General features: G+C 39.0%; 2 protein-coding genes across 3 annotated transcripts in view; one reads left to right on the top strand and one right to left on the bottom strand.

Annotated features, from left to right (window-relative positions):
• Positions 1-10572: 10572 nt before the first annotated feature.
• Positions 10573-55741, bottom strand: MCM8 (minichromosome maintenance 8 homologous recombination repair factor). Its single transcript, XM_039224266.1, has 19 exons — positions 55710-55741; positions 53876-54042; positions 53455-53538; positions 51360-51442; positions 50798-50947; positions 48564-48667; positions 47119-47317; positions 43527-43612; positions 29636-29787; positions 29193-29388; positions 26258-26288; positions 25617-25757; positions 22250-22391; positions 21136-21331; positions 19129-19348; positions 18622-18831; positions 17297-17373; positions 13236-13425; positions 10573-10839 (listed from the first exon to the last, which is right to left on the bottom strand). Exons 2-19 carry the CDS (start codon positions 54021-54023, stop codon positions 10747-10749), a joined length of 2502 nt encoding a protein of 833 aa, XP_039080197.1. The 5' UTR covers positions 54024-54042; positions 55710-55741; the 3' UTR covers positions 10573-10746.
• A 4274-nt stretch (positions 55742-60015) lies between these two features.
• Positions 60016-60545, top strand: part of TRMT6 (tRNA methyltransferase 6) — a 12750-nt gene continuing 12220 nt past the window's right edge. Inside the window, exon 1 of one of the 2 annotated variants that reach the window (XM_039224743.1) lies at positions 60016-60289. In XM_039224743.1, coding sequence (XP_039080674.1) covers positions 60162-60289 — 128 coding nt within the window. In that variant the 5' untranslated portion in view covers positions 60016-60161. Of the gene's footprint in view, positions 60294-60545 lie in introns of both variants that reach the window. The other variant, XM_039224752.1, reaches the window with a different exon arrangement.

Genomic DNA, 60545 nt, shown 5'->3' with positions numbered 1-60545 from the left:
AAAATGTTAAATAAATATACATCCAGAGGGGGGAATAACATTTTTTAAAAAATAACAAAGGGATTTTTAACATTATTTATTTTATGACCTGCTTTATTTTCCATTCCATTTCTCCTCCTGTCAAAAACTTAAGAATCCTGTTCTCCTTTTTTGTAGCGTAGGGAGCCTTGTTTTCCTGTTATTATCTATTTGCATTTCAGGACCAGTGACTGAATTTTGGCAGATGACAACCCCCACTCCCCACCAGAAAAAATGTTAAACCAATGCTGCAGACTCCTTCAGTGATTTTCTTCTGAGAGAAACCTTCAAATTTGAGCACAAGGTAAGTTTTCCTTCCTCCACAGAATCCTAGGCTCTAGTTCATTTTAAAGGGTTTCATATAGGGGTGCCTGGCTGGCTCAGTCAGTAGAGCATATGACTCTTGATCTGTGGGTCAGAGTTCAAGCCCCACTTTCAGCATTGAGCTTACATAAAAAAAATAATAAATAAAGGGGTTCATGTAGTTACTACAAATGGAATGCAAGTATGAGAATTTTATTTTTTAGTGTTTTGAATATGGTACATATTCTTCAGCTATTGATTTCCTGCACACACCTCATATTCCTTAAGAATTGAGCAGTTATTACTGTTCATATTTTTATAAACCGTGTCTCCATACAATTCAGCATTAATTTTTTTCCAGTTAAAGCAGCTTGTGTAATAACCTTATTTCTGGTACACATGCTGATATATAGGATAAGAGAGCACAGGGCTGGGAGGCTGTACCAATAGCATAAAAAACGGTTGTGTTTCTATGTCCCTTCTGTGTTGTGAGCAAAGTACAGGGCTGGATCCCTTTTGAAACATTTTTTCACTTTTATTTTTCATTAAAACTGATATTTTACCCAGTAAAGCTTATTGCCAAAGTAAGGTCAACTTGGATAGCTGTCAGCCAGAGCTTGGGGTGGATTTTCTGGTGCCAAATCAACACTCTCTTCTGTTCTTGTCAATTCCAAGCCCATTTCCCAGGAGGAAAATTAGACTAAATGTTTTCTTTCCCTTTTTTTTTCTGCAAATACTTAGCGAGCCGTTTTATACCAGTCATGTACTAACTAGATTCTAGGCCATCCACACAAGTTTCTGTTCTCAGAGAACTTACGTTATTGCACACTATCTGAACTTCAGCCCTGCAAAGATAAAAAGTGCCTTCCATGGAATGTTTTCGAGACCTCCTATAGAATCTGGTGAAAGCTATAAAAAATATGCAACACAGATTTTGTGTAAAATGTTAAAAGATTCCTGTAGCCCAAGAGACCCACTTACCAACCCCAAGGTAATAACCACTAGGCGGTACTCACTCACAGCTCTGTGTCCAGAGGTCAGGTGGTATTATGAGCCTTTGCCATGTTCCTAAGGGTCTGGTTTTGTGCTTATTCCCTACAGCCCCTAATCTCTTATGTCAGGTAGAGAAAATACAGGGACATCCCCTTCGCTTTTCTTTTAAAGATATTGACTTAGCAACCCAGAAACTCCCTCTTTATTCTTGGCCTTGGTGAAGGTATGTGACTTTTCTCCAAGAACTGCCAGAAACGTGTCTAATCCCTTATTAAGAACCTCTCATGTCCAGCTGCTGTTTAGTTGGATGGATTCTGATGGTGCAGAATTACAGCCAACCCCCCCAAAAAAACCCCAAAACATTTTATGATCTCATAGGGGAAGTGTCAGTAACAAAATGATAAAAACTTCCACAACTAAAATTTTAGCTGAAATTCTTTTTCACTGAGAGATTCTCCAAAATTCAGAGAACAGGAGACAACAGATTCACATGACTTGCCTTTTTTTTTTCCAGCTGGTTTTCAGTGTCACGACCAGATTTCAGCTCCTACTGTTAGAATATCATTTCTAAGAGCGGCACCTGGGTGGATCAGCTGGTTGGGCATCTGACTTCAGCTCGGGTCATGATCTCTCGGTTCATGGGTTCGAGCCCTGCATCGGGCTCTGTGCTGACAGCTCAGAGCCTGAAGCCTGCTTCAGATTCTGTGTCTCTCTCTCTCTATGCTCCTCCCCTGCCCACACTCTGTCTCGTTCCCTTGCCCAAGAATAAAAATAAAAACATTTAAACAGTTTTTAAAAAGAATGCCATTTATACGATGGTGTATTAGTGTGCCGTTCCTCTTGCAACACATTGCAACAAACATAGAGCCTTCACACAAATTTATACGTTATAGCTCTGTAGGTCAAGAGTCTGACATGGGTCTCTCTGGGCTTTAAATGTCAAGGCATTGGCAGGGCTGTGTTGTTGTCTAGAGGATTTTTTCCTTGCCTTCCAGATTCTAGAGCTCACCCATATTCCTTGTCTGATGCCCCCTCCTCCATCTAACAGCCGACAGTATTATGTTTGTGCCTTTCTTCTGCAGTCAGATCTTCTGCCTGACACTCTCCTTCAGCCTCTTTCGGCCACTTTTAAGGTCCCTTGTTATTGTATCAGGCCTGCCTAGAGAATCTAGGATAACCTCCCAATTTTAGGGTCAGCTGATGAACAATCTTAATTTTCCTTTGCTGTGTAACCTAACATAGTCACAGGTTCTAGGGCCAAAGATGTGGCTATCTTGGGGGTGCGGGGTGGGGTAATACTCTGCCTACCAAACACGTGAACACAGTGTTCAAAAGGTGCTTCTCGGGACTTAGAAGGAGAGCCATTTTTAATAGTAAAGATGATATACAGTATCTAGGAAAGAGAAGGTTTGAGGCTCTCCAGTGTTTTGGGGGAACAGAGAAAGTCTGCTGAAATTATTAATCACTTATGGATGCAAACACACAGGTCCTGTAGTGTCAATGAATTATTCAGTGACTTTGCAAGCCAGTGTACTAAGAATAGTTTGTTTAAATGTCAAAACCTCACTCAATTTTTTAAACCTTTCCATTTATTTTTATCAAAGCTGTGTACACATCTGGCAACTAATTCCACTGTGTAGAAAAGCCGATGATGGAAATCAATAGGTACATTCCACCTTTCCATCCCCAGGCCCATTTTCCACAGCAAACATGATATACCTTTTCTGTTTTTAGTTCATCTGACAGTTACCTCCATAACTTTAAAAAAAGCAGCATGCAGCTTTGGTGAATGAATATTACTTCATAACTTTTTAAGTATAGTGCACAATATGAGTGGAATGGTTTGGATAAGGATGTATCAGTGAGGATCTAGTTGCAGGAAACAGAAACCACTCTAGCCACAGTAAAAAGAATTCCAAAATGGAATTGTCATATTGTTGAAAGGGCTGGAGGAGTGGCCACTCCATGCTGGGTCTCCAGAAATGACTCCCAGAGAAAAGTTGCAGATCTGGCTAGCCATGGGAGCGCTTACCCCCACAACAGTGAGAAAGGTGGAGAATCGTGGCTGCCACCATCACACCACAGCTGCTTCTTAAAGACTGCTACAATTCTGCAGAGAAATTAAATGTCTCCTCGACTACACATGCCACTGGAAAACAAAAAGCAAGAGATAGATGGTTTTCTTTTCACTCCCACCTTCCTGCTCTCACACAGGAAGTCCAATCAGTGCAATCCTACTCGCACCCAGAACTCTAGCTGCAAAAGGCGTTTGGAAATGTCATTTTGTTGCTTTCTAGTCTCTGCATGATAGGAAGGCACACGAAGAGGGTGGAATGAAGGTTGGTATCAAATCTCTGTATTCATGACCTTCACCTCTTTAGCTAGGCAATGTGCATATTCAAAACTCTACCCATTCATAGACTTATGTATAACAATAGTAACTGTAACACATTAATGCAAGAACCAGATTTCCCTCCTTTATAAAAGGAGTGTTATTTATAAAGGCCCATCACTGATGGTGTGGGGCTTACTCCTCTTCTGTTTCAGCAACATTCTCACCTTGATAACCTCTGTCCCAAAGACTAAATTATCAAGTTGATTATTACCAATCCATTTAAACCACTAGAGGAAAATAAGAGGAAGAGAAGGCAAATTGGTTAATGTACAGATAAAGACTTTCCCCAGCTGGTCATGAGGCTCTAGTTAATGTTTAGAACTATCTTCCTCCATTCCCATTCCTTACTCTCTTTTTGTTCAGTCAGCATCTCAGCTGGTCTGGATTCTTTACCTTGTAGAGTGACTCAAAGCTTCATTCCTGAGGAGTCTGAGCCTTTAGAGAATCCTGCCTGTAGCCTTCCATGACTTCTTACTGGTGGATGTGAACGTAGGAAGATTCTCTTAAATTTCAGAAATGCCACCATTTGTAGGAGTGACACACTTTCCCCTCATTATCGATAGGGTGCAACCCCAGTAACCCTCTGTTTGTCTTCTAACTTCACAGGTGTGAGAGCCCAGAATGTTTAGGTGGCAGTCTCAACCTCCAGTTAGGTGGAGCCATTGCTATGTCCTCTGATAGAAGTACGCCTCCTTTGCGGGCGCCTGGGTGGCTCAGGTAGTTAAGTATCTGACTTCGGCTCAGGTCATGATTTCCTGGTCTGTGAGACTGAGCCCATGTCGAGCTCTATGCTAACAGCTCAGAGCCTGGAGCCTGCTTCGATTATGTGTCTCCCTCTCTCTCTGCCCTTTCCCTTGCTTGTGCTCTGTCTCTCTCAAAAAATAAACATTAAAAAAAAAAAAGCATGCCTCCTTTGGAAGACCTCTAGCTAGTAAAAATTGGGCTTTACTAACAGTGATAAGATATAACTCTCACACCTTCTTTCCTAGGCCTGTGTTTTCTGGCTACAGGAGAAACAGAGTCAAAAAATGGTCACTCGCTCAGGGAAGATCATGTAGGATGGTATCCCAGACTTGCAAGGTATTGTCACCTAGCGGGCACCAGAACTGAATCATGGCTGTCCATTCTAATGTTCCCTAAGGCTTTTGGCTAATGGGGTACATAGTAAAGACAGCATATGAACTTCAACCCATTGCCTTACTTCTTCAGTTGTAAAATGCCTTCATGAGAAGTAATACTACATGGGATATCATGAAGGTAAAGAAGTTGACTAAATTCACATACGGCGTTGCTGAAGGAAACAGCAGCCTTGCTGAAGCAAGGAAGGCCAGACATCCAAAATAAGCTCCCTTCTCACCTCCAATGAAAACAAATTGCTGCCCCCTTGAGGCCCAGCATAAACTGGTCTGTCAGCAAGTGACAAGCTAGTCCCCCTAGTACTGTGTTGTTTCAGGATAGGTGGCTCCGCTGGCAAACTAGATACACAGCAATGGTGATAGTCTAGGTCAGCCTTGGTGAAGGGAAGTTTAGGCTTGGTGAGAGCAAGCTGAACTGCCAACCTTGGCCTCATGGTCACTTTGTTCATAACTCACTGAGCAAAGGACTGGGGTGGCTAGAGAAAGAGACTAGCTGACATTCACGGAGTAGGTGACATCCATTTAATTTCGAAGTTCCTTTAGTGAGCGTTCACATGGACACAAATATTCTCATACTCAGAGCACATTCTGAAAAGCTCATTCACATACCTCTTCTCCAGAACGACTTTCATTCAGAAAATATTTACTGTGTGACTTTCACATGCCAGGTACTGTTATAGGAACAGGGGATTTAACAGTGAAGATAGTAAAAATTTCCTATCCCTGTGGAGTTTACAATCTAGCGGAGACTAAGGAAATAGAAAAAAGATGAATAAATTACATAGTTTATTATTTTGTGTTGTTTGCTACAGAGAAACAAAGCAGAGAAGGAAATTAAGATGAGGGGAGTGCAGTCTTAAACCGTGTTCAGGAAAGATGTCGCTAAGAAACTGACATTTGAGTAATGACCCAAAGGAGTTGGGAAGATGAGCCATGTGCATCTCTGGTGGAAAACCAGATCGGATGTCAGAAACAGCATGTGCAAAGGTCTAGATAGGAAATGTGCCTGGCATGTTCTAGAACCAGTAAAGAGACCAAGTGGGGCTGAAGCAGAGTGAGGAACATGAGAGCAGTGGGAGTTCAGGTGAGAGTATGAACATGGGGCAAATGTAAAAGGCATCGTTCTGTTTAGTGGCTACTCCCCAGAGCTCCACACCCCCGTATCCACCCAGCTATAATCTACAGTGCTTTTCAGTTTCCCGGGATTAACGTCAGCTCGCATGCAACATGTGACATTTGTTTTAGGTGTATCTTGCATATAAGAGTTTGTGAACCCATCTGAAAATCTTTTTGTTTCAGTAGGTGAGTTGAGCCCATTTGCATTTATTATTATGACGTACTTAGGTTTAGGCTGACTTTTGTCATGAATATGTTAGGCTCTTATTTTAAAAACTTTTCATGACGTAATGTTTTCTTGCTGTTTTTGTGTTTCTGTTCTAAAATTTGTACCTGGGATTTGTTTTAATCAGGCATGGTAAGTTGACAGACATGAGACAATTGCATTTGAAAGCATTTATCATGTTTATCAAGAGAAGGGGGAATACCATGCCACGGAGGGCCACATGTGGAAGCACCCGGGGTTGGTCAGGAAGCAGGAGTGAGGGGAAACCCTAGGCCTTTATTGCTATAGTTGTGGGAAGTTTTTAGGTAGGGATGTTCCCTACTGGGCAGGAAGTGAAACACAGATGTTGGGGGTTGTGGTTTGAGGGTTTGTTAGTTGCAAAAGCTGGGATTGCAAAGGAGATGTGAACAATTTTGGCTGCTAGGGTGGCCTTATGATTAATGGACGCCAAATGGACAACACAATATGTAAGAAATCACAGAAGAGTTTTTTTTGATAATTTATTATCCTTTTCCCTATAATTTTATATAATAGTAATAACCTTTGACTTTTTAAATAGTGTCTATTATTTTCTTCTTTCAACAAAATATAGTATATTTATATTATATATACATGATGTATGAACATACTTATTTATATTGTATATATCCTTTAGTATATTTATACTATATATATATGGTATGAACATATTATTTATGTAGTACATATCCTTGTCCTATCTCTCATCCACCATTTTATTTTGTTTGCTGCTGACTTCACTTTTGTGAAATATGCTTTTAATTCTATTAATAGATTTATCAGCATTAAATACCTTTTAAGCCTCCACCTCAGCTGTTAAAGACGAAGTTCTCATATTTACACTATTTACCTTTTCCCTCCTTTTTATTCAAAATCAGGACTTAATATTTACATTCTGTTCTGTGGCAATTACCTCCACATTTATCTTAGTTTTTATCTTACAGTTAAATACTCAATGTATATTGCCAATTTTTCCCCGTTCGTCTAGTTTGCTCTAAGTCACATTTTAGTAGATTCTTCAAGAATGGTTCATGCTTTCTGAGTTCCTGTATGTTAGGAAGTGTTTGTGGGCTTTATATACACGAATGATATTGGTCTAGCAGTCTAGTACATTTGAATAGTCTCGTAACACATGAGTCTCGTAACACATTTATTGGTCTTGCCTCACTAGAGCAGAAACCGAAACACTCCTTAGCATTCTGTGAAAGAGGCATAGAACCCAGCCTTCATCAATCAGGTATTTCTGAATGAGATTTCTGTTTTGAATTCAGCAATTTAAGGAGACCCCATGAATAACTCTTTGTGGCTCTTTGGCCTGTTTTGGGTGGGGTGGGGGTGGGAGGCATTCTTCCACCTTTCTGCAGGGGTGGTCATTTAGCAGGGTCCCTGGTACAGAAGTGGCATCAGTCATGGGGCACCTGGGTGGTGCCTGGGTGGCTTAGTTGGTTAAGCGTCCGACTTTCACTTAGGTCATGATCTCGCAGTTCGTGGGTTCGAGCCCCGCGTCAGGCTCTGTGCTGACTGCCAGCTCAGAGCCTGGAGCCTATTTCAGAGTCTGTATCTCCCTTTCTCTCTGACCCTCCCCTGCTCACGCTGTCTCTCTCTCTCCTAGAAATAAATAAAAATATTAAAAAAAAAAAAAAAAAAGAAGTGGCATCAGTCAGCCAGGGAGGCGCAGCACTTTCCTTTAGTGCCTTGTGCAGCAGTAGGATGACTTCTTCTTCAGGACAATTCTAAGGCATGGTTTTAGAAATTGCTCCTCAAAGCTTAGCCTTTTGGTTCACCAGTCTTCCAACAATTCTGTGAGCTAACCAAAATTCTTTTTAAAAACCCTAATTTCCCTACTTAATCAGGTCAGTTTTTTATTATTTGTAGTCAAGATGTGCAAACTATAGCCAAATGGGCCAAATCTGACCCACTACCTAATATTATTATTAAATGGTTTTTTTAAAATTAAGAATATTTACTACTCTCAACATGAAATTTTTATGAAATTCAGTAGTGCCTGGTTGGCTCAGTTGGTTAAGCATGTGACTTCAGCTCCGGTCATGATCTCATGGTTTTTGAGTTCAAGCCCTGCATTGGGCTGTATGCTGACAGCTCAGAGTCTGGGGCCTGCTTCAGATTCTATGTCTCCCTCTCTCTCTGCTCCTCCCCTGCTTGTGCTCTGGCTCTCAAAAATGAATTTAAAAATTAAAATAAATAAACTTAAAAAAAATCTTGTAGGCAATGCTCCATTGTTTTATTGATGGATATTGCTTTGGAGAAATGTAAGAATAACCAGATTTTTTTTTCCCCTTCATGGTGGCTTCTCAGTGTGACTTCTTACTTAACCTCTCCTGTTCTATTTCCTGTGCTCCAGCAAGATCCAGAGAAAGTGCTGCTGCCAACCTGTATGCCATAGTCACACTATAACGAACATGGGGCTTTACTTTTTCCCCCAAAAGGCATTTAAAGTATACTTTAAGAAATACACTTTGTTGGGTTTCTTCTAAAATATTCATCATCTCAGCCTCTTCCCCACTGTGAGGCTACCTGGGTCATCCTGACAGCTTTTGGCAGTTTTCCCTAGTATGCTGGGGTTTGGAGTTTCGGTTGCTTCCCAGTTCACAGAAGATGGACTATGTATTTGTATTTCTCAGTTTCCTTATTGGTGTTAAGCAACTTCATAGGAGAGAAAGAGGAGAATGCTTCCATCTTGTTACTAGGAATCCTTTTTATTCTCTTGTTATTTTTCATATTCCTACATCAAGTTGCTTACCTACTTTGGTTAAGTCCAGTGTCCTCATTTTTAAGTGGTATAATCACCCATGTCTGTGTGTCCACCTCGGAGGGCATGTGTCAAAAATCTGTTCCACCTGCTGGGGCATCAGCAACAGAATAAAGAGAAGTCTTTGTCCTTACAAAGCAGGACAAGAGAGGGTGGCTCAATCCAAAATAGTGGAATTCAAACCAATTAGAGGTGCTGAGCAAACCTGCTGATGGACTGATACAGGGATAAGAGAAAAAAAGCGGTAGAGATAATACCAATATTTTTGGCATGAGAAACCACCTGGTTAGTTATTAAACATAATACAATTTCAGAATACCCAGGAAAAGGGAAGATCCAAGCACCTTCTCAAGAAGAGAAAAAAAAGGTCACATACAAGAAAAAAAGGTCACATGTTAAGAATAAAAATCATAGTGGCCTTGGATTTCTAAACAGCAGTATCTAATTTTAATTTTACAAATGAAAATTCTATGCTCAATCCAGGGGTAAGGGTAGAATTTGCCTTATGAACTCTTTCTCAGGAAGCTACCAGACAATTTGTTCTACTAAAAGGAGAGAGTGAAACAAGAATGAGGAAGATATAAAAGCCAGGAAATGGGAGAGAAAATAAGAAATCCCGAGATGACAGCTGTGTAGTTCAAACTGGAAAACACTAAAGAAATCCAGGAGAGAGGTTTTCAAGAAGTTAAAATAGACTATTTAATTTGTTTGCATGTTCTGAGAGGAGACTTAGACTTGCAGTGGAGCCTTGGGGCCAAATTCGTGGTCAGTACATAGAAAGCTAAGTCATTGAACAAAAAATTAACTCTAATGAAAACAAAACGTCCCATACAAGAAAGGAAATGGGTAATATTCAATAGTCATGATAATGTGAAAGCTAAATATAGATTTAACTAAAAATCATGACATATAGCTAAATTGGAAAGAAACAGGAAACTGTGTATCTGTATTTATATACGTACACAGAATAGGAGAACAGCATATTCAACCTCTGTGTAATGGGTTGAGGTTGCTTGGTTTTAATATAAGCCTTACACAGCTATTGACTTAAAACTGGAACATATTTGGGGCACTTGGGTGGCTCAGTTAGTTGAGCGAGCGTCCAACTTTGGCTTGGGTCATGATCTCAAGATTTGTGAGTTTGAGCCCCACATCAGGCTCACTGCCATCACCATGGAGCTCGCTTGGGACCCTCTGTCCCCTTTTCTCTCTGCCCCTCCCCAGCTTGTTCTCTCTCTCTCAAAAATAAACATTAAAAAAAAACCCAATAGGTACATATTTAACTTTGGTAATAAAACATAGTTTAAAATTTTTTTAGTAGTTAAGGTGTTAAGTTAAACGTGTCAATATAAATATTTCCAAACTTTTTTGGTATTGAAAGTTGGTTTCAATTTATTTCTGAAAGATAATCATTTTTTGTGTGTTAGAACTATTTAAACATTAAGATGTAACTTAGCAAATGCTTACCCAGATGGACACTTAATATAAAAAACAAGATTAAATATTTATAAGGATAAAAGAGGTAAAAAATACAACTATATATAATATATATAATCACATCATTTAAAAATATAAACAATTTATTTTTCATCTTTCAGATAAGCTGTAAAAAATACACACAAGGCTTTATAACTTTTTTTTCCTATTACATTAATTTTAGGACCTCATCTTCCAGAGAACAATATATACATATATACATTTTTTACATATTCTTTATTATTGAGATAGTTTTTAACTGCCAATCTCAGGAGGTTCTGGGTTGATAGTCCTTTTACATAGTTTGAAGTTGGTAAACCTTTGGGCCTTTTTTCAAGAGGTAACCTTGGTCATTTAGTGATCCAATAAAATTTTCAAAATCAGCAACCTAGAATAAATCATCAAAAAATAGCCCATTAAATAATATGCAAGATTATGATTTATAAAATGAATCTCTCAAACCATAGCATGCAATTCTCAAGTTCTTGGGCAAATAAATTTATTTTACTTCCTCACAGAGAAAACTGCTTACATATGAGCTTTCAATTCTATTGTGAGATTCTATTCTATTTGATTTGCTGAGTTAATCAAAAATAAAAACTCCAGGGGCGCCTGGGTGGCTTAGTCGGTTAAGCGTCCGACTTTCGCTTAGGTCATGATCTCGCGGTTTGTGGGTTTGAGCCCCGCGTCGGGCTCTGTGCTGACTGCCAGCTCAGAGCCTGGAGCCTGTTTCAGAGTCTGCGTCTCCCTCTCTCTCTGACCCTCCCCTGCTCATGCTGTCTCTCTCTCTCCTGGAAATAAATAAAAATATAAAAAAAAAATAAATTAAAAAAAAAATAAAAAAATAAAAACTCTAGTATCCAGAGTACTTTTTTATTTGTTTTAAATTAGCTTCAAAACAAAAATTAGATTAGCTCCAATTTTGAAATTAAGTGGGCAGTTTTCCATATAAACTGTCTTACATGTTTAAAGTTGTATTACATCCATTTTCACTAAAACTTTTAAGTAGCAGAATAGATAGAATCATGTCTATTTAAAAGAAAGTTTTTTTAATGTTTGTTTATTTTTGAGAGAGAGAGAGAGAGAGAGAGAGAGAGCAAGTGGGGGAAGGGCAGAGAGAGAGGGAGACATAGAATCCTAGGCAGGCCCAGGCTTCAAGCTGTCAGCACATAGCCCGATGCAAGGCTCAAACTCACAAACCGTGAGATCATAACCTGAGCTGAAGTCAGAGGCTTAACCAACTGAGCCACCCAGGTGCCCCTGGAATCATGTCTATTTAACAAATGAGGAAACTAAGATTCAAAGATGTTAAGATGACTTGCCCACAAAAGACTGTCAGAAAAACATGGAAAATGAATCTTGTTATGTTTCCCTCAACTATCAGGATGCGTTTTAGATAAAAACTGATAGGTTTTCTTGTTTTTGTTTTTAGGTAGGCTTCATGCCCAGAGTGGGGTCCAACATGGGGCTTGAACTCACGACCCTGAGATCAAGATCTGAGCTGAGACCAAAAACTGGATGCTTAATTGACTGAGCCACCCAGGAACCCTAAAACTGCTGTTTTGTTTTGTTTTTTTAAAAGCTCTGAGCAGCTAATTTCATAGCTTAAATAAAGAAAATAAAGCTTATATTTTGAAATACTTCAAAAAAACCTATTTCGTTCTTTTTGTCCAAATCTTTTATTCTTTTTTCAATCTCCATTATATTTATTTTTAATTTTTAGTTCCAGTGTAGTTAACATACAGTGTTATATTCATTTCAGACGAACAATATAGTGACTCAACAATTCCATACATTACTTAGTGCTCATCATGATACTTTTTTCCAAATATTTTATTTTTATTTATTTATTTAAGTTTATTTATTTTTGCGAGAGAGAGAAAGAGAGAATGAGCAGGGGAGGGTCAGAGAGAGGGGGAGAGAAAAGATCTCAAGCAGGCTCTGCAGTATCAGCACAGAGCCCAACATGGGGCTCAAACCCACAAACCATCAGACTATGACCTTAGCCAAAATCAAGAGTCCAACACTTAACTGAGTGAGCCACCCTAGGCACTCCAGCAAAGATTTTATTTTTAAGTAATCTCTGCACCCAATGTGGGGCTCAAGCTGACCACCCTGAGATTAAGAGGAGCACACTCCACCAACTGAGTCACCCAGTTGCCCCTGACAAAGTGTACTCTTAATCCCCATCACTTATTTCACCCATTCCTTCACCCACCTCCCCTCTGATAACCATCTGTTTGTTCACTATAGCTAAGAGTCTGTTTCTTTGGGGTCCCTGGGTAGCTCAGTCAGTTAAGTGTCCAACTGGCTCAGGTCATGATCTCGTGGTTCGTGGATTTGAGCCCTGCGTCAGGCTCTGTGCTGACAGCTCAGAGCCTGGAGTCTGCTTCAGATTCTGTGTCTCCCTCTCTCTCTGCCCCTCCCCTACTCATGCTCCGTTTCTCTCTCTCTCTCTCTGTATATACATATACCACATCTTCTTTATCTCTTCATCTATCAATTGACACTTGTGCTGTTTCCATGATTTGGCTATTTTAAATAATGTTGCAATAATCACAGTGGTGTATATATCCCTTTGAATCAATGTTTTTGTACTCTTTGGGTAAATATATGATACTGTGATTGCTGGATCATATGGTAGTTCTACTTTTAATTTTTTGAGTAATTTCCATACTGTTTTCCACAGTCTGATATTTCCATATTCTGATATTTAAAAGTTCTATACGTAATAAAGACCTCCTGACACTGTCATAAAAAAGATTAAGTATTTGGCTATCATACCTGAATGTTAAGCTCTTTGGCAATCTGCCGAAGTTGTTGAAACTGAAATAAATTATTGTAAGTTCTTTCAGCAATGTTGTTGAGAGCAGAAATAAATCTTTTTGCTGTTGACCTGTTGCTCATTCCAGAACCATGCTGGGATCGCTCAAAATCTAGGTTTCCAAATTCATCAGAGTAAGTGCCTAGCATGCTTAATGAGAAGGGAGAAAAACACAGTTACCCAATGTAACATGGCTATGGAAATTTTTGTCCCAATTCATAAGAAGAAAAATATGGAAATAACCATGAAGCTCATGTAGCAAAGATATCAACATGTATTGCTTGAACAGCCACTATGAAATTCACTGTGGTATGAACTATGTGAGGATAAAAATATTTTTGGACACAGTTACCACTTTTAAGAAACATCTACATTTGAAAAGAGAAAAGCATTAAGAATACAAAGTTGATAGACTACGATATAAATGCCTGGAACATTCTTTTTGATTCATGAAAAAAAAAAGAAATTCTTTTTTTGTGTGTGTTTTTATTTATTCCAGAGAGAGAGACAGAGAGACAGACAGACAGACAGACAGTGTGAGCAAGGTAGGGTCAGAGAGAGAGGGAGACACAGAATCTGAAACAGGCTCCAGGCTCTGAGCTGGCTATCAGCACTGACCCCAACATGGGGCTCCAACCCACGAACCATGAGATCATGACCTGAGCTGAAGTGGGACGCTTAACTGACTGAGCCACCCAGATGCCCCCCAAAAAAGAAATTCTAAACATACTAAATTTAGGCATTAGAGGACAAAGATATGTTCCCAACTCCTAGTGCAGCACCTGGCAGATGAAAGATATTTAAAAATACTATGGGAATGAACTACAATGGTTCTGCTGACTTGTAGTAATGATGGTTAGATATGAAAGGATCCACCTATTATTTCCAGTTCTCTGCTGCTTCCTCTTTCACAGCATCATCAAAGAAAGATATATGCATTCTTGATGGTGGATTTTAGCCAGAAGTCTGAAAACACCAGTTAGAGATAAAATTAGCCATCATCTCTAATCCAGCTCTGTGGCTGACTCCCTGCCTGTACAATGGCACACATCTCACAGCAAAGCTCAGAGGCAAAAATGTAATGTAATCAGGAATTGGTTAATCATATATAAATTGGTCACCTGCTAGGCACCAGACTTATAGTGGTGAATAAAAACAGATGTAATTCCTGCCCTCGGGGAGCTCAGAGCAATGAGTTTACAGGGTTACTAAAAACATAGCTTCATTTTGTTCCCTGAATAGATAAGCGCCTATATGAAAGAGAAACTGTACAAATAGGAATGGGTCATCCAAATCAGACTATAATAAATGGTAAGAAATGTAATATGATTAATGTAAATATGATAAACAATAACTTATTTCTCAAAAGATACTTGTCAAAAATGCTTTAGACTACTATGTTATTAACAATTAACATCTAACTTATATTTAATCATCATATGCTACCTCATTTAGTCTAACAATCCTCTGATTTAGAGACTGTTCTTATTCCCATTTTATAGATGAAGAAGCAAAGTCTAGTAAGGTAAGTGACTTGCCAAAGGTTACACAGCCAATGAATGGAATACCCAGGATTTGAGTCTGAGCTACATGGTTTCAGATGTGAAGACTTATAAATATCTGAGTCACTGTGCTGAAATAGAAAAAACTCAATGTTTCATCTTTGAAGGTGGCTCTATTCTCCTGTGCTTCCTAGTATATTTTAAAGAAAACTTATGTGAACTGTTGGCCATAAACATTTAGTTTTTATAGTGATGTGCTTTGATAACTATGATGAACTGAATCACAGTTTAGATTTTTCTTATTTTGGTTTCTGCTTCTGAGTTAAAACGTAGTTTTATAGATTCAAGACCACATTAAGTGCAAACATCAAAACTCAAGTGAGGGAAACTCTGAAATGGAAGAGTTAATGAATGAAAGATGAGTCCTAAAGTCAACTTTACTATCAGTGCAGTACATTTACTGAGGGTGTATTGTGTGCTATGTATGGGACTGGTAGTACATGGGTAAAGACAACAGTCTACACTCTAGGAGAGCAGGGACCCTAAAGACAGAAAGCATGGAAAGTATAAAAAAACAGATAATTCACAATCTAGTTAGTCTCAGTGTGTTTAACTGGATCTTGATATCTACCATGGAAATAATAGCAGGTAATTCCAATCACTAGGAATCAACCTATTCTTTTTATCTGAAAATTTTTATAAAAGCCAATAAAACACATTCAGTTCAAGGAAACTGGTAATCTCATGTAGATACTGTTTATAGTTAACAATGAAATCTCTTTTTTCAGGAGTTCAAGAGTAAACTGACAGCCTAAAACTAATTCGGAATTGCCAGCAAGGCATCTTTGAGAAGTAGTAGAAAAAAATACAAAAGTTACACAAGAAATATGGAAGAGTTTCTCCTGGATGGCAAAGTACATGTAAACACTGTCCGACATGGAGATTCAGACATGCAGAACCAATATGGCGTTTTTATTGAAAAGATTTAATATGTAATTTATCTTAAGTGTAATGCTCAGACAGGAGAACAAATCAGACCAGTGGACTAATTGTGGAGAAATACCAGATAGCTGTTTGAGGCAATGTCTGGAGTCTGAGGCCTATGGAAACTAAGTTAGGGTAAAGCCTAAAAAGAGAATGTTACAGGTAAGAGAGGGTAACAAGGTACTTTGGTCCCTGATTTGCTGGATAGACAAAAGTCTATGAAGTAGAAGCACATGTTATTATTCAGTAGAACCAGGCAGCAGTAGGCCTCAAGGGTGAGAGATCATTAAATGGAAAAGGAAACCAGGAGTAGAAGTTAGCCTCACCCCCACAGGTGGAGATTTTAAGAGCAGGATGCTCAGGGGCACCTGGGTGGCTCAGTTGGTGAAGGACACAACTCTTGGTTTCGGCTCAGGTCATGATCTCGTGGCTTGCAGGATCAAGCCCCACGTCAGGTTTTGCACTGACAGTGTGGAGCCGCTTGGGATTCTTGCTCCCTCTCCCGCTTGTGCACATGTACATGTTCTCTCTCTCAAAACAAATAAAAACAAACTTAAAGAAAAAAAAAACAGTCTGCTCAGAAAAATTGTAAACAAAGAGGCAACTTTTTATCATTAAATAAGAAGTCGCTACCAGTAGTCCTTGTTCTTAATTGGGAAAAAAGTTAGAATCCAAATTTTTTGGAATTTTGATTAGGTTCAGTGGCTTTGTCTTGGAGTGAAAAAAGGATCTCTGTTAGGGCTATCTTTAGGTTTCTTACTTTCTTTTTTTTAAAGTATGCCTTACACATGGGGCTTAAACTCAAGACTCTGAGATTAGGAGTCACATGTTCTACCAACTGAGCCAGCCAGGTGCCCTGCAGGGAGTCTCTAGGCTTCTTATTGGTCTGGTCTGCCAGGAAGCTAGGCCCACCAGGGGTCAGGCAGACAAATGGTGTTTCTGGCCATTCCTTTACTTCACATACTAGTACAATGAATCCCTAGCAGCACATTGTGTGAGACAGTCTAGTAATTCCTAGACTATCTAGATGCTTACAAACGGCAACTGGAGGGCCTCCAACACAATGAGGTCAACTGGAGAGGGAATGAAGCCAGCCTGGTAACATTTTCGTCTACAAGACCTCTCAAGCCCTAGTATTGGATCATGTAAAAGAGGAAACAGACAGTTCAAGCACAGTATAATATTAAACCAACAGGATATTGACACAAAAGGGAATATGTTAGGAATTGGTTGAAAGGGTTGGTAGTCAGTAAGTGTTAATGATTTTACCCATGATGAGGCTGTCACTTTTGAGTATTCTCAAAATATGTATTTCTTAACTGACTTTATGACTATGTGAATGTATTACCCTTTCAAAAAAATTTTAATATAAAGATTGCTTATTTATACAGATGTTTCAAACCAAGAAAATATAGTTTGTTCAGAGGATCCAACGGGTTAAGTAAAAATAATTTTGATTGGCATAATTAAATATTTAATTTGTGATGAAAAGATGACATATTTCATTTAAAACAGTACTTAAGATTTAATCTTACCTATACTTCATAACTTCAACTATATCCTCAGCATCTTCTTTGGTTGCTTCTTCTCTTAATTCCAACCTTGCTCGTGCCTTTGAAAGAAAACAACCATTTTTAAATAATAATAGTAAGTATATTTAACATTGTTTGAGCAGGTAAAGTATGTCTCAGCTTATTTCATTTATTCATTTTACACAAAAATTAATTGGGGGAGGAGGACTGTAATATGAAAAGAATAAAATTATCTGAAAACTTGAGCATGAAAACATGCATTAAAACATTTTTTTAAGTGTTTATTTATTTTTGAGAGATAGAGAGACAGTGTGCAAGCAGGGGAGGGGCAGAGAGAGAAGGAGACACAGAATCTGTAGCAGCTCCAGGCTCTGAGCTGTCAGCACAGAGCCTGAAACGGGGCTCGAACCCATGAACTGCGAGATCATGACCTGAGCCAAAGTCAGATGTTTAACTGACTGGGTCACTCTGGCACCCCAACCACTCATTTAAAATGTGGATTAGGGGTACCTGGGTGGCTCAGTCAGTTAAGCGTCCAACTCTTGACTTCTGCTCAGATCATGATCTCACAGTTTGTGGGTTAGAGCCCCACACTGGGCTCCGTGCTGACAGCACAGGGCCTACCTGGGATTCTCTCTCTCTCTTTCTCTCTGGCCCTCCCCACCTTCTATCAAAATAAATAAACTTAATAAACTAAATACACTAAATAAAATAGGATTAAGATTTATTTTTATCTAACATGTCTTTTTGAGTGTTCATTTCAGAAAATTTAGTTATGAAATACACTTGGTTTTTTCTTGCCTTTTACTTTCAGGAAATCATGCCACAGATTTGTTCAAACAACACAGAAGGATTAATATGATTTTAAAAGCAAAAAGCCCAAACTCCAGCTGTTTTTAACTGCCAGAGTTCTCTTAGCATTCCAAACCTGTGAATAAATGTTACTGCCATTAGAAAAACCGATACTACCCTTAAGGATCTGTCATGTATCAAATCAAAAACTGACACATTCCATGTTCCCATATACTTACGTAGAATCTCAGAATCCTTAACTAACCTAACCACCTGCCACACTCCAGGAGTTTTCAATGTCATTAAAAGGGGGAAAAGAAGCTGCATGGTTAGTAACTGGTCCTGTGTGTACAAAGAAGTGGCTTGATTGCTTATGTTACAGATATGACCAAACCTTAAAAAAAGTTATTATATATCCATTTCTAATAGTCTCTCAGTTGGAAGAAAAATCAAGTTAATTATGCAGGAAATTGAGAGAAGTCATACCAACTCTTGACCCCAATTTTAAGTCAAAAAAGTATAAATTTTAAACAAACTTCTGTTAGACGAATCAGAGATTCCAACTGCCTAGTAGTGATTGGTGAGCTATTTAACCGTTGGCTCTGTTTCCGGAGCTCAAGGTAAAAATCTTGCAGAATCTGAGCAGCTTCTGTAGACAGTCTTGGATAGACGTACTGCCGAGCATAACCAATGTACTTTCTCAACAGCTGGTGGGGGATTAGATCTATTGTTTCTCCAGGAACCACCTGAAGCATGATAAAAAAGATTACAAGGATAGCAAATAAAGTCTTTCTGTTAAATAACTTGTTTAGATACATACAAAAGTCTAAAAGACTTTCTAAAGAAGCCAAACACTGTAGTTCCAGCTCTGAGTCTAGGTAACTTAGATGATTTCAAACACTGTTTACATAAACCCTACTACTGTAATACAAAAGGTTTGGGCATGAAAGCCTATATACTACTGCCCTACAATAAGTAACATACTGAACTCTGACATTCAAACAGAACCAAAATGAATGATTAAGGAGGAGAAACATTCATACCTTTAACCTTTCCGATAATGGTTTATCGGACACCACCTCAAGTACAGAAGTATTTGAATCTTGACTATTCATGCGAACTACAGTGGCTCCGCTAACAGTTCTCTGCTTTCCAGCTCTTATTGCAATCACATGTTCAGAGAGTAAGTGATCATGGTCCTCATTTGGGGTGTCTAACAGGATAAAGACCAAATCAAATCTGGACAGCAGAGCACTTCCCATTCTAAGAGGCATGAAAGAGGGAAGAAACAATGATTGGAATCAAAACAGAGAGAAAACCATTTACTCACTTACTATTCAAGTTCCATGTAGAACTTAAAAAAAAATAAAGATTAGGTTAAAGAAACAAGGAATAGCTTTTGGATTCGATATACCCACCAACTTGGGAGACACACCAGGCTACACACCCTTCAACGTGTAAACAAGTCATACATGTACCTACCTTTGCTGGTTAATGATAAGGCCCGTTCTCACACCATTTCTGTGTTCTATATTACTACCTGATGGTAAGCTACACAATGAAGTTGAATTTTAAAATAAATGATATATGATACACCAAAGGTTATCTAGTTGGGTTGTTTTAATTTTTTGTATGTTTTCTTTCACCAAAACATTGAGTCTCTCAAAACATCTATGATCATTTAGAAAAAAAAACAAAAAAACACTTTTTCTTAAGTCATTAGAATCATCATAATAAAAATGCTGTGTTCTACTAAGTCATCTTCCCTGATCCTCCCAATCAGATTTCCTCTCTATTTGAAACAAGAAAACTGAATTCAGAGGGGTTAAAGAATTTGGCCAACACCCCAAAGCAGGTTTGGGTACCACTAAAAACTAGAATCTAAAAACCAAGTCCTTGTTCAATAGGATATTTCTGATCTTTCCAAGATAACACTTTGTCATTTTACAAAGAAAAACTAATAGATTGATGTTTTTTCTTTCTTTTTTTAAGTAGGCTTCATGCTCAGCACGGGGCTTAAACTCATGACCTGAGATCAAGACCTGAGCTGAGATCAAGAGTTGGGTGCTTAACCGACTGAGCCACCCAGGTGTCCCTAGATTGACTTTTTTGGTGGTAGTGGTATAGCATCTCCAAGTGCATCTGTATATTTTGCTATCTACCATCTCTATATTAAAGGTATACATTATCAAATATTAGGAAATTTGGATTTTTTTCCCTCTAGAATTTAAGCTTCCAATTTTTCAAGCAGCTTTTTTTTGGTCTTTTTCTCACTTCCACAATCCCTTCAATCTATTTTCCCTTTCCAATGCCTTCTGTCCAACCTGTACAGAACAAATTAGAAGAGAAAGCTTACATATATACAAATACAAACTTTGTTTTGGAGAAAAGTGGGATCATACCCCATTTATAAGTATGTAATGTGCTCTTTTCAATTAACAGTAAAGCACAGACATGTCCCCCTATCAGCACACACAGAGCTAATTCCATTTTTGTAACTGCTACTCTCCACTGTACAGCCTTGCCATAGTTTAACCACTTCTCTTTCAATGGGCATTGTAAGCTGTTTCCAATTTTTGGTTGTAATAAACAATGCCATAATACCTAACCTGTAAATATGTCTCTGTGCACTTATGTGACTATTTCTATGAGAATGATTCCTAAAAGTAGAACTGACTAGAATATATGAAATGTACATTTTTATTTATTTTTTTTTTTTACAAATGGTTTATTGTCAAATTGGTTTCCATGAAATGTACATTTAAAACAGTGATAAATAAACATGCCAGTTGTCCTTCAATATGCTAACTTGAATGTGTGAGAACTCATTTCCCCAACCCTTTGCCAATAATGAGTATTAACACATAAAATATTTGCCAATCTGGTAGCTATCAGTGGTACTTCATTGTTTTAATTTGTAGTGCTCAAACATGTTTCTGTTCATTTACTGGAAATTATCATTTCTGTGAACTATATGTCCTCAGTTGTCTTTTTCTTATTGATTTATAAGGATTCATATATTAAAGGTATAAATATCCAAAGAGACTTACTTTAGATTCTCAGAAACTGTTTTGGCTTTATTGTAGTGTCCTCCAACTGGATTTGCAGCAGCGATGATGGAAGTCCTTGCGGGGAGGCTACAAACCATGCCAGCCTTAGCAAGACTAATACTTTGCTGCTCCATAGCTTCCAACAAGGCTTGGTGTTGATTCCCCATCTTATCAAATTCATCTATCCCACAAATACCTACAATCACAGTAAAATAACACAGAAGAAAGCTTTCTTTGGATAAGTTCCAAATCTTACAGGATGGAAACTGTTCCACAATAAGGAAATTATTTGTAATTGTTTCCAGCAGTTAAAAATTATAAAATGTCAAACGGTGGAGAATTTGTGCTTGTCTTAACTAGTATATAAGACACTTGTCTTAACTAGTATGTAATATTTTCTCATTCAGCATTTTTCTTATAAACTCTCAGTCAAATCCTGAAAAACATCCAATGAGATGGGTTAAATACAGCAAAACTTCTAATTATAAAGTAATAGTTCTAAATTCTTATTGTAAGTCCTCTGAGAGTAAAGGATAACACTCACCTTATTTTCAGTTCCAAGGCATCTCAAAGTATTCTGAACTAAGTAATAGTAATACATTCAGCTAGTACTTACTGTGCACCTATGTATTAGGAAATATGAATGTGGCAGTCAGCATATAACCATATCCCACCCTATAGGGAGCTTGATGTAAAGCTTTAAAACGGGCTGTTAAATAATTGTGATGGTTGATATGAAATAGGAAGTGCAAGCAGTCATCTATACCTATTTGACTTGATTGACCTGATATATAATTGTGTCTATCGCAAAATTCTGAGAATGAACGACATTAAGTACCAGTTTCAATTCTGCACTGTAATCCGTATTTCCAGTTATTTTTTTCTGGCACTCACTCTCAACTCACTGGACAATACAGTACTATCCAAATACCTCTTGAGCATAATGTAAAGAAATGAGTTGGAAAAGACTTAAAAAAAACTCCGAAAGCCCCAGAATTACTAATTATTTAGACCTGGAATAATGCTTTTTAACCATTGGCTCAATTTAAAAATAGAAGTTGTAATATTAGTAAAAAATTACATGTTGTAAACAGTGGAGAGTTTGGTCTCTTACCTTGATCACCCAGTACAAGGGCACCAGCTTCCAAAGCAAAATCTCCAGAGGAACTATCTTTGGAAAGAGTTACAGTCAAACCAGAGGTGGTTGTGGTATTACCACAAACATACACGCCACGTGGAGCAACACTGCATACTGCCTAAGGAAACAAAAGGTTTAAGAGAATCAGCCAAAGTAAAAGGAAAAAAAACAGTAACTGCTTACAAAGGTCAGCTATATGCCAGGTATTCCTTTTATTTAAGTTTATTTATTTATTTTTGAGAGACAAAGAGGGAGAGAGGGAGGGAGAGAGAGAGAGAAAGCACGAGCAGGGGAGGGGCAGAGAGAGAAGGAGAGAGAATCCCAAGCAGGCTCTGCACTGTCAGCATAGAACCTGATGCGGGGCTTGATCTCATAAACCATGAGATCATGACCTGAGCAAAAATCAAGGTCAGATGCTTAACTGACTGAGCCACCCAGGCACCCCTGCCACGTATTCTTCTAACAGTTTTACTATACAATCTTTACTACCGCAGTAGTGGGGCAGGAAGTGGGCATTATTAAATCCCCATTGAGTCACGCACAAAGCCTTGCATAGAGTAACTCACAGTGGCTATGAAGGTGTGAGGTGAGGATTCAGTCAAATACAGGCAGCCTGCCTTTGATGTCTGTGGTCATGTGAATACTATACAACTTCATTTTATGCTTCATTTTCAAGTTCACACAGAAAACACATGAGTACCAATTTTAATTTCTAAGGCTTCAGTGCTTCTTTATACATCAAGTAATAAATTGGCTCAATAATGCTCACCTGGGTAAACAAGCTATGGCAGGTCAGATAAATAACACAAGAATTAAAAGCATTGACCTCCAGAGTCAAGCAGACCTGGGTTTTTTTGTTGTTGTTGTTTTTGGTTTATTTAAAGCAGGCTCTATGCCCAGTATGGCGCCCAAGATGGGGCCTGAACTCACGACCCTGAGATCTAGACCTGAGCTGAGATCAAGAGTCAGATGCTTAACTGACTGAGCCACCCAGGTGCCCTGAGCAGACCTTTTTAAATTTTGGCTCTACCATGTACTGGCTATGCTGCTCTCAGATCTCTCTGAGCCTCAGCTTCCTTGTTTTATTATGTATAACCCTGAGGAATAAATGAGATTGTGTATATAAGGTACTTAAATCTGGTACCTGGCACACAATAAGAGCCCAAAGTAAGGCCACTGTGCATGCTGCACACTGCACAACCCCAGGAGACAGTACTCACACTACTATGTTGATAATGTACTCTGGACTTGTGCAGTGCCCAACCCAAGTGACCCTATAATATCTAGCTTATAAACAGTAGCTATTATTATTTTTAAAAAATGTTTATTTATTTTGAGAGCATGAGCAGGGAAGGGGCAGAGAGAAGCAGAGAAAGAGAGAGAGAGAGAGAGAGAGAGAGAGGAGGGAGGGAAGGAATCCTAAGCAGGTTCCACACTCAGCACATAGCCTGATGTGGGGGCTCAATCCCACCACCATTGAGATCATGACCTGAGCCAAAATCAAGAGTTAGATGCTTAACCAACTGAGCCACCCAGGCACTCCTCATTATTTTTATTACTAATCCCTTATTAGTCTGAGAGGATGATGATGACTTACTAAATGGTCAGAGGAAAAGAGGATTAAAAATATAAAGCAAATGATGACTGCATTAGCCTAATTTTTAAAAACTCTGGTTTAGTAGGGCTAGAAGACTTATATTCAAATACCTTCCTCTGTTTACAACATTTAATTTCTACCAATATTACAGCTTCTCTTTTTAAATTAAGCCAATGATTTAAAAGGCATTATTCTAGGTCTAAAAACCATGAAAAATTGCCAATCCCATTTCTTAGTATTAATTTTTTTTCAGTACCATTAAATGTATTCTGAAAGCATTATCTGCCAAGATTTATTTCTTAAATAAAAAAGGATTAAGAGGGGGAAAAAAGGAGTAAGAGAGAAAAATGGAACTTTTATACATCGTAAGCACAATGTATAAAGTGTAAGATTTATTTGTATAGATAACCAGACACTTTGTAAGTTAAACCAGGCTTCTACCTATAATACACTAATTCGTTATATACACGATATAAAAGACAGAAAATAAAGCTGTAACAATGCAGGTCCACATATGGACCTTTTACATGCACAGTCTGGCTCGGTATCCTGTTTTCATTTTTATCGTCAACTGTTCTCCTAAAACTAGGTGCTCTGTGTCTCAGCTGTCAGGTTTGTAGCAAGAACTCAGAACAGAGTTTGTTTGTTTGTTTATTTGTTTTTAAAGTAGGCCCAGTTGGTCCAAAGGAACATAGAAACATAGATGAAATGTCAGTTTAGGAATTAAAATGATGACTGGTTTAACAATCAAACATAGGGAATAAATAAAGATTCTGACGTGAAGGACAGTGGGTTTATAATGCAATGATGACGTCAAAGTGCTTCTCAGTCCTGGCTGCACAGCACAATCACCTGTGCCGGGTTATACACACACAGACACTAGGACCCTAATCCAGACACTCTTCATTCAGTTGGACTAAGCAGGCCCCTGGATTTTCAGAGTTCCAAAGGTGATTCTGATATGTAGCCAAGGTTCGAACCCCTGGACAAAGATGCAGTAGCCACAGGACTACAACTTAGCAAAGAAACCCCTGCTCTGGTCATATTTTTCTACACTGGGGGTGGTGGTGAGGAATGGGGACACATGGGCGTTCTCAGAAAGGACACTATGGCTGACTTCGCAGGTGTCACTGCAAGGCAACCACAAGCATTCCAATAAGCAGAGCTATCTAGGGCCATCATAAGCCCTGATGGGGAGAACCAGTAGGCTCTGACTGCCAGAGGCAGAATCTTCTTGGGGACCAACAAGAAGCTTTCACAGAAGGTGCCTTGCTTTAAACTCAGAAGCAGTGAAGATGTATACAGACAGATCTCTTTATCAGACTGTTCCTAAAACTCAATAAAGTGTTTATGTAGTTGTGTGAAGACAGAATGCGTGAGGCTGCCTGCTGCTCTTTACTTTCTCCAACTATTCTATTCATAGGTGAAGTCACACAAAAAAAGACTAGCAAAACTGACACCACAAAAAAAAGGGGGGGCGGGGGGTTAGAGAATGGTTAACATTTCACAACAGGTGACATCTCCACAGACCAGCATGCCTACACAGCCTGTATGACAGACTGGCTTGATTTGAAAGGATGGCCAGAGAGAAGTGACATCTTACTCACACAAACCCCAATTCATTTATACCATCAGACCAACTATGTCTTCTAGAACATAAGCACTGCATGCTTTGAGAAAACTCACTTGTGAATCAGTCACGTTTTGTAAGGAATACATTAAAATACTAGATGATTGATTTCCTACCTGTAGCATCTGACTCTTTCCCAAGCCTGGATCTCCAACGACAAGAACATGTGGATCTCCTCGAATTGGAATTCTGTTTTTGTCATCTGCGTATTTTTGGCTTCCTCCAAAGAGTGCTAATGCCAAGCCTGCTTTAACAAGCTCAAGTGTGAAAGAAGGGGGGAACCCCCAAAGTAAGAAAAACATAAAGATGACTAGCAAAGAAGGGATGTTCCTCCTTCTATATTTACATTTATTTAAGAATTTTTTTAAAGCATAATTGAACTTTACTTTTTTTCCCTAAGGAAATTAAAATATAAACTTTCATAATATAAATGATTAAGACGCAAAAAGTAGGAGGCACATAAAATTAAAGACGTATCTTTACTGAGTAAAGACCTACCTTGCAAAGCATGAATCTACTCCACAAAACTGGGAAATATTTGTCAGCTTCTGCTTTAACACTTAGCACCCAAAGTCACTTTAAAAGAATCTCATTCCTATTAGCTTATTATTACAAGGAGCTATAGTTTGCCTTTCACATCATTCATTTCTGGAGAATAATGACCTACTAAAATACAAATAACTGGCTAGCAGAAATTAGCTATTTTTTTTTTGCCAACTTTATGTATTTTTGGGTAGAGATGAAGTAAAATACTTACTTCATGACCAAAAATGACAGGGCAAAGTGAGCTGAAAAACAAAATACAACTTATAAATTCTTATTTACACTTCATCTATCCATTAGAAGATCTACTTTACAATTTGCTTAACTTGCTTTATTTAGCATCAAAAAAAAGACAAATATAAAATTTACATTCCTCAAACAACTCAAGACATTTTATTCTATTAGTATATTTCTTAAAGTTCTTGGATAATCCATAAAAGGAAGAAGAATGCTTTAAAAGCTGTGCCTGTGTAAGGGAGACAGGATACTTGTAAAGCATTTTTTTAAAAAAAATTTATTTAACTTACTATTTTTTCAGGAGAGTGTGTGCACAAGGAAGGGAGGGGGAGATGGAGAGGGAGAGAGAGAATCTCAAGCAGGCTCCATGCCCAGCATAGAACCCAATGCGGGTTTGATCTTAGAACTGTGAGATCATGACCTAAGCAAAAATCTAGAGTTGGACGATTAACCAGCTGAGCCATCCGGGCACCCCTCAAGGCATTTTAAAGTAACCAAATATACGGGTTGATCTATCTCCAGCCTTTAGTATACATCATAATTATGGCCTTCTACTTTAGGATACAGAATTATATTGCATTTCATATGAATAGACATTTGTGTAGCCAAAGCACTGAGAGAAGACTAATGGGTGAATTGAGTAAATAATATTTCAAGATGAGATAAAATTTCATTTTTTTCAGCTTGATTCAAAGAATCAGAATAAATAAGACAAATGTGACTATAAAGAAGTATATTTACATTTATCAATTGTAAAAAGAAGGATCAAGCAAAAAAGGCCAGAGTGGAAGAGATGTAACCAGGAGTAAAGTATGAATCATTATCCCTTTTAATACATGTAAACACAGAAGTTGCCCTGCCACATCCCCTTGGTGCTCACTGTTAAACATCTTCCCACGTAATCACTGCTAGCTTCTGGCCACACCCTGCACCTGTCTGCTGAAGGGCTTTCTCTGGCTGCAGAAGCATCAGAAGCAGGTAGGTTGCACAGGATAAAAGTGCTGGGTTATAGAATATTCCAAGAGTAGCCCCAAATCTAGGCCCTTGGATAGAAAAATACTGAGGCTAGTTCTACATAGTCTAGTATTCCGAGGTCTCAAGAGGATTAAGCCCTGGATGCTTATAGCACGTCTTCATTAAGGCATCATACACTACCATCCTTTCTCTCATTCCCCCATTCCCTTACCAATATTTCTGGGGATCACCTCCCAAATAAACGCTTACCCAAATCATTGCTTCTGAAGGAACCTAAACTAAAACATAACCTTCCACTGTCTTCTGCTTTCATGGTCCTCTACTTGTTACTCTAACAAAGGTGGACAAACTTTTTCTTAAAGGGCCAGAAACTATATCTTTTCAATTTGACTGTCTGGGTCACAACTACTCAACTTGTGTGAAAGTAATATGTAGATGAATGGACAAGGATGTGTTCCAGTAAACCGTTATTTACAAAACCAGGCAGTCTGCCTAATTTGTCAGCATCTACAAGCTTAACAAATAAAAAATTCTGGTTTTTGATGTTGAAATTACAAATTTAGAACTGAAGGGTAAAAATAACCTGTGGGAAGAAAACCGTTCTGTAAGTATAGTGTAAGTATAGCAGAAGGACCACTGTGAACTTTCGTTCTTATTCATAATTGGTAAAGGAACCAACTGGTAAAGGAACCAATTGAAGAGGTGTTTTGATCTTCAACCAGGTTGCTCTTCTGCTTGGCTTGGAGCCCACTTGCCACAGTCACTGATCCATAGACTACACCCCTCCTTCAGCTCAGAGCACCTCCTCTCCCAGGGTGGGTCTGGATGGCTGCCTACTATTCAGAGGAAGTCTCTGAGGGTTTAGGGACAAAGAATCCCTGAAGAACTGTATGCTTTTCTTAGTTGGTTAATTAACATATTAAAGGCAAAAAGAGTCAAATTCTCTTAGTGCCCTAAGCCTAGGTGAAGGAAAATGTCAAAACCTCAGTTCTTTACTACTCTTAGGTGTATCTATTGTTCAGTCTGTCTTGTTTTCTTCTAATTCTTCAAAATTGTCCAAAAAACTGTTTTAAAATACAGCATGCTGTGTTAATTATGTTAAATACATTATAAAATTTCATTTAATCTTTGGTACAACCTCTGAGACAGGAATTATTATTTCTATTTTACGGTGATAAAAATCAAGGAGATAATAAGCAACATGCTTCCAACCACACCGGCCAGAAATTAAGTGGTTGAAGTAGGATCCTAACTTAGATTTATCTTAAAAAAAAAAAAAAAAAAATCTCTTAACCACTAAAGCAAAAATGCCTGTACTTTGTTTGCTTCTTCTCTACTGCATGACAAAAACATGGAAATAAAAGAGTATTATGAAATACTTATTGAAGTAAGGGACTTCTATGTGATCTCTTTCTTCCTTTTTTAAAAAAGTAAGCACACAACCTCCGCCATACAACTGAAATGACTGGAATTAATAGTCCCATCATCTTCTGTTGAGTAACTAACTTCTTGTGTGAGACAGTAAATTTTCTTTATGGATAAAACTAGAAATCAGCAAACTTTTCTGTAGAGGAATAGACAATAAATACCTGTGAGCCATTCTCTGCTGCAGCTACTCAGCTCTGTCACTGCAGCTGGGAAGCAGCCAGACACTACCTAAATGCATGGCTGCAGCTGTGTTCCAATACAAGTTTATTTACCGGCAGCGAGATCTGAATTTCAAATAATTGTATGTGTCATGAAATATTCTTTTTTTCAACCATTATAAAACACAGAAACCATTCTTAGCTTATGGGCCATATAAAAATGAGCAGTTAGCTGGATTTGACCTGTGAATTGTAATTTGCAACCATTTTGACTAGTTTCTTGTTACCTGTAGCCAAGAGCACCTCTATGGTGCATATATATAATAAAACTTCAGATAATCTCATACATACTTGACAATGAGTTTAAATAGGTTTTCTTCAGCTTGAATCTCTTGAATGGCATAAAGGTCTTTAAGTGAAAATTCCATCAATGCTCCATGCTTACACCCATCCTCAGAAGTCTTTGTTTTCTGTCCTTTGCTATTGCTAACAGAATTTGCTTCAATGTACAAAAGGAACATGCATTTGTCATTCTTATTTCGAGAACCTGTAAATTTCAAAGCATGAAGTATAATAATTGGTATTTTCATTTTCTCTACAAAGACTTGAATAGCATATAAAAGAAAGGCACAATAAACTACAAATAAACCTTTATTTTGGAGGAAAAGTTTCACCTATGTAAGAAACAAGGAATTCCCTATACTAGTGGAGATTCAAAATTACCTTAGAAAGAAAAAACATGAATGCTAGCAAATTACTGAGGGACAATCAAAATGAGAAGAGTTATACCATACCTTCTTCAGCATTTGAGACTTTGACAACTCCAGTAATAGTCACTGTGTCTCCTGGGACGCAGCTATCCACAAGATCATGAACAAGTTCACACTCTATTGTTCGTGGAATCCGACCAGCTTCTCGCTGATCGTCAGACATCAGCTCCTGGATTCTAAAAAGTTAAAGAATTTTCAGTAAGTATATGTACTGACTTTGAGTTATTTCTTCAACATGTCAACTATTCAGAACCCACAAGGTACTGAGCTAGATAAAGGGCAGAGTAGTAAAAATTAAAAAAAAATTTCAATAATGGATCTAAAATTAATTCAGCTATTTCCAATTAAGAATGGCAGGATGAAGGGCACCTGGTTATCTCAGTCAAGTGTCTGACACTTGATTTCGGTTCAGGTCATGACAAGCTCTACATTGCACTCAGTGCTGCTGGTATGGAGCTTCCTTGGGATTCTCTCTCTCCCTCTCTCTCTGCCCCTCTGCTGCTGCTCTCTCTCTCTCTCAAAATAAATAAATAAACTTAACAAAAGTAATAAAGAATGGCAGGATGAGTATGTACACTTGCCTCTCTCCAAAATGTCCACCAAAATGGCAGTCATTAAATAAGTTTCTGTGTGCAGAAGTTTTTGGGTGTGCAGAGGTATTACCAATAAACAAGAGATCTTGAAATTTTAGAAAATAGCAAGTGGGAAAACACTGATGGATAAAACAACATGAAGTCCAGAATACACACAGGAAAAAGTTACAGGGGTACAAGAGAAGTGGGAGCCAATATTCTCAGCAGAGCCCTTGAGAGCCTTCTAGGCTGTAGTTGGCAGGAATGGAGAGTAGGAGTGGATGGCTGAAACAAAACAGGAAAATCAACTGAAAGCCAAGTCACAGAACAACTGTTCAGAGTTTTTTGGTAGGTGGGTGGATGGGGTAGGGAAAGAATGAGGGCATCCCAGCAAATCAGGCTTTACTGTTTGGCAAAAACCAGAGCACTGTGCTAAAGAAATGGATCCATCCACTCTGCGTGGGGAGTTACAGCATCTAGTGAGGGTATCAGAGTTCCAGAATAGAGCCTCCTCATTCTGGCATCTGAGAAGCCCAATTGCAATTCAAAAAACACATTCATATAGTAAATCTGTTAGTTGAAACCCTTACCTTCTTATCCAGGGGGGAAGCCTCATAAGGAGAAACTTCTGTCTACAAAATGGCAAAGGAAAACTATTCTACCTACTCTGAATAACTTCATTGCTCATCAGATATTTCATCATGAAACAGAAATAATTCAGGAGGAGCATTAGAAACAGACAAAAAGCTGCCTAAGGGTTTTTGAGAAAATCTTACCATCATAAAACAAGAATAAGCAACAATAAAAAGCAACTACTGGAAAACAAGTGTGAGATCAGAAGAATTACAAATATGTCTATATAAATCAAATACTTGTAGGAGAAAAAAACAAAGAAATCTAGAAAACGAAAGTTAAAAAGAAGAAAAGTTGGGGCGCCTGGGTGGCTTAGTCGGTTAAGCGTCCGACTTTCGCTTAGGTCATGATCTCGCGGTTCGTGGGTTCGAGCCCCGCGTCGGGCTCTGTGCTGACTGCCAGCTCAGAGCCTGGAGCCTGTTTCAGAGTCTGTATCTCCCTCTCTCTCTGACCCTCCCCTGCTCACGCTGTCTTTCTCTCTCCTAGAAATAAATAAAAAACATTTAAAAAAAAATTAAAAAAAAATAAAAAGAAGAAAAGTTAAAAGTCAGGTGAACAATCCAACGGATGTATCTAATAGGGAGATCCAAAGAGAAAACAGATATATAAAAGAGAAAACAGGATGAAGTCACATTTAGATGTACTCTCACGGCTTCAGAACACCATAGACAAAAAGATTTCAAAAGTGGGAAAAGTGCTAAATAACAAAGTTACAGTCCAAACATGCAGCACATTAAAATAGGGGATAATTCAGGGGAGTATAAGGAAAGAGAATTTATTTTGATTTTGATGCTTGGATCATTTCCTTTAAGGGACAGAACACACAAAACAACACATCCTAGTGATATAAATTACATTTCCTTTCCTTGGCATTTGATCACCTTCCTTGCTTCTTTGTTAAACAAAGTTGATCATAAAAATGTAAATGCTCTTGTTTTTGTTAGATACAAACTTTAAATTAAACAAAGACAGTTATGATAGGAAAACGGAAGTAAACCTTGACAATGTAAAATTAACATCACAGCTAAGAAGTAAAAGCAAGCACATCGTCTCTAATGTCTATGGTTCACAAAAAGTGGGTGAGTAAAGTGAAGGCAGGCAGGCAGGCATAATAGGATGTTATCTAAATTCTGTGTAAGGTGAGAAATTGTGGGAACTGTGGCCTTCTATACTGATTGAAGTTTTATTTTTGTTTTTTAGAGAGAGCAAGAGCACACAAGCAGGGTATAGGGGCAGAGAGAGAGAGCACAGAGAGAGAGAGAGAGAGAGAGAGAGAGAGAGAGAGAGAGAGAGAATCTTAAGCAGACTCCACACTCAGCATGGAGCCCAATGTGGGGCTCAATCCTACAACCCTGGGATAATGACCTGAGTGGACTCAAATGCTTAATCAAATGAGTCACCCAGGCACTCCTACTGATTGAGTTTTTAAAAATATTTACATTTGTTACTTTTAAACTTTTTTTTTTTTTGCCACAGCCATATTTCAGTTTAATTACACAGCATGAAATCAGTAGCTTAGGGCCTCTCATCTGTCTTCTTTTTACCAACTGAATCAATATCCTCCCCTGGAAGTGCAACTTGGCCTCCCAGACCCTGAGAATGACCATCTGGGGGGCTCATTTGATGAAGTCAGTGGCACATGTATTTTCTCATTCCACAGCGCCATCTGGACAGCTTCCACAGTGACTTCATAAAATCTTCTGGGCCAATAGATTTTTATTGGCACATGATGGGAAAGGCTTTAAACCAACCATGGCTTTGAAACCCCAACAGTTGCCAGGCTGGCATTTGTGGTATGTTCCTGGCTTCCCCCCGCCCCTCCAATTCCAGTATAGATAACATACAGTTATAACATAGTGTTATATTAGTTTCAGGCATACAATATAGTGATTCAACAATTCTATACATTACTCAGTGCTCATCATGACTAAGTATATTCTTAATTCTCTTCACCTATTTCACCCATCTTCCTACCTACCTCCCCTCTGGTAACCATCAGTTTGTTCCCTACAGGTAAGAGTTTTTTAGTTTGTCTTTTTCCCTTTATTCTTTTTTTTTCTTCCTTAAATTCCACATATGAGGGAAATCATATGATATTTCTCTTCCTCTGTCTTATTTCACTTACCATTATAGCCTCTAGATCTATCCATATTGTGGCAAATGGCAAGATCTCATTCATTTTTATCGCTGAGTAACTCATTATGTGAGTAAATACATACACATGTGCGCGCGCGCGCGCACACACACACACACACACACACACACACACACACATCTTCTTTATCCATTCATCTATCAATGGATACTTGGGCTACTACCAATTATTTTTAATTCTCAAACTTCTTTCATAATTATAGTGAGTTGAATCATGGCTCCCAAAAGATAGGTCTGGAAAGCCTCTGTTGAAAAAATCAGCTGCTGGCCTTACGGGGTTTCCTTTATATGTAACTGTTTTCTTTTCTCTCGCTTTTAAAATTCCCTTATTGTTCATAGCAGCACTCTCAACAATAGCCAAAACATGGAAAGAGCCTAAGTGTCCATCAACGGACGAATGGATCAAGAAGATGTGGGGGCGCCTGGGTGGCTTAGTCGGTTAAGCGTCCGACTTTCGCTTAGGTCATGATCTCGCGGTTCGTGGGTTCGAGCCCTGCGTCGGGCTCTGTGCTGACTGCCAGCTCAGAGCCTGGAGCCTATTTCAGAGTCTGTATCTCCCTCTTTCTCTGACCCTCCCCTGCTCACGCTGTCTCTCTCTCTCTCTCCTAGAAACAAATAAAAATAGTTAAAAAAAAACTTTATAAAAAAAAAAAGATGTGGTTTATCTATACCATGGAATACTACATGGCAATGAGAAACAATGAAATCTGGCCATGTGTAGCAACATGGATGGACCTTGAGGGTGTTATGCTGAGTGAAATAAGTCAGGCAGAGAAGGACAAATATCATATGTTTGCACGTATAGGAGGATTAGGAGGAACTTAACAGAGGACCAAGGGGGAGAAGAAGGGGGGAAATGGTGGGGGAAAGGGAGAGAGGCAAACCATGAGAGACTCTTGAATGCTGACAAAAACTGAGAACTGATGGATGTTGGGGGGAGGGGGGATGGGTATGGAGGAGGGCACTTGTGGGGATGAGCACTGGGTGTTATGTGGAAACTAATCTGACAATAAACTATTTGTAAAAAAAATAAAAATAAAAAAGAAATATTAAAGGCAAAAAAAAATTCCCTTATTACCATTACTTTTTACCATTTTAATTACTATGTGTCTTGGTGTGGACTACCTTGGGTTGATTTTGTTGGGTGCCTTCTATTGCTTCCTATATCTGGATTTGTTTCCTTCCCCAGATTTGTTAAGTTTTCAGCTATTATTTCTTTAAGTAAATTTTCTGCCTGCTTTCTCTCTTCTTCTGGGTCCCTATAATGTGAATGTTATTATGCTTGATGGTGTCACTGAGTTCCCTAAGTCTATTTTCATTTTTATTTTTCCCTCTCCTCTGTTTAGCTTGCTTTCCACTACTCTGTCCTCCAGATCTCTGATCTGTTCTAGCCTATTTATTCCCTCTAGTTTATTTTTCATTTCAGTTATTGAAGAATTCTTCATCTCTTATTGGTTCCTTTTTTTAAATGTTTATTTATTTTTGAGACAGAGAGAGAGAGATAGAGAGAGAATAAGTGGGGGAGGAGCAGAGAGAGAAGGAGACACGGAATCTGAAGCAGGCTCCAGCCTCTGAACTGTCAGCACAGAGCCCGACACAGGGCTCGAACTCACAAACTATGAGACCTGAGCCGAAGTCAGATGCTCAACCGACTGAGCCACCCACGTGCCCCTTATTGGTTCTTTTTTATGTTTTCTCTTTGTTGAGGGTCTCACTGAGGTCCTCCACTCTTTTCTCAAGTCTAGTGAGTATCTTTATAACCATTACTTTAAACTCTCTTTCAGGCAGATTACTTTATCTCCGTTTCATGTAGGTCTCTTGCTGTGATTTTGTCCTATTCTTTCATTTGGGACATATTCCTCTGACTCCTCATGTTGACTAACTCTCTGTGTCTATTTCTGTGTTAGGGAAGTCAGCTACGTCTCCTGTTCTTGAAACTAGTGGCCTTATGGGGGCACCAGGGTGGCTCAGTCAGTTAAATGCCCAACTCTTGATTTCAGCTCAGGTCATGATCTCATGGCTTGTGAGCTCAAGTCCTACACTGGTCTCTGCACTGACAGTACGGAGACTGCTTGGGATTCTCTCTCTCCCTCTCTTCCTCAAAATAAATGAACAAATATTAAAAAAAAAAATAGTAGCCTTATGAAAAGGTCCTTTACTGCCCTGGAGTGCAATGTCTCCTGCTCATCAGAACTTGGTGCTTCAAGCATTTGGCATTTCGCTTGCACCCATCTCTCAAACAGAGAAGGCCTGATGTCATAGGACAATGAGCCACAGGAGTTTGGGAACAGAGACAGAATATACTGGGAAGGCAACCTCACCCAGTGTGTGAGTGCGAACTGGGGAAGATATAAGTGGGCCTGATCAGAGATATGGAGGGAGGGGAGGGAGCCTGGCTGACGGGCAGCCACAGTGAGTTGAAGGGAAAAGAAAGAGAAGCTGAAACTGCTCATAGAACTGTCCCTGGAGAAGAGAAAAATCTCGGCTTGGAAAGAGAGTGTTTTTAGTTCTAGCTGGAGTGCTGACTTTGAACTAGGTGCCCCTGGTCCCAGAGGGCACCAGGAAAAACTGCTCTGCTGTGTTCCCGGCACCATCCTCAGCAGCGGCGCAGACTCTGCTGGCCTGAAGCTGCATTCCCCGGGCTTGACCTCCAGCAGCGCTGAGGCGGTGGATCCCAGGTGGATCCCAGGTTGTGCCTCCACTTGACCCGGGCAGATCTGAGGCTGTGCCATTCCCCCAATCCCTGACTTGATCCCTGACTCGACCTCCGGCAGCAGGGAAGCAGCAACCTGCGGGACCGTGTTTCAGGCAGTATCAATGAAGTGCTCAGACTGGGACCTGAAAATGAGGCTGGGCATGGGGCATAGAACACAGCCCACCTTGGCTACGCCCTCAGCACAGGGAGATCTGACCCAAAGGAGTGATTTGCAATGCTTGGTTGAGATGGGACGGGGGCAACACCATTTTTCTCCCCACAACCACCAAGGAGGGGCCTCAGGGAGCGGCTAGCGGGACACAGTGGAGGCGAGACCTGCCTACACCAAACCACGGCCATCCACACAAGAGAGCTGGGGTTTTTTTGCTTTTTTGTTTTTTTTTGGGGTTTTTTTACCTGAGCCTGGGGCAAGACCAACATGGATGCAGTGCCATGATTTTTTGTTTTGTTTTGTTTTGTTTTGTTTTTTATTTTATTTCTAGGAGAGAGAGAGAGAGACAGCGTGAGCAGGGGAGGGTCAGAGAGAGAGGGAGTCAGACTGAAACAGGCTCCAGACTCTGCGCTGGCAGTCAGCACAGAGCCCGACGCGGGGCTCGAACCCACGAACCGCGAGATCATGACCTAAGCGAAAGCCGGACGCTTAACCAACTAAGCCACCCAGGCGCCCCAATGCAGTGCCATGATTAATCACAGATAATTCTTTCTATTCAGATATAATCTCCCTTTTCTTGTTCATAACCCTCCACTCTGCTGGTCGGGGCACTCTCACTCTGGTCACTGGTTGGCTTAAACAGTCACATTTAGTCCATTCTCTAGATGTACATTCTACACCTCTTTCTCTCTCTCTGGAGTAATCAGACTATGTAGTTTCCCTGAGTAACATCTTCCTTTCTTTCTCATCGCCTCTAAACATATTCTATGATTTCTTCCTTTGAATCAAGCCTCTTAGTCTCTCTGCCTGGTCATTTCATTTCCAATTTCGCTTCCTCCCCGCCCTGTCATTTCTCTCTTTGTATATGCTCTTCCGTCAGCACTGCATACACCTGGCTCTTTATTTGTAGCTGGGAATTCTGGTTTTATGCTTTTAGACTGTCCTTTGTCTTCTGGGTTTTTTCTTTTTCTCTTCTTCTTTTTTAAATTTTTTATTAATTTTAATTTTTATTTTTATTATTTGTCTTCCCTCCTTCCTTTTTTTTTCTTTTTTGTTTTGTTTTTTTTCTCTCCCTTCCTTTTTTTCTTTTTCTTTTTTCCTTTCAGCTTGCGTGCCTATTGGATTTGCGTTTCTGTACCTTTGTTCCCTGTGTGGCTGTCTGTCTGTTTTCTTTTCCAGGGTTACCGCAAAAAAACAAGCCGAAGTATACATGGTAGAGAGTCCCAAATACCACTACGAGTAGGGAAATAAAATAAACAAAGTCTCAACAAGAGAACCCAAGAGATACCACTCAAAGAACACTTCCTGAACAGACAGCCCTGGACAGTCAAACAGCCCTCTTTAATGCAGCAGCACCCACAGGGGCAGAGTGCATAACAATGTTTTAAAATTAACAAGAGATAGAAAGCTAACCAAAATGATGAAACAGAAGAACTCTCCTCCAAAGAAACTCCAGGAAGAAATTACAGCTAAAGAACTGCTCAAAACAGATATAAGCAAGATAACTGAACAACAATTTAAAACAATAGTCATAAAATTAATCTCTGGGCTTGAAAAAAGCATGGAAGACATCAGAGAAACTATTGCTACAGAGACTATGGAGCTTAAAAATAGTTGTGACGAATTAAAAAATGCTATAAATGAGATACATAATAAAATGGAGGCGTCGAATGCACGGATTGAAGAGGCAGAAAAGAGAATAAGTGATTGAGAAGACACAATTATAGAAAAAGAGGAAGCTGAGAAAGAGAGAGATAAAGTGATCCAGGAGCATGAAAGGAGAGTTTGAGAGCTCAGTGATACAGTCAAACAGAGTAATATCCATATCATAGGCATTCCAGAAGAGGAAGAGAGAGGGAAAGGCTCTGAAGGAGTCCTTGAATTATAGCAGAGAACTTCCCCAACCTGGGGAAGGAAGTAGACATTGAAATCCAAGAGGCACAGAGAACTCCTCTCAGACATAAATTGAATCGATCTTCTGCACAATATATCATAGTGAAACTGGCAAAATATAAGCACAAAGAGAGAGTTCTGAAAGCAGCTAGGGATAAAAGGGCCCTGACATACAAAGGGAAACCTATCAGAGTGGTGACAGACCTATCTACTGAAACTTGGCATGCCAGAAAGGAATGGCAGAAAATCTCCAATGTGATGAACAGAAAAAATATGCAGCCAAGAATCCTCTATCCAGCAAGCTGGTCATTTAGAATAGAAGGAGAGATAAAAGTCTTTCCAAATAAACAAAAACTGAAAGAATTTGTCACCACTAAACCAGCCCTACAAGAAATCCTGAGGGGGACTCTCTAAAGGAAATGTTGCAAGGAACACAAGATACCAGAGACACCACCACAAGCATGAATCCCACAAAGGACACGACGACTCTAAACGCATATTTTTCGATAATAACACTGAATGTAAATGGGCTGAATGCTCCAATCAAAAGACACAGGGTAGCAGAATGGATAAAAAAAATGAAATCCATCTATTTTCTGTCTACAAGAATCTCATTTTATTTTTTGTTAATTTTTTTTAATGTTTTATTTATTTCTAGGAGAGAGAGAGAGACAGCGTGAGCAGGGGAGGGTCAGAGAGAGAGGGAGTCACAGTCTCTGAAACAGGCTCCAGGCTCTGACCTGGCAGTTAGCACAGAGCCCGAAGCGAGGCTCGAACCCACGAACCACAAGATCATGACCTAAGCGAAAGTCGGACGCTTAACCGACTAAGCCACCCAGGTGCCCCTACAAGAATCTCATTTTAGACTGAAGGACATCTTCAAATTGAAAGTAAGGGGATGGAGAAATATCTATCATGCTACTGGAAGTCAAAGGAAAGCTGGAGTAGCTATACTTATATCAGACAAACTGGACTTTAAAGTAAAAACAGTAACAAGGGATGAAGAAGGGCATTATGTAATAATTACACGGTCTATCCATCAGGAAGAACTAACAATTATAAATGTCTATGCACCAAATATGGAAGCACCTAAATATATAAAACAATTCATCACAAACAGAAAAAATCTTATGGATAAGAATGTGCTAATAGCAGGGGACTTTAATACTCCACTTACAGCAATGGATAGATCAACTAGACAAATAATCACTAAAGAAACAAAAGACTTGAATGACACATTGGACCAGATGGATTTGACAGATATATTTAGAACTCTACATTCTGAGGCCATGGAATTCACTTTCTTCTCAAGTGCGCATGGCACATTCTCCAAGATAGATCACATACTGGGACATAAAGCAGCCCTCAATAAATATAAAAGAATTTAGATCATACCATGCACACTTTCAGATCACAATGCTATGAAACTTGAAATCAACCACAGGAAGAAGTCCGGAAAACCTCCAGAAACATGGAGGTTAAAAAACACCCTACTAAAGAACGAATGGGCCAATCAGGCAATTAGAGAAGAAATTTAAAAATATATGGAAACAAATAAAAATGAAAATACAACAATTCAAACTCTATGGGATGTGGCAAAGGCAGTCCTAAGAGGAAAGTACATTACACTCCAGGCTTATTTCAAGAAATTAGAAAAAGTGCAAGTACATAATCTAACAGTGCACCTAAAGAAACTAGAGGGAGAGCAACAGGGGCACCCCAAACCCAGTAGGAGAAGAGAAATAATAAAAATCAGGGCAGAAATAAACAATATAGAAACCAAAAAAAACAGTTGAACAGATCAATGAAACCAAGAGTTGGTTTTTTGAAAAAATAACAAAATTGACAAGCCTCTAGCCAGGTTTCTCAAAAAGAAAAGAGAGAGCACCCAAATAGACAAAATCATGAATGAAAAAGGACTTATTACAACCAACCCCTCAGAAATACAAGCAATTATCAGGCAATACTATGAAAAATTATATGCCAACAAACTGGACAACTTAGAAGAAATGGACAAATTCCTAAACACATACACGCTACAAAAATTCATACAGGAAGACATAGAAAATCTGAGCAGACCCATAACTAGTGAGGAAATCGAATCGGTTATCAAAAATCCCCCAACAAATAAGAGCCCTGGGCCAGATGGCTTCCCTGAAGAATTCTACCAGACATTAAAACAGAATTAATCCCAATTCTTCTCAAGCTATTCCAAAAAATAGAACTCAAAGGAAAACTTCTGGACTCATTTTACAAAGCCAGCATCACTTTGATTCCCAAGCCAGACAGAGACGCAGCAAAAAAAGAGAACTACAGGCCAATATCCTTGATGAATACAGATGCAAAAATCCTCAACAAGATACTTGCAAACTGAATCCAACAGACCATAAAAAGAATTATCTACCATGATCAAGTGGGATTCATTCCTGGGTTACAGGGCTGGTTCAATATTCGCAAATCAATCAGTGTGATACATCACATTAACAAAAGAAAAGATAAAAACCATATGATCCTGTCAATAGATGCAGAAAAATCATTTGATAAGATACAGCATCCCTTCTTAATAAAGACACTCGAGAAAGTCGGGATAGAAGGAACTTACCTAAATATCATAAAAGCCATCTATGAGAAGCCCTCAGCTAACATCATCCTCAATGGGGAAAAACTGAGAGCTTTCCCCCTGAGATCAGGTACAAGACAGGGATGTCCACTCTTAACACTGTTGTTTAACATAGTGCTGGAAGTCCTAGCATCAGCCATCAGACAACAAAAGGAAATAAAGGCATCAGAATTGGTAAAGAAGTCAAACTTTCACTTTTCGCAGACGACATGATACTCTACATAGAAAACCCAGCGGACTCTACCAGAAGCCTACTAGAACTGATCCAAGAATTCAGCAAAGTTGCAGGGTACAAAATCAACGTATTGAAATCAGTTGCATTTCTATACACCAACAATGAAGCAACAGAAAGAGAAATCAAGAAACGGATCCCAATCACAATTGCAAAAAAAAACATAAAATACCTAGGAATAAACCTAGCCAAAGATACAGGAGATCTGTATGATGAAAACTATAGAAAACTTATGAAGGAAACTGAAGAAGACACAAAGAAATGGAAAAACATTCCATGCTCATGGGTCAGAAGAATAAATATTGTTAAAATGTCATTACTACCCAAAGCAATCTACACATTCAATGCGATTCCCATCAAAATTGCACCAGCATTCTTCTCAAAACTAGAACAAATTATCCTAAAATTTGTATGGAACCACAAAAGACGCAAAGTAATATTGAAGAAGAAAACGAAAACGGGAGGCATCACCATCCCAGACTTTAGCCACTACTACAAAGCTGTAATCATCAAGACAGTATGGTAGGGGCACAAAAACAGACACAACAGACCAATAGAATAGAATAGAATAGAGCTCAGAATTGGACCCATAAATGTATGGCCAACTAATCTTTGACAAAGCAGGAAAGAGTATCCAATGGGAAAAAGACAGCCTCTTTAACAGATAGTGCTGGGAGAACTGGACAACAACATGCAGAAGAATGAAACTAGATCATTTTCTCACACCAGACACAAAAATAAACTCAAAATGGATAAAGGACCTGAATGTGAGACAGAAACCATCAAAACCCTAGAAGAGAAAGCAGGAAAAAACTTCCTTGACCTCAACCGCAGCAAGAGAATCCCCAAAGGCAAAGGAATCAAGAGCAAAAATGAACTACTGGGACCTTATCAAGATAAAAAGCTCCTGCACGGCAAAGGACACAATCCATAAAACTAATAGGCAACTGATGGAATGGGAAAAGATAGTTGCAAATGACTTATCAGATAAAGGGCGAGTATCCAATATCTATAAGGAACTCATCAAACTCCACACCTGAAAAACAAATAATCCAATGAAGAAATGGGCAGAAGACATGAACAGACACTTCTCCAAAGAGGACATCCAGATGGCATACAGACACATGCTCAGCATCCCTCATCATCAGGGAAATAACAAATCAAAACCACACTGAGATACCACCTCACACCAGTCAGAGTGGCTAAAATGAACAAATCAGGAGACTCTAGATGGTGGCGAGGATGTGGAGAAACGGGCACCCCCCTACACTGTTGGTGGGAATGTATTCTGGTTCATCCCCTCTGGAAAACAGTTTGGAGGTTCCTCATTAAATTAACAATAGAACTCCCCTATGACCCAGCAATAGCACTGCTAGGAATTTACCCTAGGGATACAGTATTGCTGATGCATAGGAGCAAATGTACCCCAATGTTCATAGCAGCACTCTCAACATCAGCCAAAACATGGAAAGAACGTAAGTGTCCACCAATTGATGAATGGATTAAGAAGACGTGGTATATCTATACAATGGAATACTACATGGCAATGAGAAAGAATGAAATCTGGCCATGTGTAGCAACATGGATGGAACTAGAGGGTGTTATGCTAAACGAAATAAGTCAGGCAGAGAAGGACAGATACCATATGTTTGCACATATAGGTGGACTAGGAGGACCATGCGGAAGAAGGGGAAAAATAATTGGGGAGAGGGACAGAGACAAACCATGAGAGACTTTTGAATGCTAAGAACAGACTGAGGGCAGATGCGGGTGTGGGAGAGGGGAAGTGGGGTGATGGGCATGCGGGAGGGCACTTGTTCCTAGGTGAAGGGGATTAAGAGCACACTTCTCGTGATGAGCAATGAGCGATCACTATATTGTACACCTGAAACTAATATAACACTGTATGTTACCTGTGATGGAATTAAACTTTTTAAAAATAAAATGTAGCGGTGCCTGGGTGGCTTAGTCTATTAAGCATCCAACTTTGGCTCAGGTCATGATCTCACAATTTGTGGGTTCGAGACCCATGTTGGGCTCTGTGCTGACAGCTCAGAGCCTAGAGCCTGCTTTGGATTCTGTCTCTCCCTCTCTCTGTCCCTCCCTGGCTCATACTCTCTCTCTCTCTCAAAAATAAATAAAATTTAAAAAAATAAAATGTAAAAAAAAATTTTAAACCTTTCTTCTACTATAAAGTAAGAGTGTTTGTGAAGGTCTCAGCATAGTATACAGTTAACTATTGTATATGTTGGTCTTAATTTTAACAGAAGGAGGTAAAGTTAGGACAGGGTTAGTAGCAATCTACCTCACTTTCTCTCTAGGTTCTTAGTGTTTTTTTTAAGACTATCTCTCTCCTGTTTTAGCCAGGTTTCCTGGGTAGCACTCTGACTTCAAGGAATGAATTACGTATGAGACTACAGCCAGATAAAATAGAATAAATTGTTGGGTTAAAAATACACATACACACACACACACACACACACACACACACACACACACACGACCTACAAAAAAACAGCTTTAAAAAAAAACCTATAGTAAAATGTCTCATGGACAGTGAGAACATGAAATATGCCATTTCTAAGGGATTCTTTATTTTAAATTTCTAAACAATGTTTCTATCATAGCTCATTATGGAAAGAAAATTATACAGCTTTAATGGTCTACATCAAGTTCAATGAATCACATAAATGAGAAACAAAATGAACTATTCCTCAACAGCATAAGGACATGATACTTGCACTTTAAATCTTTTCTAGAATCTGATACAGAACAAATTTCAAATAAAGACAATTATCATTTCAAGACAAACTCTTAATGAAATAAATCTTTTATTATATACTCTATCACTGCCTACTGATAAGAATCACAGTAAGATATAGGAATATAGGTTTACTTGGCAGTATGAGAGATATGTGTTTTATTTAATAGTCTGACTGCTTACTTGATTGACTGCCAGTCCATCGTAACCGTAAGAGGAGAGCTACGGAGAGCAGTGAATGACCTCCCTCGACACGTGGGCACAGGACACTGCAACAAGAGTAATTCACATCCAGATTTTGATAAACTATAATCACATCTCGGGAAAATTCAAGTTAAAATGCTTCATTTAATATTGTTTTAAGTTGGTCTCAGGATGGTGTTAAAGAAAAATGCACTAAGAACTTAATGACTTTCTATTTCCTTCTGCATCAATTCTGTATCACAAGCTTTTGAGGTACTTTTTCAGCTGGTCCCTCTTGATTAGTGCTCTTATTCTTTCTGATGTGGGTGTGCAAGGCTCCTCACAGGCCTCTCACACAAGCACTTCTTCCTTCCTTCATGCCCATGTAGTCTCCTGATCCTTGAATGCCCTCTCGCATCCAGTCCCGCACACCCACCCTTAATCCTCCCCCTTTCCAAAGCCTTCCTGGGTCTTCTTTAATCCCTAGCTCCCCTATCTCACTTCTTTGTGTACTGTTTATATAATATTTATTGTACCACAATGGCAGTCTTCATCATGTAAGTGAGCTGTGTTCAAGTTTTTATAAGTCACTTGTTTGCAGTTTGGACCCCAAGATGCATTTATAAATTCACAGATTGTGCCACAGACTGTGTCAGTTCCAAATATGACTGCAACAATATCTCCCCCAAGAGCCTTTCTAGAACCTTATGACTCTCCCATCAAGAGATGGAGTCTAATTTCCCCTTTTTGGAATCTGGATAGGCTTTGTAACCAACAGAATGTGACAGAAGTGACACTGTCTGACATCTGAGGCTAGCTCAAAAGAGGCGAAGCTGTTTCTTCCTGAGAGCTGGACATCTGTCTCTTGAAGCCATGTGTACACAATGAGTATCCTGAGATGTCATACTGTGCGTGAGAAACTGAAACTAGTCCGAGTGACCACTCAGAAGAGAGACGCCCAGCCCACCCCCAGTGACTCCAGTCCCCAGCGACCGCAGCCCCTCACTGTTCAGCTCCAGACGCCATTGGACTACCACTCTGTAAGAGATCTAGAGGCAGAACTACCCAACCAAGCAGTTCTGAACTTCAGACTGACGGAAACCATGAGAAATCATTAAAGGGCGGTTGTTATTTTAAGCCACTAAGTTTTAGGGTGATTTGTGCAGTAATAGATACTGAAACAGCGATTTCCTGGCACAATCATTTTTCTGGGAGCTTCAGTTCACTGAAGTTCAGACACAAACAGAACAATAAGCTCCACACTAGCACTCATTCTATAAGTCAGCATTACCACCCATGATACTGGAGGGCATGAAACTGCCTTGACCAAATGTGTACAGTAAACATCCAATAAATCAAGATTTAAATTCTGGCCTCAGAGCTAAGGGCAGAGCCTGAATCTTAAGCCCAGACAAATAATAGATGACACCCATTTACCAACACCACTGATTATTCAGAACCAATAGCTGAGGGGTGCCTGTGTGGCTCATTTGGTTAAGCAACCAACTCTTGATTTCAGCTCAGGTCATGATTGAGTCATTCGTGAGATCAAACCCCATTTATGGCTCTGTGCTGACAGCATAGAACCTGCTTGGGATTTTCTCTCTCCCTCTCTCTATGCCCCTCCCCCATGCACAAGTTCCCTCCCTCCCTCTTTCTCCATCTCTCTCCCTCCCTCCCTCCAGCTCTCTCTCTCTCTCTCAAAATAAATATTAAGAAAACATATTTTAAAAAAGAACCAATACATGAATCCAACACACTCCGTTCTTCCTGTAAGAGAAGGAAACCCTACAAATTTCAGTTTGTGCAAAAATGTAATAAATGTTAAATTTATTAAAGTCCAAGGTTGGTAAAGGCAACCTTGGAAAAGAAGAATAGGTACGGTAAGTCTCCCTGCCTTATCAAAAGTTTTAATGAGATCAGTATAAGATCATAAACAGCTGGTATAGGACCAGTGAAATGAAACAGAGTCACATGTCTATAAAATCAAAGTGTACCACAGAAGAAGCAATACACATCAGTAGGAATAGAGGGTTTAAATAATAAATGGTGACAACTGGCTTTTCACCTAAAAGAATAAAATTAGATCCTTAGCTTAGTGCCATTCCCAAGATTAAATTCCTAATGAACAAAAATCTAAATATAAAAAATACGACCAGAAGTACTAAAAAAGAATGTCAGAGATATGTTTATAATATTCAAGTAAACAAGGCCTTTATAAGAAGGGTATAAAAAGTAGAAGTCATCAGGGGAAAAAACAATCACTTTAACCCTATCAAAATGTAAAACTATAGAGCAAAAAATATACCACAAAGTTAAAAGATACACCAAATACTGGGAGAAGTTACCTATAATGTAGATAATCAATGATTATTATCTAAAATTAATTTTAAAAACTCCTATCAATAGTATAAACAAAAAATAAGCAGAAAACATAAAGAGAAAATTCAATAAAGAAGGAAACAGAATGGCCAATAAAGATGTGAAAAGATGTTCAACTATAACAGAAATAATAGAAATTCATATCAAAAATGAAATGCCATTTACCCCACTAGAATGACAACATTTAAAAGCATTAATGAAAATACAGAGAGATGGTAATTGTTTAACACTACAGCAGAAGTGTAAGCTGGGACCAACACTATGGAAAGTTATTTGGCAACATCTAATAGTTAACAATAAGCTATCCCAGAACCGAGAAATTCCTCTGTTACAGACATATGTACAAGAATGTTCTCTGCAGTATCATATATAGCCGTAAAAAACTGGAAGCAACACAAATATCTACCAGGAGAATGGATAAATAATGGCATTCATTCAATCGGATACTCCACAATGGTAATGATAAAAGAATTATATATGTGTTATGATAGGTAAACTCCAAAATAACCAAGTGAAAAAAAAAAGTTGCAGAATGTTATTTTCAATATACCATTCATGCAACCACACACAAAACAAACCTTACACATATTGTCAGGTATGAGAATGCAAATTTGAAGAATTTATGCCAATTTCAGAAGAGTGGCTGCCTCTAGGGATGAAAAAAGTGAATAGAACTGGGGAGGGGAAAGGAGAGACCTCAACTTTAACTCTAATACTTAATGTTTTATGTTTAAAAAATTAAGCTGAAATCACAAAACATTAATATTTGTCAACTTATAATGGTAGCTATATATATCCTCTACTTTTCTATGGCTTTAAAATCTACAGTCTAAAAAAGTTAATAAAGATAAAATAAACACATCATTGTCAAACCCATTAAGTCAGAATATAAAAATATGAATGGAAAGGATACACATTAACTTCAGGATAATGACTGTCTCTGGGAATGGTACAAGGGGGCACAAAAGAGACACTAATCACATCAATAATGCTTCAGATCTTTAAAAATATAACTGAAGCCGGCAAAATGTAAAATTCTAGGTGATGATTAGAGGAATGTTTTATTGGCTTATTTTCTGTACTCTGAGGTATTTTATAATTTAAGAACTGAAAATAAGCTCTGTGCTCAGAAACACTGGGAAATGTTTTCTGTAAACTGATTTGCCTTCTCTACCAAGATACATAATTAAGTAGTTAAAGAACATATTACCTTTGTGGGAAGATTATATTTTCCATCTGGAAGAGGAAAACCCTGAACTTCTCCACATGCAGCACAAAGAAAAGCCATCTTAGTGCACAGAGGCTTTATGTTACTGACACGAACCACTGTCCCTCGCAGAGCGATGTATTTTCCATAGTAATTTGCTCGGACGTTCTTGAGCTGTGTCAAGGGTTCATAGTTATAGACCCTAAAAACAAAACCAAAAATGTATTTATCTATGAATTTACAATAAACCAACAGTGAAGTTATCTGTATCCTCACAACTTCCTTTTAGGAGCACTGTGGGATTCTCAAACCGTATCATCCCTATAGATCAGAAATTTCAGAGGAATTAAATTGTTCTTAAAGATTAAAAAAATGCTAAGCCTTCCCTTTTCTTCTTGTCCCACTGGCTGTTCTCTAAGGGAAAAAAGGAAAAAACTAACATCAAAAGGAAAAAAGTGACTTGAGTTTCTAACTTCTTTTTCAAGAACTGTTACAAAATGTCTTCTATAAATTCTGAAAAAGAAAAAAAAAAACCCTAGTGATTACCCTATTCATCTCTCCTAACTAGAATTTAAAATCTTTTTAAAAATTTTTTTAATGTTTTTATTTATTTCTGAGAGAGAGAGACAGCGTGAGCAGGGGAGGGTCAGAGAGAGAGGGAGATACAGAATCTGAAACAGGCTCCCGGCTCTGAGCTAGCTGTCAGCACAGAGCCTGACATGGGGCTCGAACCCACGAACCGTGAGATCATGACCTGAGCCGAAGTTGGACGCTCAACCGACTGAGCCACCCAGGCACCCCTAGAATTTAAAATCTTAAATAAAGATGAATTAAAGAAAAACAGAATTTCGTTTGTCCTGTTATTTCAACAAAATAACCTAGTTATTTCAACAAAATATAATCACACCATTACTGTATTACATAGATCATTAATTTAAATAGCAGCATCCTGGGGCGCCTGGGTGGCTTAGTCGGTTAAGCGTCCAACTTTCGCTTAGGTCATGATCTCGCGGTTCGTGGGTTCAAGCCCTGCGTCGGGCTCTGTGCTGACTGTCAGCTCAGAGCCTGGAGCCTGTTTCAGTCTGTGACTCCCTCTCTCTCTGACCCTCCCCTGCTCACGCTGTCTCTCTCTCTCTCCTAGAAATAAATAAAAAACATTAAAAAAATTAAAAAAAAAAAATAAATAAATAGCAGCATCCTGAGAAGTATACATCCAAAATCAATTTTTACAAAAATATACAGGTTGGGAAATCACCTTATTTGGGTAGGGAAAATTTATTTTTGAAGAATTCTGAGTGAGTTCACTTGAATGTGATAAACAGTAAGATAGCAAAGAACTCATACCTTTTTTTTACTGATTTCTCTGGTTTTATAAAATGAGGTTTCCATTTTCAAACAGTCTTAAATGCCAGATTCTAAATAATACTTTGATACTAGCAAATCCTTACCTTGCATGAATGTGTGGCACATTTACCATTGTTTCCCCATCCCTAGACAATCCTTCTTGGGCTTGTAATTCAGCTGCATGCCTTTCAAGGTCCCTAGTTAATACCTAAACAGTTGGAAAACAAAATATACCTTGAAGTAGAACTCTTTTATAGAAATATGAAGCTTATGAATATAAACAGTTCAGAACAGAATATTAACAGAACTCTAACAGCCCTTTAAAACTCTGATATTTAAGGAGTGCCTGGGTGGCTTAGTCAGTTAAGCATCTGACTTCAGCTCAGGTCATGATCTCGTGATTTGTGGGTTTGAACCCTCCATCAGGCACCTTGCTGACAACTTGGAACCTGGAGCATGGTTTGGATTTTGTATCTCCCTCTCTTTCTGTCCCTCCCCTGCTTGCACTCTGTCTCTCTCAAAAAAAAAAAAAAGAAGAACATTAAAAAATTTTTTTTTAAATTCTGATATTTAGTTGTGACTACTTATTTTATAGTGGATTATGTTTTATCTGGGATTTTGTTGTCCCCGGACTAGAAAACTCCAGCATCCCTGTCTGCTACTTTCTGTCCAAACTAAGCTTCATATTAAAAGTCCTTACAACAGTCCCTAAAGCTATTACCTCCTGGACAGACTCTGATGAATACATATTTTCTACTTTATATTCAGTGATTAATTAAGGTAGAGAAAATAACGATGACTTCTGAAATACACAATACCCACTCCCTTGACATTTGACATTAAATATTTAATATCCTCTTGTGTACAAAGCTATATGCTGACAATCTAAGAGTAAAAATGAGATGCACATATATAGCTCTAGTTGTTAAAAAGACTATAAAGACAAAATACTATGCAAGTTTTGAAAAATGGTACTGAGAAATGTTTCATGAAGAGACATCAGAGTTAGGCCCCTCAAATTTGGATGCAACACAAGGGGCATTTCATGGTTAAGGGACAGCATGTGCAAGAAGTCAGAGTGTTGAAAAGAATTCTGGGGAGAGCTCAGCTTAGCTTAATGGTAGTGACTGAAAGTGAGGAGGAAGGTGAACCACATCACAGAAGGCCTTCAATGTCACATAAAGGATTTGGATTTCACATGGAAGAAGACCCCAGTTTCCAAACACAGATCATGTTTCGCCATGTATAGCAACAATTTAGGAAAGATAATGAAGGTTTAAGAAGGGTGGAGGGGTTGGGGCACCTGAGTGGCTCAGTCGGTTAAGTGTCCGACTGGCTCAGGTCATGATCTCATAGTTCGTGAGTTTGAGCCCCACATCAGGCTCTGTGCTGACAGCTCAGAGCCTGGAGCCTGCTTCAGATTCTGTGTCTCCCTCTTTCTCTGCCACTTCTGCACTCACACTCTGTCTGTCTCTCTCTCAAAAATAAACAAACATAAAAAAAAAAAAGGGGTGGAGGGCCAATAAGGATGGAAAAGAGGTGGAGTTAAGAGATGTTTTAGAAATAGGAAAGAAAGAATGTGGTGACTTGGATACAGAGAACTAATGAGTGAGACGAGTCTTAAGACAACACCAAGGTTTCCAGTCTCAGGTTACCAGCTGTATACACATCGTTGTAATTAGTTAATTCCTGTACCTGGATACCATTACCTCCTCTGGTCTATGTCTAATTCTCAGAACCCCTTTAAGACCCATCATAACCCTACCATCTCTACAAAGTCTTCCTCTGACCTTTCCCCATTCCTCCCCAATAGTCTTACTTTTTCTGAATGCATCCAGTATTTTATCTGTGCCTGTTCTGAGATTTACAACTCTTTACCTGGCAACATTTATCTGTCAACCTAAATAATACTTTCACATACGTTGTGTCAACTGACCCTGAGAAAAACAGGGACAGCATATTTTCCATTTATATATGGGGTCACTCAGGGAGATTAAGTGACTTGCCTCATGCCACAGAACCTAAATCTGAGGTTGTTTTCCAAGTTCATAACTGATAACAACATGATCCTTGTCTTATCTTCCTTATGAGATTGTTTCCAAGAGCTCTTCAATTCCTGCATTATCTTTAATAGACTAAACTAGTTCAAATAAATTAAAATAAATGTTTTATTTAGATAAGCTGTTGTATGTTGTATATAGAATGCATGTTATCTTTCAGGACAGGATTGCAATTCTTCAGTTCTAGTTGGTTAAAAACTACCATTTAGGGAAGGCATGTTACTGTAAAATCTTCCTTTAAAATTTTGACAAAAGTCAGCACAAAAATAAATATTTACCTGATGTATTGCCAGACCCATGCAAGCCAAGGTTTTCTCAGGTGTATCCCTTAACTCATTTGCTATATTTGGTACCAATTTAGTCATTTCATCGTCTTTTGTCAGTTCTTTAAAATCCACCAAAATACTTCCCTTTCTTTCTATTTCATCCTATAAAATATTAAAAGCATGAAAACAATGATGTCTTTTTGGAGTCAATGATCATAACTAAACATTCAATTACTCTGAGAAAGCATATGCTTAAATGGTGATAACAATGAGTATAATAAGCTTTGTGCCAAGCATAGTTACAGTATTTAAAACACATGAACTTATTTATGCCTCTTCACAACACTTTGTGGTATGTATTAATACTATTATGACCAACTGATAGATTAGAATGCTAAGGTACAAAGAACATAAGTAACACACTAAAGTCCACACTGCAGCTAAGTGGCAGAGCTGGGATCTGGATCAAGGCTGTCTGGCTCCAGCCTCTGTTGATCACTAGCACCTCAAACACATGGTTCAAGAAGACAACACATAAAGGTGGACTGGTGGCTTTGCTGTATGGGAATCTTACCTTATCATATAAATCAATACGCCTTGTGAAAAAATTCTCAAATGCTTGAATCTTCTCAATAAAAGGAGAGCTATTGCTGTAAACTAATCCAACAAATATGTCATTAGCACTAATAATCATACATAGACAGGCATATTTTTCATGGGACGAAGAAACACTGTACGCATGGTAGAGGACTTTTTCCAATTTGCATTCTGATTATATTTCCATAAGAATAGTTAAGTATTGAGTGAATAGTTAAGATTCTAAAACAAGCTTAGGTCTGCATAATCTTAAATGCAAATAAGAAGTGTTTTTCTCTAAAAGCACCAATACTATATGGGAATCTTTGTACTGAAACTGTGACACTTAATAGGACCTGGTAGTTCAAATAGCTTACATAATAGAGCTTAAAATGAAAATTATAATAAAGGCAAAGCTAGACACATGAATAAAATTCTTATTCAGAAACAGAGTTAAAGCCAGTCCTTGCAAAGTAAATTCTACAAGTCCAAAATGCCAAATGTCAGATCCTTTCCTGAGGTTATAGTAGACAGACCACTACTTCACTCTGGTCCCAAAACTTTTACACTGTAAAATTCTATAACATTTTCAAACCAGTCTCCCACAAAAAAACAATACAATGAAGTAGTCTGGAAGTATAGATGGTTAAATCTAAGATGTCTGCTCAACTTCATTTTTAGGAACAGTCTCAAGATCACTTCTAGTGTTCTGGTCTAACTGCTAGGGAAATATTGCAGGTGTTGGTAGCTAATGCATCCTAAAGCAACAAGAGACATCACCTAAGAAACATATCTGTCTATGTAATAGGAAAAAAAAAAAAAAGACTCACTACAGAAAACATTTGTAAAGCACTTTATTCATTCACCAAATGAATACTGAGTGCCTGGTATGGGGCAAGATTCTTGCCCTTAAAGCAGTATACAGTCTAGTGGAAAAAAAACCCACAGATACGTGTGTGTGTGTGTGTGTGTGTGTGTGTGTGTGTGTCCGGACTCCCTTTAAGTTCTGCCAATTGGAGGCATGTTAGAGACTGACTGGAAGGTGGCAAGGAGGAAGGATTTTATTTTTGTTTCTAATTCTTTTCAGCATCTCTCCAGCTGTGGAGAATTTCCAGCCTCCACCTCTGAGCATCAGTAGTGTCTTCCTCCCACCAGAGTTACCAGCAACAAGCAGCTTCATTCACTGCAGTAGTCTGAGCAAAGGTGTGAAAAGTACCCTTCAGAGGTCCAAGCACAGCTTTGCAGGGTGTCCCTCAGCAGCTGAAGCAACAGCTCTTCCTTTGAATCCCTACCTCGTGACAACCTCAGAACTTCTCACTTTTTGTTCCATCATCCATAAGGATGGTTGCTGCTTCCAGAAATTACTATTAACTGAGGGCTTATCACAGTGTCCCCGTTTTGCTCTTTAATTTTTAAGGTTTTTTTTTTTTATTAGAGAGAGAGAGAGAGAGAAAGCAGACTCCAGGCTTAGTGTGGAGCTCAATGTATAGGGCTCAATCCCATGACCCTGGGATCATGACCTGAGCCGAAATCAACAGTCAGAGGCTCAGCCAATAGCCACCCAGGCACAACCTCCTTTTGCTCTTTTTAGACTTCCAACTATATATTCAATTCACTGTGTAAAATCCCCTTTTTGAAAGAACCTACTGTGGTTTCTGCTTTCCTAACTGATACAAAACCCTAAAAATAATACTCTTTAAACATGAACATGATTTAGGGGGCGCCTGGGTGGCTTAGTCGGTTAAGCGTCCGACTTTCGCTTAGGTCATGATCTCGCGGTTCGTGGGTTCGAGCCCCGCTTCGGGCTCTGTGCTGACTGCCAGCTCAGAGCCTGGAGCCTGTTTCAGTCTGTGACTCCCTCTCTCTCTGACCTTCCCCTGCTCACGCTGTCTCTCTCTCTCTCTCTCCTAGAAATAAATAAAAAATATTAAAAAAAAAAAAAAAACATGAACATGATTTAATTGTGTGTGTGAACTAAAATTAAAGAAGAGGGTATCTATGAGTAAGCCAAATGCATTATAGTAATAGTAGATGCAGGATCCAACAAGTTAAGAAAATAGAATCTATGGTACTCTTTGCACTTTTGACTCTACCTTCAGAGAAATAAAGCTTCCAGCCTTTATACGGTATGAAATGATCCAATGTTGATTGTAGTAGCAAAGACTGTGAGGTTTGTTCTGAAAAAAAAAAACAAAAAAAACAAAAAAAACAAAACAACAACAACAACCCAGAATACTAAGTCAGTAGAAACAGCACATGTGCTACTGAAGCCAGCATGAGGTCAGTAGAAAAAGAACATTTTTTCCCAATTTGCTTCTCTTTCTGACAATGAGAAACTGACATGATATTAGTAGTTACAGGTTAAGTTATAGGTTTCAGGAAAAATTTTGGATCTTAATGTTTAAATACTACTTTAAGGAATAACATCATCTCAAAGACTGAAGTTTGCAGGAGAAGCATAAATAGCTTCCTTCATGAAGAAAAAACAATCGAGCAATCTTTGACCTCCCCTACCAGAAGTATGCTTTCTTGTGGTTTTATTCAGGTCAGGTCTGTGTTCTCTCTCTCTCCATTTTCCTGTGAAGCTCCCACCACCTCGTCCTCTTTTCCAGCTTTGAAACCTCCCTCGTCCAAATCCTCTGCCTCTATAGTCTCCATTCATGTCTTCTAAAAGACAAAGACTTAAAAAAAAATCTTCATCAAAATTATAATGGAAATAGTGTTCCTAAAAATGTATTAACATAGTAAATAAAAGAAAATTAACGCATTCTAGTTTGAGATTAGCAAACAGCCCTGCAACGTTGTACACCATGGTACCAGGCTCAAAAACACTCTGCAGTTAGCCTTCTAATTCCCATCTCTCTCTCTTTAAAGTTTTTACTTAAATTCCAGTTAACATACAGTGTAATATTTGTTTCAGGTGTACAATATAGTGATTCAACACTTCCACACAACACCCAGTGCTCATCATCACAAGTGCATGCCTTAATCCCCATAACCGGTTTCACCCAGCCCCCCCTCCTGCCTCCCTTCTAGTAACCTGCCTCCCTTCTGGTAACCGTCAGTTTGTTCTCTATTGTTAAGAGTCTGTTTCTTGGTTTGTCTCTCTTTCTTTTTGCCCTTTGCTTGTTTGTTTCTTAAATTCAACACAGCAGTCAAATCATATGGTATTTGTCTTTCTCTGACTGACTTATTTTGCTTATTTTACTCTTTAGCTCAATCTACGTCATTGCAAATGGTGCCATCTCTTTTTAAGGTATATCATAGGTGTTTAAGTATACTGAATGTTCATGGGATAAAAATATGGTACTGTACCTGTTTGCAAGGAGCTCCCACAACAGAAATGAAAATAGGGCAAGTAATTAACTGAGAGACGGCTTTTTTGTAGTTTTAGACTTATTACAGGGCAGCACTGGCTGACCATAATCCTGACCTGTGACACCATGAATACACCATCATAGACCCTCGTATACAGTCAAATATGCATGTCATATCCACTTTTACCAAAGCTACACACATATTCTTACATAGGCAGCTAATATGAACTTTTCTGGGGATGCATAGGGGTGGGACAGGGTACATACATGTTTTAATCTTTCTCTGTAGGGGCTAAATGGGAAAGAAGTTAATTTTCTGGGACGTCCAGCTTTCTCAAAGAAGCAATGGAAGAAAGATCATTCCTAGATCAGTATTGATTAGATGAGTTATTTGTAGTTCTTAAATAAATTCATTGAAATGCAATTGTTTTTTTTTAAAAGAAACATATTTGTTAACATAATCTTTTTTTTTTTTTCTAATTATCCCTTCACATTTTTTGTTTTGTACATAGCAAGATACTCATTTTTTTAAAACTCAATGATAGATTCTGGCTAATTATCAAAGATTCAAAATAAAAGTAACCTTTAAAATGGGTTTTAACCTATAACCAGTTAAAAAAAATTGAATCAGGGGGAGGGGGGGATGGGCATGGAGGAGGACACTTGTGGGGATGAGCACTGAGTGTTATGTGGAAACTAATTTGACAATAAACTATTTGTAAAAAAAAAAAAAAAAAATTGAATCAGTAATCAAAACTCTCCCAACAAACAAAAGTAAATGGCTTCTCAGAGGAGTTCTATCAAACATTTAAAGAAGAGTTAATATCTATTTTGAAGCTGTTCCAAAAAACAGAAATGGAAGGAAAACTTTCAAACTCATTCTATGAGGCCAGCATTACCTTGTTTCCAAAACCAGACAAAGACCCCACTAAAAAGAATTACATATGAGTCTCCCTGATGAACAAGGATGCAAAATTCTCAACAAGATACTAGCAAACCGAATCCAACAATACATTGAAAGAATTACTCACCACGATCAAGTGGGATTTATTCTTGGGATGCAGGGCTGGTTCAATATCTGCAAATCAATCAGTGTGACACATTGCATTAATAAAAGGAAGGATAAAAACCACATGATCCTCTCAATAGATGCAGAAAAAGCATTTGACAAAACATAGCATCCTTTCTTGATAAAAACCCTCAAGAAAGTAGGGACAGAAGGAACATAAGTCAAGATCATATAAGCCATATACAAAAGACCCACAGTGAGTATCATCCTCAATGGGTAAAAACTGGAGAGCTTTCCCCCTAAGATGAGGAATGTGAAAGGATGTCCACTTTTACCGCTGTTGTTCAACATAGTGTTGGAGGTCCTAGTCTGAGCAATCAGACAACACAAAGAAATAAAAGCCAACCAGATAGGTAAGGAAGAAGTTAAACTTTCCTTCTTCGCAGACAACATGATACTCTACATGGAAAGCCTGAAAGACTCCACCAAAAAACTGCTTGAACTGATACACGAATTCAGCAAATTGCAGAATATAAAATCAGTGTACAGAAATCAGCTGCATTTCTATACACCAATAATGAAGCAGGGGAAAGAGAAATCAAGGAATTGATCCCACTTAAAACTGCAACAAAAACCATAAAATACCTAGTAATAAACGTAACCAAAGACATAAAAGATCTGTGCACAGAAACCTATAGAAACCCTATGAAAGAAATGAAGAAGAGAAAGAAATGGAAAAACACTCTATGTTCATGGACTGGAGGAAAAAATATTGTTAAACTGTTGATACTACCCAAAGCAATCTACACATTCAATGCAATCTCTATCAAAAATAACACCAGCATTCTTTACAGAACTAGAACAAACAATTCTAAAATTTGTAGGGAACCAGAAAAGTCCTGAATAGCCAATGTAATATGTTGAAAAAGAAAACCAAAGCTGATGGCATCATAATTCCAGACTTCAAACTATATTACAAAACTATAATCAGCAAGACAGTGTGGTGCTGGCACAAAAAGGGACATATAGATCAATGCAACAGAATAGGGAACCCAGAAATGGACCCACAAATATTTAGCCAACCAATCTTCGACAAAGCGGGAAAGAGCATCCAATGGAAAAAAGACAGTCTCTTAAGTAAATGGTGCTGGAAAAACCGGACGGCAACATGAAGAAAAATGAAACAACCACTTTCTTACTCTATACACAAAAATAAATTCAAAAAGGAGAAAGAACTAAATGTAAGACAGGAAACCATAAAATCCCTGGAGGAGAAAATAGGCAACAACCTCTTTGACCGTGGCTGCACCAACTTCTTACTAGATGTGTCTCTGGAGGCAAGGGAAACAAAAGCAAAAATGAACTACCAGAATCTCATCAAGATAAAAATCTTCTGCACAGTAAAGGAAACAATCAATACCAAAACTAAAAGGCCAGCAATGGAATAGAAGATATTTGAAAAGACATATTGAATAAAGGGTTAGTATCAAAAATCTATGAAGAACTTACCAAACTCAACACCCAAAATACAAACAACCCAATTAAGAAATGAGCAAAAGACATGAATAGACACTTTTCCAAAGACATCAAGATGGCTAACAGATACATGAAAGGATGCTCTACATCACTCATCATCAGGGAAATACAAATCAAAACCACAATGATACCACCTCACACCTGTCAGAATGGCTAAAATTAACAACTCAGGAAACAACAGAAGTTGACGAGGATATGGAGAAAGGAGAACACTTTTGCACTGGTGGTGGGAATGCAAACTGGTGCAGCCAGTCTGGAAAACAGTATGGAGGTTCCTCAACAAATTAAAAAGAGCTACTCTACAACCCAGCAATTATATTACTAGGTATTTATCCAAAGGATACAAAACTGCTGATTTGAAGGGGTGCATGCACCCCAATGTTTGTAGCAGCGCTATCAACAATAGTCACATTATAGAAAGAGCCCAAATGTCCATCGACTGATGAATGGATAAAGAAGATGTGGTGTATCTATAAACAATGGAATATTATTAGGTGATCAAAAAGAATGAAATCTTGCCATTTGCAACAACATGGGTGGAACCAGTGTATTATGCTAAATGAAGTAAGTCAGTCAGAGAAACATAAATATCATATGATTTCACTCATATGTGGAATTTAAGCAGCAAAACAGGCTGAAGTATCTGGGCATCTCTGTTGGTTGAGCGTCCAACTTTGGTTCAGGTCATGATCTCACGGTTCGTGGATTTGAGCCCTGAGTCGGGCTCTGTGCTGACAGCTCAGAGCCTGGAGCCTGCTTCAGATTCTGTCTCCCTCTCTCTGTCCCTCTCCCACTCACCCTCTGTCTCTCAAAAATGAATAAACATTTAAAAAATTTTTTTTAAATTAAGAAACAAAAGGGGCACCTGGGTGGCTCAGTCGGTTAAGGGTCCAACTTCATCTCAGGTCATGATCTGGCAGTATCCAAGTTCAAGCCCTGCATCATGCTCTCTTGCTCTCTGCTGTCAGCACAGAGCCCACTTCTGATCCTCTATCACCTTTTCTCTCTGCCCCTCCCCAACTTACACAGCAGGCACAAAAAATAAATACATTACAAAAAAAAAAAAAAACAGAGAGGGAGGCAAACTATAAGAGACCCTTAAATACAGAGAACAAACTGAGGGTTGTTGGAGGGGAGGTGGGTGTGGGATGAGCTAAATGGGTGATGAGCATTAAGGAGGGCACTCCTTGGAATGAGCACAGGATGTTATATGTAAGTGATGAATCACTAAATTCTGCTCCTGAAACCATTATTACAATATATGTTAACTAACTTGAATTTAAATAAAATTCAAAAAATAAATTCTGTGATGGAAGTAGAAGTAAATAGGTCTTAAATTTTTATTTAAATGTTTTATTTATTTCTGAGAGAGAAAGTGAGAGACAGTGTGAGCAGGGGAGTGTCAGAGAGAGAGGGAGACACAGAATCCGAAACAGGCTCCAGGCTCTGAGCTGTCAGCACAAAGCCTCACGCGGTACTCGAACCCACGAACCGTGAGATCAGCCGAAATTGGACGCTTAACCGACTGAGCCACACAGACGCCCTAAAAGAAGTCTTAAAATAATTCATGTTAAGTGTAGCACAGGGGATTTTTAGGACAGTGAAATGATTCTGTATGATATTGTAATGGTGGATACATGACATTATGTGTTTGTCAAAGCCCATGGAATTGTACAACGGAAATAGTGAACTCTTAACATAAACTCTGGGCTTCAGCTAGTAATAATGTATCAATACTAGTCAATTAATTGTAACGAATGTAACACACTAATGCAGGGTGTTAACACATGGAACCTGGGCTGTGGGGAGGGAAGAAAAATACGAGGGAACTCTGCACTTTCTGTGCCATTTTTCTGTAAACCTGAAACTGCTGTAAAAAAAAAGACAGCCAATCTTCAAAAATAGCTCGTATCCTAAGGATAAAAAGAAATAAAGAATATCTCCGTACACTGTAATGCTATTCATCACACACACACACACACACAAGCCCGCAACTGATTCTGTTTAAAGGGATTTAATTAATAAATACGTTAATACCCAAACAAGTTCCTGATGTTAGGATAAGGCAGAACTTTGATAATCGTCAAGGCCACATCGCAAGTCAGGAAACTGAAGCCCTGAGAAACAGATCAAGATCAAAGCTGTTTGGTGGCAGAACTGAACTCCAAACTCCGTTTTCAAAATCCACGCGGAAGCGCTCCCTCGAGAACGCTTACAGGCTGTATCTTTCCCAAAGGAGATAATATAGTGGCAATAACTTGTAAAAATTCCAACAGACGCAAGACGTAGGACTGCAGAATTGAGTAAAAGAGCCAGTTGTGGGCCTGTTGTGCTCCGTTAAATACCCTACTTCATTTAGTTCTCCTCGGGCGGCTCTTACGTGCAGAGACAGAGGTCCTAAGAGTCTCCTGGTTCTCAGCAGGGCAGGTTCCTGGGTAGCAGTAGATGTGCGCCGACCCGCTCTCCCTTCCTCCCGGGGGAAGCTAGGCAGGGCCGAGAAGAGACCGAGGTCCGAGCTCCTCAGGCGGCCCCTGCCCAAGTCCGGCGATTCTCTTCAGTCGCAGCCCTCCAGACGTCCCCGCAAGAGGCCTGTTTCCCCGACGCCTCACAGGCTCACTGGAAGGCGTTTAGCTACCGAAGCTAAACTCTTCCAAGTTCTTTTTTGGCGCGTCTTTGACGCAACTTCCGTCCAAGGTGCTGCGAGACCGGAGGGGCGGAAAGGAGTGCAGCCAATCAAGAAGTTCGGCCAGACGGAAGCCGTAGAGGTTCCCACCGGAAAGCGGAAGCGGCGCGCGGCACGTGGGGGAGGTGCCGGTGTTAGGGTTCTGCGTCCACTCTATTTGTGGTTGTGAGGCTGGCGGCCGCCGCCGCAGAGGACGAAGGGCGGGGCGCGGGGAGCAGGAGAGAGGCTGCGGAGCGGGGAGACCGGCTGAGCGCCATGGAGGGCCCAGGAGAGTCGCCGGGCCCACAGCCACCGCATCCCGAGGACCACCGCATCCGCGACGGCGACTTCGTGGTGCTGAAACGGGAAGATGTGTTCAAAGCAGTGCAAGTCCAGCGGAGAAAGTAAGTCAGGTCCCTGGCCTTTGGGGTCCCCGTCCCCACTTTCTAGATACCCCCTTCCTCCAGGTCTTCCCACCAACCCCCTCCCACCAGGGTCTAGTTCTTGGCTCTGTGGATCCCTAACCCGCTTTCTCGTTTTCTCCTCTTGGTCTTTCCACAGAAGCCTTTCCCCCCAACATCCCATTCTCCTGTCCTTTCTGTCTTTCTGTAGACTGCCCCTTCCGAGGTTTCAAACCTGGTCTTTTGCCTTCAACATCCC

The sequence above is a fragment of the Hyaena hyaena genome, unplaced genomic scaffold (assembly GCF_003009895.1).
Source record: "Hyaena hyaena isolate Hyena2069 unplaced genomic scaffold, ASM300989v1 scaffold_16, whole genome shotgun sequence".
In the NCBI taxonomy this organism is placed as follows: Eukaryota; Metazoa; Chordata; class Mammalia; order Carnivora; family Hyaenidae; genus Hyaena; species Hyaena hyaena.
Note: the sequence above shows the minus strand (reverse complement) of the source record. Positions and strands in the feature narration are given on the sequence as shown.

Coding starts and splice junctions, on each gene's coding strand:
- MCM8 (XM_039224266.1), bottom strand. CDS start 54,023: ATGAATGGAGACTATAGAGGCAGAGGATTTGGACGAGGGAGGTTTCAA. Junction 53,539..53,875: donor CACAAGAAAGCATACTTCTG/GTAGGGGAGGTC, acceptor TTTTTTTTTCAG/AACAAACCTCACAGTCTTTG. Junction 10,840..13,235: donor CCAAAGAGCTTAACATTCAG/GTATGATAGCCA, acceptor GATTTATTCTAG/GTTGCTGATTTTGAAAATTT.